The sequence below is a fragment of the Nuphar pumila genome, chromosome 3, assembly GCF_984573655.1.
Source record: "Nuphar pumila chromosome 3, dmNupPumi1.hap1.1, whole genome shotgun sequence".
NCBI lineage: Eukaryota > Viridiplantae > Streptophyta > Magnoliopsida > Nymphaeales > Nymphaeaceae > Nuphar > Nuphar pumila.
This window is the reverse complement of record NC_143251.1, coordinates 110909117-110981205: the sequence shown is the minus strand read 5'-3', so window position 1 is coordinate 110981205 and position 72089 is coordinate 110909117. Positions and strand designations below refer to the sequence as shown.

At 36.1% G+C, this 72089-nt stretch overlaps 2 protein-coding genes across 3 annotated transcripts; one reads left to right on the top strand and one right to left on the bottom strand.

Moving 5' to 3' along the window:
* The first annotated feature begins 24168 nt into the window (after nt 1-24168).
* Nucleotides 24169-29354, top strand: LOC149843292 (myb family transcription factor PHL6-like). 2 transcript variants are annotated; one of them, XM_089999703.1, is made up of 8 exons: nt 24169-24285; nt 25083-26259; nt 26489-26702; nt 26795-26871; nt 26967-27006; nt 28100-28172; nt 28606-28675; nt 28840-29354. In XM_089999703.1, the coding sequence occupies exons 2-8, from the start codon at nt 25612-25614 to the stop codon at nt 29221-29223; spliced, it is 1506 nt and encodes a 501-aa protein (XP_089855829.1). In that variant the 5' UTR covers nt 24169-24285; nt 25083-25611; the 3' UTR covers nt 29224-29354. The 2 variants fall into 2 exon arrangements, with proteins under 2 accessions (XP_089855829.1, XP_089855828.1); XM_089999702.1 differs by having other exon boundaries at nt 24240-24341.
* Nucleotides 29355-32080: 2726 nt separating this feature from the next.
* Nucleotides 32081-53322, bottom strand: LOC149843291 (vacuolar cation/proton exchanger 2-like). Its single transcript, XM_090000873.1, has 12 exons — nt 53269-53322; nt 52732-52980; nt 51901-51968; nt 51744-51772; nt 40853-41049; nt 40539-40751; nt 39701-39835; nt 37134-37250; nt 37011-37064; nt 33215-33331; nt 32357-32481; nt 32081-32174 (listed from the first exon to the last, which is right to left on the bottom strand). Exons 1-12 carry the CDS (start codon nt 53320-53322, stop codon nt 32081-32083), a joined length of 1452 nt encoding a protein of 483 aa, XP_089856999.1.
* Nucleotides 53323-72089: the final 18767 nt, after the last annotated feature.

The window sequence follows — 72089 nt, the reverse complement described above, 5'->3', positions numbered from 1 at the left end:
ATTTTATCCCAATAAGGCTTAAATTCGCAGTTGTGAAGGGTAAAAGGGTCCTATCAATGTCAGCTATTTGCAATTTTGGACATATGAAAAATAGCAAAAATTATAGGGTATTTTAGAAAACATGTCATATTTATCGTACAATACTGTCATTTTTCAATAAAAATAAGGTTTCCCCCACCTTCTCAAAAGTGGTTATTACTATTTTTATTGTTGTTGCTGTTTTGATGATGAGGAACTCCTGCCGAGAACCGGGTCAGGTTATGAGCCCACCCCTCGGCGAAGTAAACCCCGGGTGAAGTCACCAACACCCATGCCCTTACGGAGCTCACTAGTTAGAGTCACTTGTACACTTGGTACGAATCAAACCTTAGACAAAGGCCTCAGCACCTTCTCTCCAGGCTTTCTACCACTCGGCGGGTGTAAAAGTGGTTGTTATTTTTAGCACCCATATTTAGAAAACACTAAATAAATAATGATTTTCAAAGTCCTTACCAAAATCAGATGACGAAAGGGTTAGGTGACATTCCAATTTGGATTCATGTCTAACTTAATTTCAAAATAATGTGCCTAAATTAGGATCAACATCCCAACCACAATGAAAGACAATTGGATCTAGATCTGTTTTCTGTTTGGTAGTCCAAATCGAGAAAAAAATGCTCAAACAAAAACAAGGTATTTGTATGTGGAAAAGGAGAATAGGTCAGACATGATCTAAAATAAAAAAATAAATACAATACAAAAACCAATCTAAATATGGGTCCAGACCTGATAGAGTCAGGCTAGTGAAGTTTCAAATTGATTTGTTCTAAATTGTCCATGTTTTGAATTTTAATAAAAAAAAGAAATTTTTTAGGAAGAAAAAAAACTCTTTTTTTATTAAGATTCAAAACAAAGTGAAATAAAAACCTACAAAATAGGCAGAGTGCTAAATGAAGCATGCTATTGGATTTTAGTGCTTTTTTGAAATTTGGATAGTACAGATATGATCTATATGCTTGTTTTTATAGGAACCCCTTCTTGGAGCATTCGATTAGGATGCATGGATAGGTTTTAATAAGGTTTCAAAAATCAATGGCCTACAATTTTCATAAATTTTTTAGTCTCCAAATACCATTTTTTTTATCCAAAATGCATTATCCAAGTGTTGATTTCAGTAAATGAATCATGCTGAACACATCTATGGAGTCAGGATTTCAAAAAAAATATCAAAAATCCATTAGCATGGGTCATTTAGCACCGTGCCCATTTTGTAGGTTTTCATTTCCCTCAAAACAGTATTCATGTCTAGCTAAGCGGTTAGTGTGTCGGTTGCTCAAGCGGGAGGTTCCTTATTCAAAAAAGAGTTGCAACTGAATAAGATGTTCGACCATATTTGATCCATTTACATCCCTAGATGGGTCTGGATAAAACCTCATCCCTAGATGGGTCTGGATATTACGAAAATAAGAATATATCATGATTTTAACACAATGTTTTCAATGGTCATCATTTTGCAGCTAAAAAGAAACACTTAAAAAGTAACTACTCTCAAAACACTACAAGAAATCTGTGAATTAGCGACGACCCTACTCCGTCGCTAATCTGGCGCTAATCCGTCGCTAAAGTGTTTAGCGACGGATTAGCGTCAGAGTAACGACGTATAGCTTTCATCACAAAATTATAGTCGCTAAGTAGCGATAGAAACTATCTGTCGCCCGTTCTGTCGCTAATTTGTGACGACTTAGCAAACAACAAGTTCCATCGCAAAGTTGTCGTTACCATACGAAGTTTTTTGTTTTGCAACGGATTAATATCCGTCGCTAATATAGCGACAAACTCAGCGACAAACTAAGATCTGTCATAAAAACATTGACCAGCTAGTAAATAGCGACGAATTAAATCTGTCCCTAATTCATCACTAAATTGCATGGCGGTAGCAAATAGCGACGGATATTTTCGTAGCTAATCCATCGCAAAAAAGGAAAAAAAATAAAAAAATTGTTTAAAACATAAATATCAAGAAAAAATTTCTCGTAATACAATTTATATTTCCTGTGAATAAAATACAAAGTACACATCAAAACACATATAAAAGGAAACTAAAACAATTAATCGATCCACTATAAAATTCGCAAGTTCTAATTATTTACAATTGAACATTAAAATTTTTTAAACAAAAAGAAGGTACAACAAATGCAACACATGAATCTAATCATCGCCAAGATTCTGTGCGTCATCTTCTTCATTGTCTTGATCTGCGCCTTCAGCTCCACTACGCTGATTAGCGCCAGCAACCTATAAGAGAAAAGAAAGGTTAGTATTGATAAACAAAATATACTAAAATAAATTATATGCAATGCACCTAAGTTAAGGCAATCAAAGTAACATGAAATCTAACGACATACAATACATAACATGAAACTTTCATACTTGAGATTCACCTGCAGACAAAGTTCCCTTGTTCTGAAAAAAATTGCTCAACTCATTACAGACAACGTCGAAAATTGCTTCATGTAAGTAGTCACGCATTGTGTCCTTAACGAGCTGGCGTACACCATCCCAATAATTAGGCGGGTCAGTCAAATGCTTGGAGCTGATGCTGACGGGGGAACTCTGTGAGCCGTGACTGGATGAAGCAACGACTAGTGAGGTATTCATATTACTCCAAAACCCGAACACACGACCCCTTTTGGGTTCACCTGTTGCAGTCACTCATGCTGCAGGATCAAAAGGTGGATGCTGAGTGGAGTCATCGCCATATCGCTCTACCATCTGTTGCTCATATGACTCCTACAAAGTAATGATTACAGTATGAATTAATAATTAAGAATTACAATATTTATGATAACTTGTATATTACAATGATTATTAATACAATAAATACATACTGTTGTCGTTCTTGCCTTCTCTGATACGAACTCTCCCGTGGTCTTACGTTTATGTGTTTCAACAAACACATCCTTGTATGACACAATACCTCCTTTTTCTGCTTCTTGTGAAGTTAAATGATAAAAGAATTATTTAACAGGTTTGCAACAATACTTATAAAGTTGACAATGTATATATATATATATATATATATATATATATATATATATATATATATATTGATGAGTTATCATTTTCTTCAGGTGACTCTCAAAAGTCCTAGATCCACCTGTGTGTAGATGGGCATTAGACATTTTTGCTCGGTTTCGAAATTCATGCCCCACCCACTTGTCGCACATTGCATCCCAAACATCTGACCTGATAGTAGGAGGTTCATGGCCTTTCCATTGCAGTGGATCATTTATCCCGTCAGATGTTTTTCTTGCTGCAACCTTCATATTGTGCAACATGTCTGCAAATCGATTGGCAGCCATCTTCTGCTACACCTTTCTTGCATCTTGTTCCTCCATCGTAGTCGCGAAGAGATTCGAAGCCTACAAATATTTTCAGAAAGTTAGTAGACATGACTATAAGAAAAAATTAAATATGAAACACATTAACTATAAGAAGCAATTGTATATCGTGAATGAGGACCACAATCTGTCCAACACCTCCTTCGGGTACTCTTTCCATTGAGCGACTGGTCTTGGTAGATGTTGAAGTAGTGAATTTCTAATATCTCGTATTACTTCTTGTGGCTCGAACCTCGCATTGCACATGAATTGGTACACATTAACTATCAATATACAATATTTATAAGATAAGTAATAAGTGAAAATAAAATACTTACAGTCGATTATCGATATACACTATTTGAATGAGTCTTCTTGTGTCAGACTGAGAAGACCCTGCATCCTGCATTGGCTCGTGACTTGTATGAACAACTGGTGTAGGTGGGTCATGTATAAGCGAAACATCATATGTAGAAAAATGCATTAGAAATTCTCAGAATATGCATTTGAACTAATCAAGTATACAATTAGTTAAATGATAAACCTATCAAAGCAGCCCGTGAAGATGAAGGCTGAGACTGGCTAACACTGGATGAACGACCACTGTAACCTCCATGAACTATATTCTAACAAATAAAAAATGTCATGCAATACATTCAAATAATTTGAAATCATTCACATCAAGTATTGCAATACATTAAAATCATTCAAACACGTTATAATACATTCAAATCATAACTCGATACGTATCAAAGATACATAATCAAAGAATAAAAAATGATTTTGTAAAACATTCAAATATTGTAATACCTTCAAATCATTCACATCATTGCAATACATTTCAATACATTCAAATAATTCAAATCATTTACATCAAGTATTGCAATACATTCAAATCATTCAAACACGTTACAATACATTCAATAGAGGTTTGTATTACAAGATTTTGCTCACTAGCTCGAGAATTCTTCCTCATCACTTGTTTGACTTTCATATTCTTCTTCCTCCTCTTCTTCATCTTCTTCTTCATTGTTTGTCCATCCACTTGATATATCATTTGGATCACATTCTTCCATGAATGGAGTATCGATCAATGGAGATATGACATGCATATCATGCGCGACATCGTGACCATAAGAGAAATCATAGATATCATCTGATTGATAGTAATCACTCTCTTCAGTTAACTTGTCTTCTTGTAACTGATCATACTCAGGGTATAGTTTGGACTTCACCTTGCAAACTGCCCACCATTCATTTCTATCTGATTTCTGTACTCGAATATGAAGTATAGTAAACTTGTTGAGCTTGCAAGGCAAATATGAATGGTTCATATGTTCCAAACCTTGATTTATGATTCACCTCCACAATGCCTGAGTCTTTGTCAACTCTTGTTGCAGTTGAATCAAACCAATGATACTTGAATAAAATTACCCTATTATTTATGCCTAAGTAAGTCAACTCCATTATTTTCTCTATAACATCGTAGTAATCATGTTCATTTTCACCGTAACTGCTACCCTTGACACACATGCCACTATTCATCATTGATTTTTTTATACCGTAGTCTTTTGTATGGAATCGATAACCATTTATGATGTACCCGTTGTAACATTGCACAACTTTGGTCGGACCATTTTGCAAAACACATATTATTTGATCTTTGACATCACTACGGCAAACCTACAAACATAAACAATGAAGAAGACAATTTATGATCACAACCAATTAAGTAACTTAGTGTTGTTTACATGTAGACAATTTATGTCATCGTCCTTTCCAACTCTTTCAACCACTCCATAAACTTAGTTTCACGTTCTTTTTTTACTTCTGCATCAGTGAGATATGAAACTTCTCTTCGCAACTCCAGATCAAATCGTCTACACTTAACAAATACTTATATTACCGAACCATGTATGCACATATAGAACATAAAAGGATTTAGATTTGTGTTGCATCTACATGTACTTACTCGATGTATGGGTCGATCGCTGAGCAATTAAAAAGAATATAGATTTGTGTTGTGTCTTACTCTCGATCAACAACTACCAAATGCATGCCCAAGTGGTTGAAATATCGACAGTTTGTCAGCTACAGTAAATTGTTCTCCATCATTGTTATGAGGTGGGCATGTGTAACGTGTTGGAATATAAGGTTCAAAGTACATAGATGAGTTGAAATCTCTTCTAAAGTATACGCCTCACAAATAGAACCTTTTACTCTTGCTTTATTCTGAACTTTTTTTTTTAGGTCAAAAATGCATCTGTCAAAAATATACATCTCAAATTTGAAATATCTGTCATTGAAGAGAAAAATATAAGAAAAAAATATACCTTTCAAATGGGTACATCCATCGATATTGCACATGACCACCAACCCTTAGTTTATATGGCAAATGTATGATCAAATGTTCCATAACATCAAAAAATGCTGGCGAAAATATCTTCTTTAGCTAATAAATAGTAGTGACGATAGAATCCTTGAGATTATTTACCTCAAATACTACAACTTCCGATGCGCACAATATTCTAAAAAATCTACTTAACTCAGATAATACCCCCCATATAGGTTTGTCTAACATATCATGAAATGCTAGGGGTATCAATCGTTGCATAAAGATATGACAATCATGGCTCTTCAACCCATATAATTGTCCATCGTCGATCTTCACAGCTCGAGCAATGGTAGAGACGTATCCATCTGGAAATCTTAATTGTCTCAACCATTGACATATCTGCTTTATTTGATCAGGTTGAAGCATGTATCTTGCCTTTGGTTTCAGTACTTTGTCATTATACTCTATGAGTTCCAATTATGGTCTTTTATATATTATTTTTAAATCCATATGGGCCTTCGGATTATCCTTCATTTTCCCTTTAACATTCATTATTGTATTGAACACATTATTAAACACATTTTTCTCCACATACATCACATACACATTATGTCATATCAATAAGGTCGGCCAATATGGTAGTTCCCAAAATATAGATTTCTTTGTCCAATTGTGATCCCTCCCAAATCCAAGGAAAGGCGTTGGACTATGGACATCTGTTAATACATCTAGAAAGTATTGCAATCTTCTTAAAACCTCTATGCCAGACAATCTTGTTGGTGGACCTTCCATTTCAGTTGTGCCTGCTCAAAACACATTCTTTTGTCTTCGGAATGGATGGTCGCTGGATAGAAATCAACGATGACGCTCAAACCAGCACGACTTCCTTCCATGCATCAATCTAAATGATTTTGTGTCATTCATGCAGTACGGACATGCCAACCTCTCATGTGTGCTCCAACCAGATAGCATACCATATGCAGGGAAGTCACTGATTGTCTATAGAACAATGGACTTCATATTGAAATTTTATTTTTTGTGGGCATCGTACGTGATAACACTGTCATCCTACAGTACTTTTAGTTCATCAATCATTGGCCTTAAATATACATCAAGATTTTGGCCAGGTGAGGTCAGACCAGGGATCAATAGAAACAAGAAAAGATTCTGACGCTTCATACACAAGCTTGGTGGAAGGTTGTATGGAGTTACAAATACTAACCAACATGAGTATGGAGTTGATCTACCCCCAAATGGATTAAATCCATTTGTACATAGACCGAGTTTAACATTTCTCACTTCCATTGCGAAGTTCTAATGAGTACGATCAAAGTGCTTCCAAGCTTTCCCGTCAACAGGATGCGTGATCTTGTCTTCATCATATCAAACTTTATTTGCATATCATATCATGTGTTTAGCTGTCCTTGAAGACATATACAATCATTGCAATCTAGGGGTAATAGGAAAGTAGCAGAGCGACTTGTATGAAACTTCTTTTGATCTCGTGCTACCATTGTCTCTTGTCTTTGGCTTGAACCGAGGATGCTCACATGACGGGCATGATATGCTGTTTTTCAGATCCTTGAAATACAACATGTAGTGATTTGGACAAGCATCTATCTTTTGATACTTCATACCTAGAGCGTTAACCATAACCTTCGCACGATAGAAATTTTATGACAATTTCTTATCTTTGGGCAACATACTCTTCACTATCATACACAAATGGTCAAAACATGATTGACTTAAATTATACTCAAATTTCAAATTCAGTAGTTGAAGATCTGCAGACAAGATAGTGTGACTCTCGCAACCATTCCAAAGTGGCTCATCAACATCTCTAAATAAATCATAAAATCTACTAGCTACATCGTTTGATGCTTCTTTCTCTAACCCAATTGTTACATCACTAGGACCCATAGCAGAACCTAGTTCTATTCCTGCAACATCAAATATCAAATCCATATATGGATTATCGTGCACCACATCTACTCATGCGTCAAAATTGTTCCTAAATTCTTCACCATGAAAGGTCCAATTCTGATAATCACTCACAAAACCCTTTTTGTATAGGTGATGTCTAAGACCATGAGGTTCTACAAATCGATTGTTCTTACAAATCTTGCAAGGACACCTAATCCGACCTGTGGGATCTAATGTACTGACACTTGCCATTGCAAATTCAATAAAACTTTTAACACAATCCATATATTCATGCGATATCTCATTGTCAACTATTCTACGGTATATTCATTCACGGTTTGCAGTCATTTTATCGTATGATGTTACGAATAGTATCTTAACCAATTAAAAGAGAATCATCAGACTGTTATGATGAAGAAAATATCAAATTTATCATGCAATATATGATGCATGTTATATATTTGATATATATCACACTCACACACACACACACACACATATATATATATATATATAATATAAATATATATAATGTCATACAATCACAAGAACTATGATGCATGCATTGATAACTTAATATTTTCATGTACAAACTATTCATAACACGATACATTCATTTGAAACATGCTTTTATTATACAATTTTACATGGAAGTCATAATCAAATTAAAAGTAACTACATGCAAGCATGAATACAATCACATCAAACATTGCAATACATCCAAATCATTCATATAAAAAAAAGTCAAACATGTACTTGCAACAAACACACTCCAATATCCTACTAACTACTACCATTCATAGCATGGAATCCGTACTCCAAAAATAAGAACACTTCTATTCACATATATTAAAATCATGCTCAACACGATCTCCAAACTCCATCAAAATAGTCTTAGATATCAACAACTAAGTGAGTGTGTGAACAGAAAAGTGTTGCATCCAAAAAATTAAATAACATGTGATGCGCTTGCATCACTTACTCACCACGGGTATTTACCCGATTTGAATTGTTTTTGCCTTTCAATTTTTTTCTTATTTCTTTTTGCATTGCATTTTTTATAGTATGCGATGCTTAGCAATAAGCATCGCGCAATTTGCTCAGCAATGTAGCTGCAAATAACATATATACAAAACAATACAAGGAGGAGGTTCACCCCCTCCCTGGCAAAAAATTTAATAGGGATGGGGCTCGGCCCCTCCTTTGCAAAAAAAAGAAGAAAAGAGGGGGTCGAGCGGCCTCCTGTCGGCCTCCCAGAACCCGAAAGAGAGAGAGGGGGGCGAGAGATGCGGCAGGGGGCCACCGACCTCCTGTCGACTTCCCGACAACGAAACAGAGAGAGGGGAGGGCACAACAGGGGTTGCGAGCCCTCTGACAACCCAAAACAAAGAGAGGGGAGGGCACCGCAGGGGTTGCCGGCACTTCGGCAACCCGAAACAGAGAGAGGGAAGAACACGACATGGGTTATCGGTCCTCTGGGAACCCGAGAGAGAGAGAGGGGGGTGAGAGACGCGGCAGGGGGCCACCGATCTCCTGTCGATCTCCCGACAACGAAACAAAGAGAGGGGAGGGCACAACAAAGGTTGCCGAAGGGCCGACAACCCGAAACAAAGAGAGAGGAGGGCACGACAGGGGTTGTCGGCCCTCCGACAACCCAAAACAGAGAGATGGGAGGGCACGACAGGGGTTGTCGGCCCTTCGACAACCCAAAACAGAGAGAGGGGAGGGCACGACAGGGGTTGTCGGCCTTCCAGAAACCCGAAAGAGAAAGAGGGGGGTGAGAGACGCGTCAGGAGGCCACCGACCTTCTGCCGGCCTCCCGACAACGAAACAGAGAGAGGGGAGGGCACAACAGGGGTTACCGGCCCTTCGGCAACCCGAAAGAGAGTGAGGGGGCAGGACCAAGAAGAAGGTGAAGAAGAGGGGTGTGGGGTCACCTCCGGTTGTCGGACGAGAGGACGACGGTCGACGGGTGGGCGATGGGAGGACGCGGGGTGGCGGGCGGCCGACGGGAGGTCATGGGGCGGCAGGCGGCCGACGGGAGGTCGTGGGGCGGCGGGCAGCCAATGGTAGGTCGACGGGTGGGCGGGCGACGGGAGCTCTATGGCCTTCAGTAGAGAAAAGAAAGGGAAAAGTGACTCGAATTAGGGATTTACGGAAAATTTAGCGACAGATTAGCGACGGCCAAATGTCGTCACCTATTCCGTCGCAACTGTGCGATGGAATAGCGACATAATTTGTATGTCGCTAATCCGTCGTTGGGTAGCGACGGATGAGTGTCAGACTAATTTCCGTGGTTAATTCCACAAATAATTCAAATGGTAGCGACAGATATTTTGCTCTCGCTAAGCCGTCGCTAATGGGCGACGAAAAAAATCTGTCGCCAATATCCGTCGCTATTTGGAGTTTTTCTTGTAGTGAAATCATGTTTCATTAATGCATTAAAAATATTTTTTTGCAAATTTTTGCACTAATAGGTTTACTATAGCTTGCTATATATTGTATATTATTATTTTTTCTCGAGAAAATCCAGATTTTTGAAAATATCTTGTGATTTTCCGGAGGATATGCAAATTGTTGACCATGACTCAAGTCAGCACTTAATTTGTCTGTTAATGATGCCCGCACCGTATATATGCCTACCCTGGTTCAGATGTGGGAACAATTATTCTCATAGTTACCATGGTTTGGTGGACAGGAATATAAGGAAGAAGAATAAAATATTTTTCATATTTGTCATGCATTAAAAACTGTTAAGTGTCATTCAATAAGCACTGAAAAATGAATAAGCACCAAATACTGCAAATAGGAAAAAGATTAGGCAAAATAAAAAAATTTGCAATTTAGTAATCTTGAACAGGTTCTAAACATGCTTTAATCCAACAGTAGAAAAAAGAAAACTTATTTAATGTGTTCATGCATGAGAGCTCGAGCTGTTGCTCCTTGATCTGCCTATGCATAAATCTTTTAAGTTTTTCAATTAGATAAGTATGAGTGAAAGATAGATAAAATAATGGAGCATGAAAATTATGCTGTTGAGGGAGTTAATCTAAAAAAACGTTCCAGTTTTTTAAATGATGGGGATGAATCGCTTGACAGTTAAACCACTATCATATTGGCGTCCAAAATTGTGAAGTACACATTGTTACTTTTTTTTTTTAAAGGAGCATGCATGACTTTTTATTTTCCTCCAAATTAAAATACTCGGTTTGCTTAAAAAAGTGATTATTGCTTAAAAACGTCCCCAATGGAAGTTTTATTGGATTTTTTATATTTTATTCAAAATTCTAACCATAAAGATGTGATCTATATGCTTGTTTTTATAGGAATCAGTTCTTGGAGTATTTGACTATGATGTATACATGGATAGGTTTTTATAAGTTTCAAAATCAAGGACGTACAATTTTTATAAATTTTTGAGACTCCAAATACCATTTTTTCTATCCAAAATTCATGATCCAAGTGTCAATTTATAGTAAATTAATCAAACACATTTGTACGGTCAGAACTTTAAAAAAATACCATTTTTTTTATTAGGGAGGGTTTCCATTGGGAAGGTTTTCATTCCCCTATATATATAATATGTTAATGGTAATGATAAAAGTAAACCTCATATTGTGGCAAAAGCGTGCATGTTTGGTTGGAGCTCTTAGTGCACACCCCGTGTTGGGTTGTTGAAGTTCAAAACTCAATGGTACCTTGTATAATTGGTCGGGGTTTGCCGAATCCCAGCTTACATGCACAGATTCTCTCACTGTCCCCGTGGTAATTCCGATTTCACTGGCGCTATTTTTTTAGCGCCAGTGAAAAAGTGTTATTTCTTGTAGCGACCGTGGAAAATGACACTTTCAAATACATTATCTGTAGTGTCTACCGATGCATGGCCTTCGGGGTACGTTGGAGCTGTTTCTTTGTGGACCACCTCATCGCTTCTTTGTGTATGTGAGGTGAGCATCTCAGTTTAACAGCAAATATGGAATCCAAGTTTTTGGATCAAATGCATGAATGGGACCCCAATTTTTTAGCTCATTTGGCAAATGGGGGTTCCATTCTTTGCCAAAGAGAACCTTACGCACTTTTGTATGAAAAGGAGTGAAGCTGACCTGCCTTTTGGGCATACCTCTCTGCTGCTAAGCAAATGCCAATCTTTGTTGTTGCAAAAACTAAGGGTTCAGATCAGATCTCAAATCCATGTATTGAATTTGGTATCAGGCTAATGCCAAGATGAGGGTATACTAAAATTGAGTCTTATTTCTCCTAAGAAACTCGGATCTACAATTCGTAGTGCAGTTGGAAATTAGTTGGCTGTTCCTCCTCTTAGTCTAAAATGTTCAGTAGAGAATTTGACCCATTGTCTAGATTATGGAAGATGATGGGATTCGGGTTGGATACTGGTCCATCATCCAAGGAGAGTAATGGGTATGCTTTCAGACTGGATATGGCCCATTGAGCATTACCTAGATACATTTAGCACGACCAAGGTGCCATCTGATTATGCCTGTCATAATCTCCTTTTTTTGGGATGATATTTACATATCAAATGGGTCGGATCCAGAGCCGGGTCAGATACTCTAAGAGGCTAGCTTTATATCCTCTTTGACCTGAATAATGGTCTTATTAGCAAACCATGACTGTCCCATGAGCCAGGATTAGGGGTGTCAATGGGTCGGTTTTACCCGGACCAAACCCTATAGGGTCTGGGTATGGTGACAAATAAGAAAACCAGATTAAGACCTGGGTCTGGACCTGAAGGTCCGATTAATACATGGACCTGGGTATAGTTTGTGAAATTTTATACCAGAATCGGGCCCGACCCGAGTTCTGATTAAGACCCACAAAATTTCAATGTAAAAATGATAAAAAAATATTATTTTACTGGTTATGGTCCGGGTCTGGTTCATGTAGTTCTTATCGGGTCTGTGTATGGTTTCTCTTATAGTATACCCGATACCATACCCGAAAATCTGGTCCAAGTCGGGTTTTACCTGGGTCTGAACCAAACCCGACCTGTTGACACCCCTAGACAGCAAGAGCCCTAGAGTTCTAAGCTGCATGGACAACCTGATCGACAAGACATTTTGTAATAGTTAGCTAAACTCCGTTTGATAATGACAAAAATACTCACACATCTCATGTTCATAGATCCACACCCACCTTTCTACAATTAGATACAAAATTGTAGAAAATGAAATTAAGAACCCATCATTGCGAATCTCCATCGTGGGGGTGTATATCTATTTGGTGGAGTAGAATAAGGCACTTGTAAAGGAAATGATCTTTACATGAAAATGAAAGAACCCAAAGAATATCTTGTAGAATCTAAAGCAGCTCTAGTACATGGTCAGTTGTGGGTAGACTCACTCTGCATTGGCTACACTCGCTATAAGCTCGATAGGCTCGTGTAAATATATAAGGGATGAAGTCTATGCTCGAAGAAATAAGAAAAGTACTCCAAAAGCTCCTACCTTAATATGCTCGTTGACATACAAGTAGGGGTGGCAAAATCTGACACGACCCGCCAACCCGCTTCTTAGCCGGGTTCCGGTTTGGCTTAAACGGGTTTGTGTCGTAAATGGGTCGACCCACCTAACCCGTTTATTAAACGGGTCGGGTTCATGTTAGGGGTATGCCAACCCGCCAACTCGGCTGACTCGTTTAATAAATGGGTTAGGCAGGCGGGTCAACCCGTTTACTCAAACCCGACCCGCCAAGCCGTTTACCCGACCCGACTCGTTTATTAAACGGGTTAACGGTGTCGTGTCGGGTTACCCGTTTAATAAATGGGTCAGGTTCGTGTTTGCCACAGCCGACCCGTTTAATAAACGGGTCAAGTTCGTGTTGAGGTATGCTGACCCACCAACCCGCTGATCCGACCCACCACGACCCGATTGCCACCCCTACGTACAAGTAGGGTTAAATTCAATTTCAGATTGGCTGGTTTTGATGGGAAAAAATACAAAATGGGAATAGATTTCTACTCATAAGGTAGTCAGGTTATAGATAAATCATCTTTTTCTTTTTTATTGAGACTTCAGGCAGCCCTACTACTAAAGGTAAAATGCCATAATGAAATACCATAAAAAAGCAAACATAGTGACCATTAATCCCGGAGATTGCACTTCAATAGAAGATCTTATCATAAGAAAGAAAAAGAGTTCTTCCACTCGTTCCATCTTTCCTTTCGAGATGTGGGCTCTCCCCTTTCTGACCGGACTGACTTCAGGGAAGGATTTGACCTCCTCATTAGCATGCTTGACAACCATTCATTCCCCTTGACCAAACAAAACAATAAAATCTCTCTCAATGATTCCTAATCACCCCTTCTCAACCTACCCACCTGATCAATCTTGTAAGATAGCCGAATTCATCAGGGGGAATCTGGTCCAAAGTTGTGGAAAAGTAGCTTTATCAAAAAAAAAAACACCACATTAATTATTTCTTTTTTAGAGGGTCTTGGTTGGCCCACTATTTTCCACCACTGTGAAAGCAGCAGGCATCGACTGGCTTTGAGATACAAACGAACACTAATAACTCTGGCAATATACATGCATAAGAGCAAAGATTCCCGACCCACAGCATGTTATTGACTCAACAACAGATCTGTTGAACGAAGATATATATATATATATATATATATATATATATATATATATATATATATATATATATAACCTGTTTATGCTGTTTGTAACTTGCTCGTTTAAGCCTTTTTTATATGCCTTTTTGAATGAAAAAAAAAAACTTTTTAAACATGTATTCATTATTTGACAACTTTATTGCTAACTATCTGGTTGGCCCGCAAAGACTTCGAACATCTTGTAGGGCCGAGGTGTGAATGTCAGCAAACTGAAGAGGCATCATGAGTTCAAAATTCAGAGTTTATTCATTATCACGAGACCAAAGTTGCGTATACTCTTTATTGGTAAGAGGGACTTAGGGCTTTTACACCAATGAGCTTACTAATAAGTGAGCTGATATATATATATATATATATATATATATATATATATATATATATATATATATATATATATATATATATATTTTGATACCTTTGAAGGCATTAAATTATATGAAACTATTTTTTATATTGATTATATGGAAATATTGAGCTAAAAATCATAGGTCCAATCTTTATCAACTCAATCTAATCATATAGTTCAAGATAGGATTGCAAATGGATTGGATCTTGGATCTCAAAATACATTGAGAAGTCGGATTGGTTACGAGGCAGCCAAACTTTATAAATTTGGATTCTTGAATTCGACCTGTTTGCAACCCTAGTTCAGGAAGGTTTGTTTGATAAGGATCAAGCCTTGGACTATGCTATTTCTATCCAAGAATACGACTCTTTGAGCTATGAAATTTTAGTGCATTGTAGACCGTTTATTTTTTAACCCCTTAAAAAAACTGCTTATGTGTCACAATCATAAGACTCAAAACTCATTTCCCACTAAGCAAACATTGTATCTCACATCTAAATTTAATTTATCAAAAAAAAAACTTAAGCGTATGATTTTCAGCTCAATAGTTTCACATAATTTAGTGCCTTCAAAGGTACCATATATATATATATATATATATATATATATATATATATATATATATATATATATATATATATATATATATATAATATAACCAGGTTTTTGAACTGTTTTTTCTGTGCTTTACTTAAATCTGACCATACATATGTGTTTGACTTGATCAATTTACTAGGGAACAACGCTTGGATCATGTATTTGGATTAAAAATAAATTTTTAATCATTTAATATTTGACAAAAATCTTAAACCATTGATTTTTAAACTTTATAAAAACCTACCTGCGCATTGGAATAGTATGATTCAATAGTCGATTCATATAAAATCAAGCATGCAGAACACATGGCCAGATTTAAGGAAGACATGGAAAAAACCCTTTAAAAGCCCAATTAGGTGGCAATTAGCTAGAAAAGTGGTTAGCAGCTATCACCTTCTCTCCCTCTATTTCTATTTGAGAGAGAGAGAGAGAGAGATTAACTCCGCCTGTGTATAACTGTTTAGTTATACACTGCCGGTCCCAAGCCCGGATAAAGGAGGAGGGTTGCGGTAGGCCTGTGACAGCCAGCATAAAAACTTTGTCATATCCTATGAAAATGAACCAATATGAGAATTTCGTTGGGGCGTTCCCTACTGAGCGACGCGCTGTACTCTCTAGGCCCGGAGGCAGTGATAAATGGGCAAGGGTTGCTAGGTCGTCGCCCAGAAGCGACGCGTCACACCGGCGCCCGGGTGTGGTGTCAAATAGGCAAGGGTTCCCTCACTTTGTTGGACGGGTGGGGGTAAAGAAGTTAGTCCAAGACCATAAAATTAGGTTAGCCACTTGGAACATAGGGTCTTTAACTGGTAAGTTGGTAGAGTTAGTAGATGTTATGTGTAGGAGAAAGATTAATATTTTATGTCTTCAAGAGACCAAATGGGTAGGTGAGAAAGCTAAAGTGATAGAACCTTGGGGATATAAGATTTGGTATACAGGAATAAATAGGAATAGGAATGGAGTAGGGATTGTTATGAGTCGTCAGTTTATAGATAATGTAGTTGAGGTTCGTAGGAAGGGTGATAGAATTTTACTTATTAAATTAGTATTAGGTACGGATATTATTAATATTATTAGTGTTTATGCACCTCAAGTAGGTTTAGATGATTCTATTAAGCATCAATTTTGGGAAGATTTAGATGGAGTAGTACAAGGGATATCTTATGGAGAAAAGCTTTTCATCGGCGGTGACCTTAATGGACATGTAGGCATTAGTAGGGATGGATTTGAGAGTATACATGGAGGCTATGGTATAGGAGAAAGAAATGAAAGTGGAGAAAGGATTTTAGATTTTTGTTTGTCCTATGATATGATCTTAGCAAACACTTGGTTTAGGAAGAGGGAGTCTCACCTAGTAACATTTAAAAGTGGGGTTAATACGAGTCAGATAGATTTTTTCCTACTTAGAAAGAGAGATAGGGGTTGTTGCATCGATTGTAAGGTTATACCGGGAGAAAGTGTAGCTACACAACATAGAGTCTTAATTTTAGATCTTAGAATTAGACAATGCCTCAAAAGGGATAGACATAAGATAGATCCTAGAATTAAGTGGTGGGCACTGAAAGGAGCTAAACAAGGAATGTTTGTAGAACAGGTAGTTAAGGAAGTTGATTGGTGTCTCGAGGAGGATTCAGAATCAATGTGGAATAAGATAGCGGGTGGCATGAGAAAAGTGGCTAAGGAGGTATTGGGTGAGTCTAAAGGCGGTGCACCACTAGGTAAGGATACATCATGGTGGAACGAGGATGTCAAAGTAGCTATTAAGGTTAAAAGAGAGTGTTATAGAAATCTAAGTAAGAGTCGTGATAATGAGAATTTGGAGAAGTATATGATAGCAAAGAAGGAAGCTAAAAAAGTTGTTCGAAACGCGAGGGCTAAGGTATATAAGGAGGTTTATGACAAGTTGGATACCAAAGAAGGCGAGAAGGATATTTATAGGCTTGCAAAGATGAGAGATAGGAAATCGAAGGATTTGGGTATGGTTAGATGTATCAAAGATGAAACGCAAAGGGTTTTAGTCAAAGATGAGGAGATTAAGGAGAGATAGAAAGATTATTTTGATAAGCTATTTAATGATAGTCATGCTCAAGATCTTGGAGACATCTCCATTCCTTTTCATGAGATAAATTGTGACTTCATGCGCAAGATTCAAAAGAAAGAAATTGCAGAGGCTTTGAAGAAAATGAAATCAAGAAGGGCAGTTGGCCCAGATGGTATACCTATCGAGGCTTGGAAATGCTTGGGAGAGAAAGGTTTAGAATGGTTGACAAATCTTTTTAACTTGATTTGGCGAACAAATAAGATGCCTAATGAGTGGAGGAAGAGTACTTTGGTGCCTTTATATAAGAATAAGGGTGATATACAAGATTGCACAAACTATCGTGGTATAAAACTCATGAGTCATACTATGAAACTTTGGGAGAGGGTGATTGAGTCTAGGTTGAGGAAGGTTGTCATGATATCGGAGAATCAGTTTGGTTTTATGCCTGGAAGATCAACTATGGAAGCTATACATCTTCTTAGACAACTTATTGAAAGATATAGAGAGAGGAACAAAGATTTGCATATGGTTTTTATTGATTTAGAAAAGGCATACGATAGAGTACCTAGGGACGTTCTTTGGTGGACAATGATGAAGAAAGGTGTTTCTCTCAAGTATATTAGTATAATTAAAGATATGTATGAAGGAGTAGTAACCAATGTCCGCACTTGTGGAGGGGTGACAACCAATTTTCCGATAACGGTTGGGTTACATCAAGGATCTGCTTTAAGCCCTTTCCTATTTGCGATAGTGATGGATGAGCTTACGAGATCAATTCAAGAAAATGTACTGTGGTGTATGTTGTTTGCTGATGATATTATTTTGATTGATGAGTCTAGAGCTGGGGTTAATGCTAAGTTAGAATTATGGAGACAGACATTGGAAGCTAGAGGTTTTAAGTTGAGTAAGAGTAAGACGGAATATATGGAATGTCGGTTTAGTAAGCAACGAAGTAGTGATGGGAGTGTAGTGAAGCTCGGTGAGCAAGAAATACCGGTGAATGATTATTTCAAATATTTGGGATCCATCATTCAAAAGTATGGAGAAATTGATGGGGATGTAAATCATAGGATAAAGGTTGGGTGGATGAAATGGAAAAGTGCAACTAGAGTGCTGTGCGATCGTAGAATGCCATTGCGGTTGAAGGGAAAGTTTTATAGGACGACTATTAGACCTGCTTTACTATATGGTTCGGAATGTTGGGCTACCAAGAGACATCATATTCAAAAAATGAGTGTAGCTGAGATGCGGATGCTTAGATGGATGTGTGGAAATACAATAAAAGATAAGATTCGGAACGAGGAGATACGTAAGAAGGTAGGTGTTGCACCCATTGAAAATAAGATGCGAGAGAATCGTTTACGGTGGTTTGGACATATTCGGCGAAGGCCTAATGATGCTCCAGTTAGAAGGTTGGAGAAATGGGAAAATATAGTAGTTAAAAGAGGTCGGGGTAGGCCTAGGAAGACTTGGATGGAGATGATAGGAAAAGATATGAATGCTTTGAACCTCACCGAGGACATGGCATTGGATAGAAATGATTGGAGGAAAAGGATTCATGTGGAAGACCCCAAATGAATTTCTTTTTTGGTTCATATCGCTGACCCCAATGGTTTTGGGATGAAGGCGTAGTTGTTGTTGTTGTTGTAGAGAGAGAGAGAGATTGGTCCCTGCCAACGATAGGAGGGTGTGGACAGTTTTAATTTTTTAATTTTGATAATTTTTTGAAATCTAACCTTACAAATGTGATCTACATAGTTTGTTTAGCAGGAATTTGCTTTTAAATGTGAACATGTTTTTATAAGGATTTAAAAATCAATGGCTGGGATTTTTATTACTTTTAAAGCTCATAAATTCATACTTTTTTTAAATAAAAAACATGATCTAATAATCGATTCATATATAGCATATGAATTATGGTGAACACATCTATAGGGTCTGATTTATCAAACATGGCATGAAAAATTGAAAATCAGTGTTGTCATACCTTATGGATGGTTAGGAGAAAACAATCTGTCTCTCTCTCTTTATATATATATATATATATGAGAACTGAATATATTAGGGCCCCATTTCTCATTCTGCCCCATAGGTTTTAAGTACTTTTATAGATCTGAAGATGTGTTTAGCATGGTCAATTTACTCAGAATTGACTCTTGGATCATGTTTTTCGACAATAAAACATATTTTTTTGAGCTGGGAAAAACTGGTACCTTCATAACCATTGATTTTGGATCACCGGAAAAACCCGTATACAGATCCAAAAGCCGGTTCTCACTAAACAAAACCTATAGATCACATCTAGGATGTTAGACTTGAGAAAAAATACTTAACACTAAGATTTTTGAAAGTGCCTACCGAGACCTAATGAAAAAGGGGGCCTAATGAACACATTACTCTCTCTCTCTCTCTCTCTCTCTCTCTCTCTCTCTCTCTCTCTCTCTCTATATATATATATATATATATATATATATATATATATATATATATATATATATATATATATATGTGTGTGTGTGTGTGTGTGTGTGTGTGTGTGTGTGTGTGTGTGAATTGAACATGTTAGGCCCTCTTTTCTCGTTCTGCCCTGTTAGGCCCCATAGTTTGAAGTGTTTTATTATAGATATGAACCGTTAGATGTGTTTAGCATGCCCGATTTAGTTGGAATGGACTCTTGGTTCATGTTTTTGATGAAAATTTGTATTTTTATGAGCTTGGAAAAATTGATGTCTTCATAGCCATTGATTTTAAATCACCGAAAAAACCTATATACATGTCAAATTCAGTGATCCAAATGATGGTTCCTACTAAACAAAACCTGTAGATCACATCTATGGTGTTAGATATAAAATAAAATACCAAAAACTATGGTTTTTGAAGGGGCCTAACAGGGCAAAACGGGGCAAAACAAGCATATTACTCTATATATAAACCAACCTTATTTTTATGAATTATGAGCCATTGATTTTTCACCATCTTAAAAATGAATTTTAAGGTGTATTGGACATGATAAAACAAAACCTAAAGATCACATCTAGGATGTTAGACTTGAGAAAAAATACTTAACACTAAGATTTTTGAAAGGGCTTACGGAGACCTAACGAAAAAGGGGGCCTAATGAACACATTACTCTCTCTCTCTCTCTCTCTCTCTCTCTCTCTCTCTCTCTCTCTATATATATATATATATATATATATATATATATATATATATATATATATATATGTGTGTGTGTGTGTGTGTGTGTGTGTGTGTGAGAGAGAGAGAGAGAGAGAATTGAACATGTTAGGCCCTCTTTTCTCGTTTTGCCCTGTTAGGCCCCATAGTTTGAAGTGTTTTATTATAGATATGAACCGATTAGATGTGTTTAGCATGCTCGATTTAGTTGGAATGGACTCTTTGTTCATGTTTTTTGATGAAAATTTGTATTTTTATGAGCTTGGAAAAATTGATGTCTTCATAGCCATTGATTTTAAATCACCGAAAAAACCTATATACATGTCAGATTCAGTGATCCAAATGATGGTTCCTACTAAACAAAACCTGTAGATCACATCTATGGTGTTAGATATGAAATAAAATACCAAAAACTATGGTTTTTGAAGGGGCCTAACAGGGCAAAACGGGGCAAAACAAGCACATTACTCTATATATAAACCAACCTTATTTTTATGAATTATGAGCCATTGATTTTTCAGCATCTTAAAAATGAATTTTAAGGTGTATTGGACATGATAAAACAAAACCTATAGATCACATCTAGGATGTTAGACTTCAGAAAAAATACTTAACACTAAGATTTTTGAAAGGGCTTACGGAGACCTAACGAAAAAGGGGGCCTAATGAACACATTACTCTCTCTCTCTCTCTCTCTCTCTCTCTCTCTCTCTCTCTCTCTATATATATATATATATATATATATATATATATATATATATATATATATATATATATATATATATGTGTGTGTGTGTGTGTGTGTGTGAGAGAGAGAGAGAGAGAGAATTGAACATGTTAGGCCCTCTTTTCTCGTTCCGCCCTGTTAGGCCCCATAGTTTGAAGTGTTTTATTATAGATATGAACCGATTAGATGTGTTTAGCATGCTCGATTTAGTTGGAATGGACTCTTGGTTCATGTTTTTTGATGAAAATTTGTATTTTTATGAGCTTGGAAAAATTGATGTCTTCATAGCCATTGATTTTAAATCACCGAAAAAACCTATATACATGTCAGATTCAGTGATCCAAATGATGGTTCCTACTAAATAAAACCTGTAGATCACATCTATGGTGTTAGATATGAAATAAAATACCAAAAACTATGGTTTTTGAAGGGGCCTAACAGGGCAAAACAAGCACATTACTCTATATATAAACCAACCTTATTTTTATGAATTATGAGCCATTGATTTTTCACCATCTTAAAAATGAATTTTAAGGTGTATTGGACATGATAAAACAAAACCTATAGATCACATCTAGGATGTTAGACTTGAGAAAAAATACTTAACACTAAGATTTTTGAAAGGGCTTACCGAGACCTAACGAAAAAGGGGGCCTAATGAACACATTACTCTCTCTCTCTCTCTCTCTCTCTCTCTCTCTCTATATATATATATATATATATATATATATATATATATATATATATATATATATATATATATATATATATATATATGTGTGTGTGTGTGTGAGATAGAGAGAGAGAGAGAGAGAATTGAACATGTTAGGCCCTCTTTTCTCGTTCTGCCCTGTTAAGCCCCATAGTTTGAAGTGTTTTATTATAGATATGAACCGTTAGATGTGTTTAGCATGCTCGATTTAGTTGGAATGGACTCTTGGTTCATGTTTTTTGATGAAAATTTGTATTTTTATGAGCTTGGAAAAATTGATGTCTTCGTAGCCATTGATTTTAAATCACCGAAAAAACCTATATACATGTCAGATTCAGTGATCCAAATGATGGTTCCTACTAAACAAAACCTGTAGATCACATCTATGGTGTTAGATATGAAATAAAATACCAAAAACTATGGTTTTTGAAGGAGCCTAACAGGGCAAAACAAGCACATTACTCTATATATAAACCAACCTTATTTTTATGAATTATGAGCCATTGATTTTTCACCATCTTAAAAATGAATTTTAAGGTGTATTGGACATGATAAAACCTTATAACATATTAAATACGCCATAGTAAACACAATGTATGGTTAGATTATCATTTGGTAGCTAGATCCATTCAAACAAGAGTATGTGGTACCGAACCCAGTTGAGAGTTTAGGGATGGCACAGTTTGGCCTAAAATGGCCCCGCAGGCTGATTGGCCCGGGCTAATAATGAGCTGAGTCCTGAATTATGGTCCCCTTTGTCAAATAGGATGATCAGCGTATAACACTTTTACATGAGGGTGCTTTGGAAGTTTTTACATTGCAAGGGCCAAGCGGTCTACAAAGCAGGAAAAATAAAGTGAACAAAGAGTAGGACAAACATATCGCTGTGCCACCTTTTTGCATGATTATGACAAGCCTGGAAAGGTAGACACGCTGCCTGCGGGACGCCTGCTGCGTGGGGCCATGCAAACACGGGACACGCATCCTGCAGACACCATTTTACTGTCCCGTGCTGTTCCGTCTTTCCTCATGAAACAGTGGAGGACAAAACAGTGCAGACACCTTTGAAAAAAATTTATCCAGGGCTGTTAGCAGACAGGACAGGACACTATGTCCTTGTCCTCCTCTGTCTGTGAATCAAACACCCAATTTACTCTGTTATTCTTTTTGGACAGAGAAAGCCTGGGTTAGTCCGACCCTACCAGTTATACAACCATACCATTTGGGGATCGAACTTGCAAAGTCCCATCATAAGGTGACGTGCACTAACTGCTATTGCCAGACAAGCCGAGCCCACGTTGGTAATTTACTCTGGTGTTATTGCCTATTATGTAGTATTAAGGGAATGTTGTACAAAAATAGTGTGTCCTGTGTCCTTTTAGTCGTGTCTATATCACACAGCTGTTTAAATGAACGCTTTAACATAAACTATATTGTTTTAAAGAGCCATTGCTAGTAAGCCATGATGGGTAAATGCTGAAAGTTTCTCAAGTAAAAAAAAAAAAACTGGAGCCACCATAAAAAAAAACTATACATGTGTCGTATAAGGATCCAAACCTGGTTTATACCCGGTAAAACAATATTTACTTTCGACATTGAAATTTAGCAGACCTTAACTGGAACTTGGATCATACATGGTTTTGGCATGAAATTTCACATAACCATACCTAGCTCCATATACTAATCAAACCCTCTCAATATAAGCTGGATTCTAATAGAACCTCCTCTTTATCACCCAACCCAACTTTATTTGGTCCAGTATGAGCCAGGTCCGGGTCAAACCTAACCCATTGACACCCCTAATCACCTTCTTTTCACAACATGACGTTGTATTAGTCTAGAATGTACACTTAACACCTGGTCAATGGTTAAGATCAATGTTATCAGTATCGGTGTGTATTGAATCCACTACATCCACACGCACAAGAAAACCATGTGATCCTACATTTTGGTGGCAAACCAAACGAGCCAAATAGCCAATTTGCATCACTATTTCAAGTCAAAACCCCACTTTTATTACCACTAAACCAGACGAACCCTAGGCGGTGATTGGATTAAAGAAAAAATTTCCCCGTTGTGAAAAATGTACAGAGGATTAGTGGAGAAGATGGATACTAATTGCATTGAATTCCATGGAAAATTGGAAACCAAACAAGGGACTAAGGAACTTGACAAGAAGCATAGAGGGTATTTTAGTAAATTTTCATCATATGCTTTGGCCACACTGTACCATTGAATCTAGGTAGTGAATGAGGATGACATGTAAGATAAGAATATAATATAATTTTGCATTATTTAGTTAATCCATGAGCAGCCAATTACAGATTCACTCATTGTGTTGTTTTTGGTATGAGGATGCGTGCGTCTCCGACTCTTCCTTTCACCAAGCAATCATAGAGAGAAAGAGAGAGAGAGGTCATATTCTTCCTTCCGGGTAAGGAAAGTAGTCTGGATATTCAAGAGAAATTTCCATTTGCTTATCTTATTCCAGTAAGTTTTTGGTTCTAGATTTCTCTCTTTTCACATAATCTGCTTTTCTGTTTCACGGGCTTCTTGAAAAATTGGGATTTTTCTTCCACACCATGAAGTTTTTCTTTGTATTGGGATTTTATGTTGGGTTTTGATAACAGTTCATCTATTTTTTCAGTGGTAAGTTGTTTTGTTGTTGTAGTGTTTATGATGCGTAGTCTATGGATAATTGGCTGTTGACTTGATGGGGGTTTTTTCTTTCTTCCTACTGATACAGAACTTTGGTTTTTGGTATCCTTGGTTGATAGTTTTAGGCATTCTTTACATGAACTAAGATTGCTTGATGGAGCAGAATTCTTTGATGCTAGTTTTTGTTTTTAGGTTGTGAAATGGATTTTAGTTGGCATATGTTTTTGCTCCTCTCTCTCTCTCTCAGAAAGGTTTCTGGTCTTTCTTTTATCTTCTTTTTGTAAACTAAATCACGTTATCCTTTAAATGGATTTTAGTTGGCATATGTTTTTGCTCCTCTCTCTCTCTCAGAAAGGTTTCTAGTCTTTCTTTTATCTTCTTTTTGTAAACTAAATCACGTTATCCTTTAAATGTTTGTGTTTTCCTTAGTGGTGAAGTACCACTCTGACCCTAGTCTAGATGAGATGATGGTTAATACTGTGGTTGTTGGTGTTGCTTTTGCAGTGATTTACAACCATTGCCTGTTTGCTGATGGGTTGATTGACTAATCCATTCTATTACTTGAATTGGCAGGTCAGTTTCCTCTCCACCATCCATATAAGTGGAGGCCCCCATACTGTGGATTGCATTTAGGCACCAATAACTAGTGTTCAGTTCAAGGCTCTACTGCTACACATGTAGGAGCCTATGTGTGGGTGTGGGGATAGGCCTACATTCTCAAAGTTCTTAACATAAGGAGACCTAAAATTATCACACCACCATATCTCCTGGACAGGTTCTCCCTCAGCTGGAAAAGAAAGCAGAAAAGTTCTTATTTCCTCCTCTTTGGTAGATTTAGTATGCACATAAACATTATGACCTAAACTGTAGGCAATCGGCAGATCCATCTCAGAAAATGGTAAAGAATTAATTTTTTTTAAAGAGGTAAAGAATTAATTTTCAGAATAGTGTGCAGTACCCTACATTATCTCAAAATTAGATTTCGTTTTCCTTTATTAAATTGGTAGCATATATTTAACAGTAATCTTTTGGTGGACATAGAATTGGAACCAAGATCACTTGGATAACAGTCAGTACAGTTAAGAGATCAGTCCTAAATTTTATGCATGTAGAGACCATGGAGAGTCACAGTGTTGAAGCTGTAAAAAGAAGTGATTCACCTATAGGAGCTACACAACCATTTTATGCTAGTCCTACAGCTTTTCATGATCTAGCTGACACTGGGTCAGATGGTGAGAATGTTTTAGTGGACAGCTTTACATCATCTTTGCCACCAGATATACAACCAGTCTGCCCATCTCCAGCCAGAACCCACCAGAAACTTTTAATTCGCCGCAAGAATATGAACATACACCATGGCCCAGCTAGTCCTGCTTCGGATTCTTACTCGAAGAGTCTCAACACATATTCTCCATCTTCCACCTTCTGTACCAGTTTATACTTGTCAACTTCGTCGTACTCTGAGAACTATCGGCAGCTTGGAAACCTGCCTTTCCTTCCCAAACCTACATCCCCTTCACCAGCTTCTGGGCTCCATTCTTCAAACCCTTTGGTGGCCGAGGTGAAAGTAGGAGATGATTGCATCGAGACTGATTGCTTCAAGGACACGAACAATTACCTTAATTTGAATGGGGATGACCCGGAAAATTTTGTGAACAATGTCTCATATGCAGAGCAGCTGGAATGGGATTTTCTCTCAGATCAGCTTGACTTAGCAATCACTGACAATGGGAAAAATCCTGGCTTGGATGTAAGTGTATTTCAACATTCACTTTTTTACTTGATATTGTGAACCAAATCTTGTAGACATTCTTTTCTAGAAAAAAATTTCTGTATTTTCTTATTTAACTGTATTGATATCTTTTCAATAACATGAATTATTTGACAAGTAAAATTTTTCCTGGTGTTATGATGTTCATGCAGCTCTTTTAAGCATTACATAAATTTTCCATGACGAGCAGAATTTTGTATATGTTCAGGAAATATACAAAGAGCCTCAAGCATTATCCATCAAAACAGTTGGGTCTGAATGCAACGAGATACATCAGCAGCCTGCCTCTACAGTAAGTAGCCAAATTCAATCTAGCCCCCCCAGTTCTGGAACTGGGGCTATGAATAAGCCAAGATTGAGATGGACACCAGAGCTCCATGAGCGTTTCATGGAAGCTATCAACAAGCTTGAGGGGGCTGACAGTAAGGCTTTATTTAAACAAAATTGGCCATTGGATTTTTTCCTTTTTGCAATAAAAATTTTCATATTTTAAGTGGCTGGTTGTAATATGCAGAGGCTACTCCAAAGGGTATATTGAAACTCATGAATGTTGAGGGTCTGACAATCTATCACGTGAAAAGCCACCTGCAGGTGCCTACTGGGTGCTTCCTTTGTTAGCTCTTATAGTTTTATCATTTTAAATAGACCTAAAGTTCTTACATTTACAAATGATCTTAAATCTGCAGAAATACCGTTTGGCAAAATACCTCCCACAAATAACCGAAGGTAAGATTATAGGTGCAGAATGACATATATTACAATGGAAGTTGCTTATGATCTACAGTTATATTTGGCAGTATGTGATTCTGTTTGAGTTAGCAAAAATAAAACTTTTGTTGCTTAGTGTTTAGAATTTTATATACATACCATTTGTTTCTAACCTTCCCCCGCCCCCTCGGAATTACTGGAGGGGGTTCTTGTCTACTTCTTTCCTTCCTTACTCACTTCACTCGCCCTAACAGGCTTGAGGGACATGGTAAGGAATGAATGAGTGACTGACCAAAGGGAAAGAGCGAATGAGTGACTGACCACAGGGAAGGAACGAGGGAATGACTTACTGCCTGCCTGCACTCACCTTACCGGGCTCGGTGTCATCGCTCGGCTCGGGTCACCCTCGACCACTGCCGTCCCATTCTTGAGTGAGCTGAAGCGCGGCACATTTTAAGGGTTCCTTAGTCAGAGTTCTGAATCTTCTTTTCCTTCTTGGTTCCATTTTCGATACATCACCAAATATTGTCAAATTTCTACTCATTACCTCAACTGTGTCTACAAGTAAAGAGAAAGACATTCTTTTTGTTGGCCATTGCTACATTAGTTTTTATCCTTGCTTTCCAATGTTTCCTAATATTTTCTATCCATTACCTCAACTGTGTTTATAAGTTAAGAGAAAGACACTCTTTGTTGGTTGTCACTGCTTACATTAATTATCATCCTTGCTTTCCGATATATCCTAATGTGCATGTCTAAGTTTTCAGGCTCCAATCATGCTCCTAAAACAACACAATTATACCTTCTGCATGCTTTTTTGTTTTCAGTAGAAAATTAAAGTTATTTCACATATGAACTGAGAGGGGGAACAAAGAGATGTTCCATTTAGTAATATGTTTCTACCACACAATGGGCATGCACTAAAAGTAATCAGCCAGAGAACTAATGAGTAGATTAATTTTTGAAAAAGGACTACTCTGAAGTACGTGCTCTATAAACTATATTTGGAGGTTGAGAAGATCTTGTGTAGTTTATTTATGAATGTTTCCCCCCTTTGATCAATTGCTCAGTAAAGTGAGAAAACAACTAATCACTTTATTTTCTTGTTAAGACAAAAAGTCAACAAGCTCAGAAGACAAGCAGAAGGCTTCAACTAGCTCCAAGGGAGAACTGGCCATCAAAAGGTATATTTCAAAATCCTTCCATTTTTCTGTTCTTAAGTCACTTAAATAAACAGCTAAATTCCAAGTTTGAGAAATAAATTCATATGAAAATCCTATTCTTTGTTGAAGTGCTGTTTGTTTGCATTCGCCTACTGTATTGTCACCTTATGAGCTCGTAGCTATTGTTTCTTCTTATTCTCTGAAGTTTGAAGAAGGCACTTGGCTGTCAAATTGTAACCCTAAAAAATGGGTTCCAGTTTTAAAAGAGGAAAGTTCATACCTCGCTCTGATTCTTCTTTCAACAAGAGGTATATTCATTAAGTTTGTCACATGATCCCGATCTACTGCTATTCCAATATGCAAACCACTTTTGGTTTTCTAAAATAAGTTACTCTGTCTTCGTTATTCCCATTTTAAGCACTCTCTTCCTTTGGTTTCTAAACTTTTGGTACAGGGGCATGCAAGTCACAGAGGCCCTACGGATGCAAATGGAGGTTCAGAAGCAGCTTCATGAACAGCTTGAGGTGCATCTCTTTTATATTCATCATCATTTCATTTTATTTTTTGTTCACGACTTTTTGTTTTATGGTTTCAAATTTGTGATTTTATCTCCTGAAATTCAGTGTCACTTCACTCTTGTTCAGTTGTATTGTTAAGCTTTTCTTTTGTTATTCTATATTTTTATTAGGTTCAAAGGGCTCTTCAGTTGAGGATAGAAGAACATGCACGGTACTTGCAGAAGATATTGGAACAACAAAAAGCAGGCAACACATTTCTCTCTGCTTGCAACTTGCTACAACTCTCTGGCTCAACTGGTGAGCACCTAACAAATTCAACCCTGCAAGCTGGTCATGAAGCTGACTCCAACTTGTCTCCATCGGCTGTTAGTGCTCAGCCTGATATTTCTACATCACCCTGGGGGGGAAAGGAAAAGTGTTTGGATGCAAATGAGCCAGAATCAAGGATCCAACATGAATCAGCAGTTTGTGCTAAACGGATCCGACTGGAGACCAAGTCTGAAGATGGTTTTGATGATCCAATTGTTGAAGATTCAGATCCATTCTGCACATGAACTGTCTAAATTTTGTCTCCCTTCAGCAATTTAAGTAGTCTGATTTGTAGCAAATCTTGTATATCCCTGAAATTTGCTGCCATTGATTGTCCGTGTAAATGCTGGGTTTCCAAATAAATTGCTTTATCAAATGGGCATGGAGAATTTTTTTTGCACATACAGATTCAAAGAAAAGGTTAAGTATGGAAGGTAGCAGATATGAAGACGACAATTCATAAATATTTACTAATACATGTTTTTTGAAAAAAGAAAAAAGCAGCTCCAGCTTGTATGCTGGAAGCCCATGTCAGTCACGGGCATCATAAACCAGCTGTATTGTTAGAAGATTCCCTCTACAATTTCTATTCTGTTAAAACTTGGTATTACTTCCCGATGCTCTCAAGGAAAAATAATGGCTTCTGCATACTTTTGCAGAAACATTTTTCCCCGGAAATTACATTGAAGTGAAATAATGGCTTCTGCATAATTTTGCAGAAATATTTTGCCAAAAAATTACATTGAAATGAATAAGAAATATGTACAATACACTGCATCTGAGCCTTCATTGCATAAGAAAGAACTGTGTTCTAGCTTGCGTTTTTTCCTGTAGCAAGACATCTTGATAATCAGATAACCATGTTACTAGATAATGATAACTGCATCTGAGCCTTCATTGCATAAGAAAGAACTGTGTTCTAGCTTGCATTTTTTCCTGTAGCAAGACATCTTGATAATCAGATAACCATGTTACTAGATATAATAACAAGATAAAACAAAAACAGTATAAGAGATTCATGTTCTCTTTTGCAGCATGCATGGGCACCTAGCATCACAGTATGCAAATTCACATCCTTCTTTTCCAATGCAAATGTTAACATAAACAATTTTGCTTAAAAAACATAAAAAAGAATACTAGATAATGATTATCAACAAAGTATTTGCAATTTTGTTCTTCACGGTGTTTTAAAAAGCAGATGAGACTGGTTGGTGAATCAATCCAATTGCGAAACATAATATATATATCATAGTCACCTGTATCGTTAAAGGTAATTTCTCTGCGAGTGTATTTCTTGGAGAGATTTTTAAAAGTTGTTAAATCTCGAGAATATTTTGGGAGTTTAATAAATTGAAAAAAATATAAATAACAACAAAAAAGCTAAGAAAATAATAAGTTTTGCATTATTTTTCTTTCAAAAATATAAAGCGATACAGGTGACTACGATATATATATCATAGTCACATTTACCATTAAAAGTAATTTCTTGTCAAGGGTATTTCTCGGAGAGATTTTCAAAAGTTGATAAATCTCAGGAGTTTAAAAAATTGAAAAAATATAAATAACAAAAAAGCTAAGAAAATAATAAGTTTTGCATTGTTTTTCTTCAAAAACTATAAAGAAACATCTTTTAAAGGTTTTAAAATATAAAAAAACAAAAAAATAGGAAATGCAAACTTAAAAAAGAGTTTTTCCCAAAAATATTGCGATATTATCGTGATATTTTGTCTTCTGGCGATATTATCTTTATATTTACTACCTTAAAATATCGCTGATATCGGTGACAGTGATTTTATATATAATATATATATATATATATATATATATATATATATATATATATATATATATATATATATATATATATATATATAAAACTGAACCAAATGGTTGAACCTTTTTTTATGCTAGGGATTGCACCTCGGTTTGTGTCATTTCAATGTAAAAACATGTTTTCTTGAGTCAAAATTCTAGTGCATTGTGAGCTGTTTTTTTTCAAGCCTTTTAAAATCTACTTATATAGAATAATTGCATCATCCAAAACATGTTTTTCACTAAGCAAAATAGCAAACCACGCAGATCACATCTATAGAATTAAAAAAAAGTGAAACCAAGCATTTTCTACTAGACTCTCTCTCTCTCTCAATACAGCTGGTTTATGAATTGTAATTGTATGCCCGTAACAAAACATGTCGATGTGACACAGGCAATCGTATAATCCCTTAGATAACATCTTGTAAATCATAAACTGGATATGTACTAAATTTGAATGGCGTACACGAAATCATTTACAAAGTTGTCCAAAAACAATGGCATGGAGTGAAGATCGCCTATTGATTAATAGTGAAAATGATTGGGTGGATAAAGGACATAAATTGTCACCGTTCCTTGTTAAAAGTGTTTTTAGCTTAAAAATCAGACAAACTTTTACAAATACAGTAAACCTTGAAACCATACAATGCCTTTCATTGTTTTCATCAGTCACAGATATCAGTGATATTTTCAAAATATCACAGTATTATCGCTATAAAATAAAAAAAGCTTTTTAAACACAAAATCTCACAACATTTTGAAAATATCAGATATTTAAATTATCACAATAATATTAGGATAATATCGGGCATTTATATTCATGTTTTATTGTTTCATTGCTTAAAAATACTTTTTCTTGTTTATATTTATATTCATGTTTTATTGTTTCTTTCTTTAACATATATATTTTCTTGTTTTTTCCTTTTTTCCAAATTTTTATTTTCCGAGATTTCCCGAGTTTTTTCCTGATATTTATCGAAAAACTGTAATATCCTGAGATTTTTCCTCACCAAGATATAGCCAACACCAAATTTGTGATTATTGTTTTAAGGTGCTTAAATCTTTAGTCACACTATCTTAACCAAGGTGTCAGTTTTGAATCCCATCAGGGACTATTCCTAGATTGAATATAAAAAAAAGGGTGTGCTCTTAGATCTTTTATTTATTTCTAACCAGAGCAAGAAATCACGAGCATTAGCATCAGAAACATATTAAATGATAAACAAGAGGCTCACAGTACAAAATGCAGAAACTTACATATAGGAAATAGTGTAAATGCAAATAAATAGCTTATGGTTTCCAAATTTTCATAGAATACTTGCCGCGATGCTCCAGGGGTTCCACAAGCTTAACCAGCTCAATCAACTTCCATGAGACCTCGGACCTAAAAGTATTTCCCAAGACACGAGAACAGATGTTAAAAAGAAACATTATAAAAGGATACTGCAGACACATAGTAAAGAGTAGACCTTCAAACATCTGTATCACTGGAAGCATGAAAAAGTATTCCCAACATTTCAAGGATGATCTTTGTAAATTCTATATTGAGAGCATCATATTTATAACGGATGACTTAGCTTCTCCCAAAAGAACTCACCGGGAGTAGGATCAACATGAAAAAAGAAGCTTGCAGACACTATAAAATAGCTTAGGAGAAGCATCAATCCCTTGAAATAGTTAGATGTGCCCTCCTACAATAAAACAATGATAAATAAAAACCAACATAGCAAATAAATCATAGAGTAACTCAATATCAGGACCTAGAAATCATTTTATTTGTTGAAAGATTTAGAAACTATCAGTACACTGATTTAGTATACTGTGCATAGTCACGGAAGGTAAGAAATTGATTTTGATAGTTATCAAGAGCAAAAACGTAGAAACAGGTTGAGGATTGTGAACGCATGGTTGTCATATGTATGTGCATACACAAGAACCCGAACACACATGCACACACGCATACACAGTAAAATACTGCATATTTTTTCATGACCATTTCAATCAACAAAATTGTATGGGAGAACTGAAAACCAAGAGAATATAAATTCATCATTTATGAACATTGAATTCTTAGAAAAGCAGAAAGGATTATTCATGTATAGGGCTGCACTTGAGCCGAAATTGGGCTGGCTCAGCTCGACTCGTTAGGGAAAATATGTAAGATTTATACATATATGGAAACTGTATCTATATATAACTCTATCATCCAAGCTTAATTTGCTTCGAGCTTGTCCGAGCTTCCACTACTTGTTCAAGCTTGGCTCATTTATGTATCCGAGCCTAAACCCATGCTCAAGCTCGGCTCATTCACTTTCTTGAACCAGTTCGAGCCGAGCTTAAACGGGTTGAGCCTGAGCCAAGCTCGAGCTAGCTCGACTCGTTGTGCAGCCCTATTCATGTATACATTTGTGCAAAGTTCCAAACCTGAAGCATGAATGCGACCACTAAAACAGTCATAAAAAGTGTAGCAGTCTCAAACAGTTGGAAATTTAAGTCCATTGGCTGTCCCATGCACCACCCGATAACTACACAGAAAGGAATCTGCAAGAAAACTAACCATTTTAATAATGAAAACATATATCGATACACATAACAAATAAATCAAATAGGAATACCACAATTCTAGCTGGTCTACGTCCTTGACTAAAGTCAACTGCAAAAGAAACTTGAGAAATATCTTAAAGATCATGATGATTGGAAATGCACACTACAAATATGTTCAGGAGTTCCCAACATAAGTTCATAGAAGGAATTGCCTCTTGTAGGATCCGTTATATGGATGAAAACAATTATAGGTTGATTCAAAATTGATATCTAATGGACACCAATTATTTGCAACCATGTTCAATAGCTATAAAGTGGTGCTTGTTAGAGCACTGACATCAGGAAACATCCGGTACAAAGATATGTGCCTGCCTGATACTTAACATTTGCTTACATTTTTAAAACAATTAATTTGAATATGCATTTCTTTTATAACCGGGAAAATCACCTCACTCATTGGCAAGCTTATTGGTGTAAAAACCCCAGGTCCCCCTTCCCGCCAAGGAGTACACCCAACTTCAGCCTCGTAGCAAGGGCTTCTACTCATCTGGTAGGGATGACTGATGAAATTCACCAATGTGAAGGGATGTCACAAGTTCAAAACCCATGGGTGTGCATCCCTTGCTGTGAGGCAGAAGCTGGGTGTACTCCCTGGTGGGCAATGGGACTTGTAGTTTTTACACCAGCTTGTGAGTGAGTGAGGTGGTTTCCCCTGTTATCCAGAGAAAAGATTAAACACTTTTCCAAAAGGTCATATTGTAATGAGATATGCGAAAATACAAAAAACACAAGGCTTCTAAGGGCTTACAAGATCACAAACACAAAGTACACATGCACAAGTCTACTATGGGACTATGATACAGTGACACGACAGTTTGGCAACCGTACCTATGTCAACATGCATCAACACGGGTACCGAGCGTAGTGCGGGTATGCCACACTGTGCCAGGTCGGGTCTAATGCAGATCCAAACCTCAGGAAAAAAAGCAAAATTGTCCCCCTCCCAAAACCCTCCTCTCTCTCTCTACGACTTCAAGGTCACTTGAGAGAGAGAGAAAGAGGTAAACTAGAGGGATTGGGGGAGGGGGAAACGAGAGAGAGGGGTAAAACCAGAGAGGTTGGGGAAGGGGAAAACCAGAGGGGGGGGGCTGTTGTAAACCAGAAGGGTTTAGGGAGGGGGAAATGAGAGAGAGAGAGAGTCGGTGCCCTTCACACCCCCTTTTCCTCCTTAATGAAATTAAAATTTTCATTGAGACCCCTACCAATCTTCATATTCTTAAAAAAAAAATCTTTTTACTCCTTTTTGTATTCATAATATCATCTTCTTCCTCTTTTATTTAAAAATAACCAAAAAACTTTTATTTTAAAAAAAAAATCATTTTACCCCTTCTTCCTTTTCATTTTACCCCTACTTCCTCTTTTACATTTAAATTATTATTTTTTATTTTACTTAAAAATTATTGTTGGGAATGTGAAGAATGGTGCTCAAAATTTCTTTGTTGCCGAGTTTAGATACCGCCAACACTTCATCTCCTTCTTTAATTATACCAAGACGAGTTTCTTCTTGGCATACTTCGGCAACCACATCTTATAAAGAAAGAGGTTTAAATCTATGGAGAAGAGAAGATCTAACTTGTTCAAACTTGGTGCGAAGCCCATATAAGAATTGAAAAGCACTAAAAATCTTGGACACTCAAGTCTCCTTGCTAGGTCGTCCTAATTTCTTCTTGTAAGTAGTATTGTCTTGCAAGATCTTTTTTGAAGAGGGGGGGCAACACCTATTTATACACATACAAGAGAGAGAGAGAGACCACATGGAAGCTCCCAATATTGTCGTTGAGAGCTCCCAACAATCATATTTATGACCGTTGGGGAGCCCCCAATGACTCTATTGTCCATAGTTGGCAAACCCGGCGAGTCGACTCGAGAATCGCCCGAGTCTACCCAGATCGGATCCCAACCGGGTCATGATTCAGGATTGTCGATCTAACCCATTAAATACAAATTTTTATCATATATTTTATTATTTTAATGCATAATTCTTATATAAAGCCACTTGTTATGAAGAATCTAATATTGATAAATGAAAAAAGTTAATAATCAATGTATAATTATATGTTTTTGCAACTTATCTATTGACATATTAGCTTGAAGTGTAGTTATTTTCATGTCTTATTCATGTGCTTACACTATAAAATATAGAGTCCTGACTCATCCAAGTCACTGAGTCAACCCGCTGACTCAGTGACCCAGTAGGGGTCCGATTCGAGTCTGGGTCACGAGTTTGCCAACTATGCTATGGTCAAAAGACCATAGAGCCCATGCTCAAAAATAAAAATAAAAAGAAATAATAAAAATAAATAAAAAGGAAAAAGTGTTCCAAAAATGCCCCTATAGGACATTACCTATTACAAAATTGCATATGACAATATATATATATAAGTATATATACCCATATATACATTTTAACACATATATTCTGAAGTTTTCCACAAATATACTACCATCTATGTCTAAGCATTCCAGGAAAATGGGATGTTTGTTTGCCTAATGCAAGAAACATGTCAAGCACAGGCATTTGCTTTCATGTCTATGCAACAGCAACAAATAAATTCGTAATGCAAACAAATATTTTTGATGAGCGTATAAGTTGATAAAGCCACATAGATGGAAAATGAAAGTACAAATTGGTTCCAAATGTATAAAAATGAGATAATCCAAACTTAGCAAACAAGAAGTTTGAAATCCATGTGCAAGGCTTCTTTCCAAGAACATAACTTATGCTTTTGGTTCACTTGACATGATTAGCAAACAAGAAGTTTGAAATCCACGTGTAAGGCTTCTTTCCAAGAACATAGCTTATGGTTTTGGTTCACTTGACATGATTAGCAAACAAGAAGTTTGAAATCCATGTGCAAGGCTTCTTTCCAAGAACATAACTTATGCTTTTGGTTCACTTGACATGAATGTCAAGACTGCTCAAAATTCATTAATCTTGACATGGTTCCTTTTTATGGAAAGCTACATTAGATATTCACATATAATTGCCAGAATTTCTTTACTCCTGATAAGATAAATATGAAACAGATCACACCATGCAGTATCATTAGGCATTCAAAAATTCGGAGGATGATCCTATTACATCTTTTGTTATTTCCATCCAAGGCTCAATGAAAAAATACTCACTTTCTTGGTCGTAGATCAACTAGATGATAGGCTGAAACTTTCATGTCAATGGGAACATATTTGGTGCAAGCTTGTAAAATACTAAAGGCATTTAGCAGAGTTGGTTAATACACTGTAATCAGAAGCCTCAACCCAAGGTAAAAAAGAATGAAAGACAAAAAGAACAAAAGCAGAAAAACAAAACTGACATTGTGATTGGTTGATTAGGGTTATTCTAATCTAAACTCTAAATTGGTGATGCTATGTGCAATTTGACACCATTAGCTGAACCAAGGAAAGGAGGTTTAGCTATTTAACTACCATAGTTAGAAAATACTATTAGGTATGCAGGTCTAGCATGGAGTACCAAAATAAACAAATTTTAATTAACAGATCAGTTTATGATTTAATGACTCCATTAACAACAAAGAGAACCACTGGCATGAAAATATTGAATCACAGGAAAAAATGACTACTAGAAAGAAGGATGAGCCAAATATTGGATACTTACCACAAACATTGATATCTGTGTAGAAGATCCAATTGCAACTCCCAAAGAAATATCCTACATTTAAAAAAAGAATTTGCATAAGCCATACACCTCAAAAAAATTGGTAGAACCACATAAACTTACAAGTTTGTCTTTTATGGCAAACATAATGGCGCTTGTATGCTCTGCAGCATTCCCTACAATAGGCAGCAGGATAACACTAATAAAAGAGACTGGCATTTTCAATGTCTCAGAAGCTCCCTGATAAGTAATAAAAACATCAGTCTTAACATTTAGCTTTTCATATATCATGTGTCAAAAGATTCACTATAAAAGATCAGGATAAACTTTGTTGCCAAATGAAAATAAATAAAGCTTGTCCACTAGTGAGGAACACACGCCATTACAGTTACTGTTGATAGGAAGAAGCATAATCTGACTCTCTGTTACGTGGACGCTGATAATGGGTATGCATTGCCAAACATGGGTATGAAGTGTTGGACATGCTGAGACTTAAGATTAATAGTAACATGGACACAGACAAACACTGATCCACACGAAAAAAGCATCTTTAAATTGACTATAGATGACAGTAAATCACCAAGATGCTTGTAATTCAATACAAAAAGCAACCAACAATAACCCAAGAAAAGTATCAAGCCAAAGGAGAAAACGAAAAGGAAGTCTCAATCTTAAGATTAGAATCAAATAAGCACTATTATAGCATCCTTCTTAAAAAGGAGGCAAGCCTGATAATGTCAATATGTATATAGAAAGAGAAGGCATAAATAGAGGACTATAAAGGGACAACATGGCTGGGTAAAGCACCACTACAGTGACAGAAATGGAGAAGGGAGGGAGAGGCAGGAACGGAATTGTGACTTATAAAACTCCATGTCCAAAACATTCTCATGACATAGGGAAGGTTCAATGACACAAAGTATTGGACACAATCACACATGCCAAAATGTCCACAGTTGGACAAGAGTTAAAGTGTTCTTGTTTTGGACATTGTGTGGAACTTCTATTTTTTGCAGAACAAGCATGCTGAAGTATTGTCTAGCCATGCCACTCTCGATACTTGTCCAGCCAAGTCCAACACAGACACTTGAAGGCTTTGGAAGTGTCTGCAATGTAGCAACTTCCATTCTGCTTAAGAGGTTTCTGCTCCAAGAACCACAGAAAAGCTGACTGGCTCTTTGTCAATCTTTAACTCAAACTATTTATTGAAATTTTCTTTCATGAAATAACCTTTTTTGCTTTGACTAATGGGAGAATGTAGCGATATTTTAGTAAATAAACCTAACTTTTAGGCATGATCCAAAAATATGCCCAATGTTTTGCTTGATTCAGAAGGAATTGTGACCGTTGGCAGCTCCCAACGACTCCATGGGAGCCCCCTTTGTGGCTCTCCTTTTGAGGCCATGTGACCTCCCCCTTCTCTCATTTTATTTGTATAAATAGGGGTGAACCCCTTTGTATATTTTCATTCTTGAGTGCTCCCTCTCTTTCAATAAAGAGACATTTATATTTTGTGTTGTGTTGTCCCTTTGTGGACTTGGCTATTATCTCTTTTGTTTGTCCATTGGTGGACATTGTACGTGCTTATAGCACTCTTTGTATTTCTGCATATCTCCTTACAAGTGGCTGGTATGGTGTGAGAATCAGGCAGGAACCCTTCGATTTTCCATTTTTCCAACCATGGGATGCCAGGAAATGGAGAGGATGCAGTCCAACAAGGAAAACACCCTCCCAACTATTTCCTATCCACCCTATGAATGTGATGTTACTTGAAATAGGGTTCATTAGATTTCTAGTGATGGTGATGGTGATGATAATGATTGGGAATAATCAGTTAATAGCATAATTTTTTTGTTTTATGATGGAAGAATCATGCTTTCTAAAAAGTTAGATGTGTAAGTGACACTTCTGGAAAACTTAAGCTCGTTTTCAGCAAAAGCCCAACCTGGGTGCACTTTTCAGAAAAGTGTATGTGAAGTCCAAACATCTCAGCTCAACCGTGTGTTTATGGTCGGAGCAGGCAAGGGATCAATAACAAAAGGTTGAGGTGATTTCTGTGAAAGATAGCACATACACCTTAAAGGTGGCAAATCAAAATTGAACAAAATTGCATTATTTTTTATACCTGACTTTGTAGTCAGGCAATCTTTTTTACTTTTGAAATCTTAGGTCTTTAAAATCTAAATCCAGCTGAAATATCTACAAATATGTCATGTGTACTCAGCCAAAATAGATGTGCCTGAGCTCTTAAGAAATACAGATGAGCCACCTAAGCTTCTTGGACAAAACAAATTTAAGATTTCTTTAACCCAATTGCCTAGATAAGGTTTGAATCCCATACTAGGGGCAGACCCCCAACTTGGATTCAAAAGAAAAAATTTAGACAAGACAATAATTAGCTTTGATAACATAAGATAATTAATTTAAAGTATCTAGAGGATGCAATATACTTCGAAACTGATGAAATACTCATAAGAAATTCATGGGATATGTTCTTTAATTTCACAATAGAAGCAAAAATGAATTTGATTAACATGAAAAGGTGCCCATAATGCCATATGTGAAAATAGCTGGCTCTTAAATCTGGCCTATTCCAAGTTTCACAATTCACTGAAGAGTACCAATAGCACAATTGTGAAAAAATGCATCAGTGCCACCAAGAAAAGGAAACTTGTAGCAAGATGGATTACCTCTATGGCGTCAACAAGGTATCCTGAGAGGAAAGAAACCCAAACAGTCAAAATTCCGAGCCAAATGAGAGCTTCAGTTCGTGATATCTCTGGAACTTCTTCCTCATCCGATCCTCCTTCACTTTGACTTCCACCCTAAGATTTGCATAGTCACAAAAAACTTTTAAATCATAACAAACAAATCTAATATAAAAAAAACTTACATTTTTAAATGTTAATCATATAAATATAACAAACAGTGCAAGTGTCTTTTTCCACAAAGCTTGAGTGTGATAAGGCACTTGTATTCTATTTCTTTGAAAAAGGAGTAAGATTGAAATTTCTTCATATTATTGGTATGGTGAAAATGACTTCTAAAAGGGGTCTCTCTTCATAAACAGTAGCACATGGCTCTTGGTCCATTTATGGAAGAAGGTTTTAAAAGAGATTTCAAGCATCCACACCAGTTTTTAACTTTATCGAAGCAGATTTAGTTACAACTTTATGATCCATAAAAACAAGAATAACAGAATAACCACTAAAGCTTATTGTATACTGGATAGACAAATAACGTTCTAACAGTCCTTATGTGTTTCTAGATCTTTCACATAAAAAACATGTTTAACACTAAAAAGGGATAAGTTGCATAAATATAAATAATTTGGGCTTGACTCGTTATAGGATAACCTGGCCAACCACAAGGAGAATGCTTACATGGAGACGGGGAAATGTAATAAGCATGTAATTCAGTTTCAACATGAACCTGCTTGAATGGGTTCTATCAATAATGGAAAAGAAAGTTCAGAAAACCAAAGTTCTGCAGAAATGTGGAAGACAGATAAAAATGAATGATATTTACCTCATCGACAGGAACATAAAGATTCTTATGACTCTTGAGCTGAAAAACGAGATTGCAAGCATATGCCAAAAGCATAATGCAGCTACTAAACCTTGAAAGAGCCATCTCTGACTTCCCGAACTGCAACTCAGTGTGAGTAGAATGAAGAACTGCTGGGAAAAGTAGACCCATTACAGCCATCAGCAGCAATGCTGAGTTCACTAAAGCAGCTGCCTGATAGACAAGGAACATACACAAAATCATGGTAAAAATGTATGTGATAAAGGAAACCACATCAAAATTCAGGAGAAGATTCCAAAGGCTATATGATCCACCTTGTTAAAAACCTGATCCTTCTTAAAGTGAAATATCCCACCACAGAAGAAAGCACAGCCAAGCACCAGCAACATATTTGATAAGATAGATCCAAGTAGTGACTGTTGAACAACACGTACCATTCCATGTTCCAATGCATATATTGATATTATCATCTCTGTTGCATTGCCAAATGTGGCATTTAAAAGGCCACCAACTGACAATGTAGGTCCACAACCCAAAAGAGAGTACATGTTAAAATCATCAATTTATAAGCACAAATTAATTGATAAATAATTAGCTACAGGTAACTATGAAATTGTTTCCTTGTAAAACAGAATACAGTTCTTGTTTGCAGAAATAACTCTACATATTGGGACAAACAAGCCAATGTAGCAGTTGCTTTTCTATTTAAAAAGTAAAAGTTGCAAACCATATAGGTCTTATAGGAAAAAAGACATGGAAATAGGAAGCGACCTCTTAAAAGGAGCATCAAAAGGCAAAAACGGCAGTTATGAAACTGCAGTGATCAAATGACAACACAAATTGAATCCACATACATAGATCAAACCTATTACAAGTTGATCATGATGGTTTGCTAATTGAACAACATAAGATGATGTTTGGATAATTGGGGTTTGAATTTTTTATGATTAGTTGTGGTATTTTGGCAGCTCCCCTGTCAGATCTGGATCCTCTAGATAGGCAAGATGGAGGGAATCCCTCCCTTCTAGACCCACCCACTGTTAAATATTGAGATGTACCTATATATATATGGGTGTATGTGTATTATATATATATGTGTGTGTGTGTGTGTGTTATTTATAATGTAAAATACATTTTATTGTATTTATTTTCTTATTACTTTTGGGAACTAGTTGTTGAGCTAGCCGTTATGCTAGTTGTTTTCTATTTGTTCTCCCTTCTTTGTGTGTGTGTGTATATGGGTATCTTGCCCATTGTGATGTATGCTTGCTAAGAACATTATATTAATAAAAATAATAGTTTTTATGTGCTCTCCTATGGTACCCGAACACTCCATTTTACCCTATGTACCCGTGTCGACACATACACTCAGACATGCCATTTTACCCTCCGTACATACAAGTTTGTCTTCAATTTATAATTTATAATTATATTTTTAGTTTATAACTTCATATTTTCAGTATGTAATATATATTTTAGATATAGCATATATATTTATTTTATATTTAGTTTATTTTGTATTTATGTGATATTTAATATATATATTGTCGTGCCCCCGTACCCACACCAGCACCCTACATGAATTATTGATAAAAAAGGCATGGTGCATCAAAGATCTTGTCCTTGTACCCCAGAACAAAATGGAGTGTTAGAAAGGAAAAATAGACATATCCTGGAGACTACTAGAAATTTGTCATTTAACAGTAGAATGCCCAAGGAGTTCTGGGCAAAAGCTATGGGAGCTGCAGTCTATTTGACAAATCAGATGTTATTGAAGGTTATTGAACAATTCACTATATAGGAAGTTGTTTGGTAAGGAACCTAATTATGATTTGTTAAAGGTGTTTGGTAGTACTTGTTTTGTATTTGTTCCTCCCCAACTGAGAGATAAGTTGTCTCCCAAGTCAGTCAAATGTTTTATTGGATATCTTGAAGGGCAAAAAGGCTACATATGTGATCCTGTGAGCAAGAAGATTTGGACTTCTAGACATGTAAAATTCATGGAACACCAGCCATAATACAAGATTACTTATTAAGTTCAAAGTTTTGAGTCTACTTTTTCCTTCTTTGTACTCTTCTCAGAAGATGCAAAGTAGAATAAGGATAAGGAATGAATTACCTATAGTAGCAAACCATTAGGTGTCCCTTCTCAGTCCATTAGGGGCAGATTTATTTTTTTTATTTTCTTCTTTTTTCTTGTGATGTATGTTGTTTGTTGATGATATCGTTTTGATTGATGAGTCTAGAGCTGGGGTTAATGCTAAGTTAGAATTATGGAGACAGACATTGGAAGCTAGAGGTTTTAAGTTGAGTAAGAGTAAGACTGAATATATGGAATGTCGGTTTAGTAAGCAACGAAGTAGTGATGGGAGTGTAGTGAAGCTTGGTGAGCAAGAAATACCGGTGAATGATTATTTCAAATATTTGGGATCCATCATTCATAAGTATGGAGAAATTGATGGAGATGTAAATCATAGGATAAAGGTTGGGTGGATGAAATGGAAAAGTGCAACTGGAGTGCTGTGCGATCGTAGAATGCCATTGCGGTTGAAGGGAAAGTTTTATAGGACGACTATTAGACCCGCTTTACTATATGGTACGGAATGTTGGGCTGCCAAGAGACATCATATTCAAAAAATGAGTGTAGCTGAGATGCGGATGCTTAGATGGATGTGTGGAAATACAATAAAAGATAAGATTCGGAACGAGGAGATACGTAAGAAGGTAGGTGTTGCACCCATTGAAAATAAGATGCGAGAGAATCGTTTACGGTGGTTTGGACATATTCGGCGAAGGCCTAATGATGCTCCATTTAGAAGGTTGGAGAAATGGGAAAATATATTAGTTAAAAGAGGTCGGGGTAGGCCTAGGAAGACTTGGATGGAGATGATAGGAAAGGATATGAATGCTTTGAACCTCACCGAGGACATGGCATTGGATAGAAATGATTGGAGGAAAAGGATTCATGTGGAAGACCCAAAATGAATTTCTTTTTTGGTTCATATCGCTGACCCCAATTGTTTTGGGATGAAGGCGTAGTTGTTGTTGTTGTCTTCTTTTTTCTTGTACTCTTTTAATTTTTTTCCATGGGCCTTTTGGTCATTTGACCCCTATAGCTGTTGGGAGCTCCCCAACAACTATATTTCTAGTCATTGGGAGCTCCCAACAGCTAGAAGGGGCTCTCTTGGCCCTTGTATATCCCTTATAAAAAGGGACCACTTGTCCCTCTTGTTAATGTTTTTTGCTTAAGCATTTAATATAAAATATTTTTTATATTTGTGCCTTCTTGCTCTCTTGCTCTTTGTGAGTGAATTGTGTTAGTCTTTGTGGCTTATTGTATTTAGCCCATTAAAGGCTTTTTAAGTTTGTGCACTCTTTATAGCCCTTTAGTGGCATTGTATTTGTGCACATTTGGTTTCATTACCTAGTATCAGAGCCCCTTGGTGTTCTCACCCTTGAGCCTTATTGATCGTGCTTTTCAAAGTGTTCGAAGTTCTTGTGGAGGTCGTATTGGTGGAGATTGATCATTCTTTCTCATTTCTTCTTCTCCTTCCATTTTCTTTGTCATAGCCGAGAAAGATGCAAAGATTGATTTTAGGCACCATGAAAAATCATCTCAAAGGTAAAAAAAACTTTGGGCTTATGTGGGTGGCACCGTACCCGAGCCTCAACTAAAACTTACGAGGGAGATCAAGAAAAGGCTCTTAATGAAGAAGAAAAAGAACAAGCTATTCAAGAATACCAATCAAAGGTAGAAGATTGAGAAAGTGAGCATGCCAAAATATTAGCATGGTTCATAAGCAATGTTGAGCTCAAAATTTGTACCAACCTTGCAAAATTTAGAAAAGCCATTGAGGCTTGGATTTTCATAAAGAGTATGTACACCCAAAAGAGATCTTGCTAGGCAATACTTTTTGCAAAAAAAAGTGAGATTTACCAAACAAGGGGATATGAATGTGCGTGATTATTTTAGCACACTATTTCCCTTATGGGATGAACTTGCTCTCCTTGAGTCACAATGGAAACGAGAGGCTATTGAATTAAGACAATGCCAAATAGAGAAGGAACATTTCTTTTAATTCCTTCATGGTCTTCGCCCAGAATTTAAGCAAGTTCAAGCATTTCTACTTCATAGTATATCCCCACCTCCTCTAAATGAAGTTCTTGCCGAACTATGTCAAGAAGAGACTCATTTGTTCATGACCAAGGAAGTTGATGAAGTTCATACCGTTTCAAGATCGGAAAATAACTTGAAGACATATAAATATCAAACCCGATTGTCCCAAGCTTAAAAGAAAGGTGGCTTCCATTGGAGAAAAGTCATCCAAAGCAAATGAAGAGTCAAAGAGAGATGGAGACATTAAAGAATCTATTGCTCAATTAACAGAAACTCTCCAACAATTCATGAAGAACAACTCCTCTAACCCATCAACTTTCGGTACAACGGTCTCATCACCTACTGGAATGTCCTCTTGGATCCTTGACTCGGGTGCTTCGTTCCACATGACTCTAAATGCCTTCCTTCTACCAAAACAAAGCACCAACTCTTTTAAATCTTTTGTTTTTATCGTCGATGGTACATCCTTAGATGTCAAAGGCATAGGAAACTTAAATAAAGTCTTGAGCAAATCAAAAGAATTTAATGCTCCCAAATGTTTTTGGGCCGAAGCCACACTTACCGCTATATATCTTATTAATAGAATGCCTTCTTCTCTCAAAAATATTTCTCCTTTTGAAAAATTGTTTAAAATATCTCCAGATTTCAAAAGATTAAGAGTTTTCGGTTGCAAATGTTTTGTTCTTTTCTAAAGAAATGATAAACCAAGGTTATTTCAAAATGTTATTTGTGTCGCTTTCCCGAAACCCATTTCGAAAGCGCAAAAGCACGGGAAAGAGCACCTTTAAAATGTTTAAGGGAATAGTGAATCCCTAAATTGGGAATCGTGTTTTCTGGTATTTTTTGGCTTGGACATTTTTACCCTTTATTAACTATTTTTACCAAAAAAGTAAAAGAAATCAAGTTTTTTTAAAAAGGTAAAATTGTCATTTTCAAAAATTTATGAAAAAATCCCCAAATTGAGTAGGGTTTTCTTTCATTCATAAATCATCTCTCTCTCTCTCTCTCTGGCCACCTCCACCGATGTTCGACGAGCTCCACCGACCTCTGGCGATGGGTGTCCTCAAGTATGCCTTCTCTCTCGCTCTAACCCTCTCCATCTCTCGCTCTCTCTCACTTTGACTCTGTCTCCCTCTTTCTTGCTCTCTCTCTCTCTCTCTCTCTCTCTCTCTCTCTCTCTCTCTCTCTCTCTCTCTCTCTCTCTCTCTTTGACTCTCACTCCCTCTCTCTTTGTCTCTCTTATTTTGTAATAGTGATTTTTTTAGGGATAGTCATGGTGATAATTTACATGTAGTGTCCGCTTCTCTTCTCAATGTTTCTTGAACCCTAGAATGTGTGGAGCATTGCCATGTGACTGCTTGTAGAATCTATAAGGCCAAATTGTTGTATTCTCATGCATGCAAAGTTTGAAGACTCTGAACACAATCAGTCTGCTTCAGATATAAAGGCTAGTATCTATATTATTTCCCAAGTTGTTGATGAATGCTTTGTTTTATGATCTGTCTTTTCCTAATTCATCTTTCATATATCCTTGAAATGAATCATTTGAAAGGCAGAACAACAATAGGAAGCTACCTTATCAGAAAGGGAGACTAAAAAATTGCAAAATCAAGGAATTAGGTGCATTCATGGAATTGAAAAAGAAATTTTGATCATTATCATAGAATTTTGGTTATTATTATTTTTATTAATGTAAGTGCGGAAACAAAATAAAAAACGAGCAGGAGTTGGGCATCTTTGATAGCATTTTCAATATGTTGGAGATACGTGTATTGTTTCTTAAATACTTGCAACAGGATGCATCTGTTAAATGGTTGCACTTGCATATATGATTCAGTTTTGACATTAATAGATTAGCTTTAATGTTATCTACTCATGTTTTATTTTGTCAATGATAACATAAATCCTATATTTTGGTAAATTAGGAAAAATATAATTGCATCTTTGCTTTCCTTTCAATTTCTATTTGCTTCTCACTCTAATCCAAGTCACTTCCCTCTTTGTTTCCCCTTCGAATCCTGGTTCGATTCCAAGGTCGCTTCTGATTCACTTCCGAGATAATTCTCGGTTCGCTTCTAAGTCATTTTGCGCTTCCCACTTACTAAAATTTTAGAAGTGCCTTGCTTTCTGCTTCTGCTTCCTGAATCGCTTCCCACTCTCGCTTTCTTGCTGACAACTCTGTGATAAATTATCACCAAAATCTCTTTAATATGCTTTTATAGGGCATGATGAAAATAAAAAAGGATATAGATGTTATGATTTTAAAAATAAACTATATATTTCAAGAAATGTGACTTTCTTAAATATCAGAATGGATTTGAACAAAGTGAACCTGAGGAAGTGGATTACTCTTTTATTTTTTATTTATTGCCTAGAAATAATACTGAAGTTTCAATTAATTATAATAATATTGAATGTGATAATGAGATGATTTCTCTTGATATTGATAGGGATAACTTTCTTTATGAAAACTCCAATGGGGTTTGTGTGTATACCCAGCGTGGAGGGGAATGACATCAAAGTGTTTTTAAAAATTATTCACAAGATCTACCATTAGAAGAACATCTAGTAGAATCATTAACTAGAAAAACTCAAAGGATTTCTAGGCCTTCTCAAAAGTTTGTGTCCTACGAATCATTTTCCCCAAGATATAGGGCTTGCTTGATAATAATACATGCTTATCATGAACCTTCCAATTTTCATGAAGCTAAACATTTGCATTGGATAGATGCCATGAAATTAGAATTAGAGGATCTTCACAAAGCCAACACATGGGATGTTGTAAGTTTACCCTTAGGAAAAAACCTATTGATTGTAGATGGGTTTTTAAAGTCAAAACCAAAAGTGATGGCTCATTAGAAAGATATAAAGCTAAATTAGTTGCTAAGGAGTATTCGCAAGAGTATGATATTAACTATGAAGAAACTTTTGTCCTTGTTGTTAGGATGACTAGTGTTAAGACATTAATTTCCTTAGCATCCATCAAACAGTGGCCTATTTATCAGTTAAGATGTCAAAAATACATTTCTAAATGGTGATTTTTGTGAAGAAGTTTACATGGATCCTCCACCGAGGTTTAACATTGAAAAGGAAAAAGTTCTTAAACTTAAAAAGGCTTTGTATGGTCTTAAATAAGCTCCAAAGGCTTAGTGTGACCGATTTAGTAGAATTGTTATTGATAGTGGCTTTATTTCTTGTTATACTGACACAACTCTCTTTATTAAAAATGCAGGAAACAGTATAATTATTTTGCTATTATATGTTGATGATATGATTATCACTGGAAGTGATAAAAAAGGCATTGAAACAATTAAAAATATTTTTAAAAGAAATTTTGATATGTCTGACCTTGGTTTTCTAAGGTATTTTCTAGGTATTGAAGTTGTATATTCCCCTAGAGGGCATGTGCTCTTCCAGATGAAGTTTGCATCATATATAATTGTTAAATCTGGTCTAACTGATAAAAAGAAAGTGGATACTTCAGAAGTGATCAACGCAAAGATGAGGGTCAATGATGGAACCCCGTTAGAAGATCATACTCTTTATCATCAGTTGATTGTGTGCTTAGGTATTTATCTATCACCAGACCAAATACATCATATGTGATTCACAGTGAAAGTCAATTTCAGCACGCACCTACTACTATTCACATGGCAGCAGTCATGCGTAATGCTAGATATCTGGACACAATGACAAAAGGGTTTTTTTATCTTCTTTGTCTCCTAGTTTAATTGTTTATACTGACTTTGATTGGGGTAAAATCCAAATGATTGTATTTCTACTATAGGATATTGTGTTTTTCTTAGTGATTCGTTGATATCATGGACATGTAAGAAACAATAAAAGGTGTCATTGTCTTCCATTTAAGTTGAATTTAGGGTGATGACTGAAATTGTTTAGTTAAGAAGTCTACTCAACGATATGGGTGTTATCATCTCCACTCCTTCGAATATGTGTTATGATAACAAGAGTGTAATATATATTGCTAGCAACTGCATCTTTCATGTACAGACAAAGCATATCGAGATGGATTGTCATTATGTTCACGACAAATTTCTAAAGGGCACTATTGAACTTCTTTATGTTATGTTGGAGTATGAACTTGTGGATTTCTTCACCAAAGCATTGTTGTCTCTTCATTTCTCCTTCCTTCTAGGCAAACTTTTGATGATTTCACAGTCACTTTGAGGAGGGGTGTTAATATATATATATATATATATATATATATATATATATATATATATATATACACACACACTATGTTTTTATGCATTATAATAGGTAATGCCCTCTAGGGGCATTTTGATCATTTTATAATAGATTATGTCCATTAGGGACATATTTATCTTTTTTTCTATATTTTCTTTTTATTTTTTGCCATGGGTCTTTTGGTCATTTGACCCCTATAGCCATTGGGAGCTCCAAACAACTAGACAAGGCTCTCTTGGCCCTTGTATCTCTCCTATAAAAAGGGACCTCTTGTCCCTCTCTTGTTAATGTTTTTTGCTTAAACATTTCATATAAAATATTTTTTATATTTGTGCTTTCTTGCTCTTTGTGAGTGAATTGTGTTAGCCTTTGTGGCTTATTGTATTTATCCCATTAGAGGCTTTTTATCTATGTCACATGGGTGTGGGTGCGGGTGCGACACGGGTGCGGCGCAATTTCAAAATTTTTGGACACGGGGATATATATATATATATATATATATATATATATATATATATATATATAATTCTAGTAAACAATTAAAATTAAGGTAAACACATCTATGGGCCATGGTTAAAGGAAAAAAACTTTAAACTATGACCTTGTGAAATGGTCCATAATCTATATTGGTCCAATTTTTGAAATGACCCCTTTACTATAGCATTCACATCTGTTCAGTTTTGACATTCAATTATTCAAATGTTTAAACTTTATACGTTAAGTCTGTGCAATGCAGTCTGTGACTGTGCAGACTGTGCACAGTCACAGACTGTGTGCAGTGACTGTGCAGTTGCATGACTGTGCAACTGCATTGCACAGTCTGGTTATATATTAAAAGAAAAGATATATAAAAATTGATTTTTTTTGTTTTTTGTCTTAAAAATGGATATTTTTGGACTCGGTCAAAGTTGACCGAGACCAAAATGTGGACGGACTCGGCCTCAACTCGTTGACCGAGTCTGACTCGGCGTTGACCGAGTCCGGGCCGAGTCCGTGTCCGCACCCGTGTCGGGGCGTGTCGACTCGGGTGCGGCACCTCCCTAGCCGAGTCCGTGTGACATAGCTTTTTATGTTTGTGCACTCTTTGTAGCCCTTTAGTGGCATTGTATTTGTGCACATTTGGTTTCATTACAATTGGCTAGCACCTTTTGTGTGATGGCTACTCTATAAATATGGGATCTCTCCCATATTGTGACTATGATTTTCTTAAGAATTGTTAGTAATAAAATTATTATTTTATTGCGTTCTCTTGTGCTTGCCCATTAGTGGCTATTGTGAGTGGGTTTTGAACTTCTGTACTTGCTCTCTAGTGGTTTGTGTATTGTCCCTTCATGGACTAGTGCTTGTGCATACTCTTTTGCTTCTTGATTGCCCTTAGTAGCTTTATCTTTGTACTCTTCCTTGTTTTATTACATTATGGACCACCCATTACCAAAAGCAGTACAAAATTAAGAGGAAACAAGGGGGATGGAATAATAGTGTGGTTCTATTTTAACAATATCTTATCTTTTGTTGTACAACATTATTCATGATAATTTTAATTATTCACAGGTAGCTCTAATCAAGTCCACTCATTGCAATTAGCACAACCTTTATCAATGAACAATCACCACATGTAGCATTGAATATTGTATTCTTAATTCTCTGTGGTATAATTAAGATCTATATGTAGCCATCATAAAGACAAAAGATGAAGCATATGAGTTAGAGTGAGGTGTGTGACTAGTTCTCAAAATATATTTAAAGCTTTTATGTTCTTTGGACTTAGTGAGGCTTGAAATTCATCTCTCAATGTGTAAAAGTATTTATTGCATGGTTGGCATTCTCAGGACTCAGTCTTCAGTCTTGCTTGTCTCGGTGACTCGGGCGAATCAACTTGATGCCTCATACGAGTCAAGATTTTTTATTTAATTTATTAAAAATAACTAATAAATATATATTTCATACATATAAAAAGCTTTTTCAAATTTTATATTCACTTTTATATATATATATATAAGCACATCTAAACTTCAAACTTTTAGTTTTAAAGTATCTCTTTAATAGAAAAAAAAAGGAAATGAAAAAGCAACTTGAATTTAAATAGGTCAATAAAGACAGAATGCCTAATTGGATGTAATGGTCTTAATAGATGGGGTGTGTAAAATTATTAAAAAAAAGACTTTCTAATTGAACTTAATAAAAAAGTAAAACTACTTAAAATATCGTGAAATGCATGCAATAAAAAAGGTAAAGTCATTAAAGAAGCCATGCTCTATTGGGTGTGAGCACCGGTGCCTAAATTTCTTAAAAGGAATGGATTGATTAAACTTAATTAAGAAAGTAACTCTTCCTAAAAAGATGAAAACTGCATGCAATGAAAAAAGAAAGTCATTAAAAGTGAGTGTTTAATTGGGTGTAAGGGACGGTGCCTAATTAAACTTCTTAAATGCGTTTAATTAGCCGATTTTAAAAAAAGTAAATGAGACTTGGCTGAGTCCCAACAAAACCCAGCTGACTCGTCCAATTCTCTGCTGACTCAACCGAGTCAAAGCATTGTCTCAGCCAAGTGTAACCCAAAATGAGTTTTACTGAATTTTTGACTTGGTTAAAGGGCGATACGAGACAACTAGGCCAGGTCACGAGTTGACTCGCCGAGTTTGCCAACCATGATTTATTGTCTCCATCTGCCCATTCTCTGGGTTGAATAAGATATCTGAACTTGTTAGAATTGCAATATTTTAACCATGGGATCTCGCCTTCAAATCCCATCCGGAGCTTTCCCGCAGATTGACTATCAACAAAGAAAGTGTCCATTATCCTAAAAATGTTGAAAATAAAACCCAGATCTTAAAAAAAATATCAAATTATCCAACATTGATATATCAAATAAGATGTACCTGTGGGTCCAGTGAAGAATGCAAGTTGCCTGCATTAAAGAATCATTCTTACAAATTAGACAGCATAATTGTTTGATAAGAAACCAGTCTGAATAAGTTCAATGAAATTATTTATGCAATTGCAAAGGAAATTCCATAAGCACTTAAAACTTCTTACTCTGTAGCATAACCCAAACGCTCAGCCAAAGGAATTATACCTAACAAACTAAAAAAGAAGACCCATCCCTGTAGCATCAGAATGCTTACTTTAGTCAGTTGCATGAGAAAGAGATGCTTAGGAAGAATTAGAAAAAAAGAATAAATAAATAGATATCAAGGATTCATAAAGAAATAAAAGGATCCCACATAATAGATAAAAAGCTGAAAAAGATACCCAAGACCAAGCAAGGATTTGATTCTGTCCAAGGTTTTGTTTAAAAAAAAAGATTCCCCTTAACCAATCATACTGAAATTTGGATTTGTTCTACCATAAAAAGCAAGTATTACTCAAAGTTCAAGAATTAGGAAACATAATAACATAAACAACAATAACAATGATGATGATCATGACTAGGGGTGGCAAAACCTGACACGACCCGCCAACCCGCCTCTTAGGCGGGTTCGGGTAGGGCAAAAACGAACCTGTTTAATAAATGGGTCGACCCGCCTAACCCGCTTATTAAACGGGTCGGGTTCGTGTTAGGAGTATGCCAACCCGGCTGACCCGTTTAATAAACGGGTTAGGCGGGCGGGTCAACCCGCCAACCCGACCCGCTAACCTGCCAACCCGTTTACCCGACCCAACTAGTTTATTAAGTGGGTTGGCAGGTCGTGTCGGGTTACCCGTTTAATAAACAGGTCGGGTTCGTGTTTGCCACAGCCGACCCGTTTAATAAACGGGTCGGGTTCGGGTTGAGGTATGCTGACCCGCCAACCCGACCCGATTGCCACCCCTAATCATGACAATGATGCCAACAATAAGAACAGTAATAGAAAGAAATCGACCTACATTGTGTTCGGTTAAGTCATGGACCAAGACCGCAATTGGGCCAAAAAGCAAGAGTATGTTGAGTTTTGACTGAAATATCACAATACGTATGCTATTGAATAGTCCATTGCTCGTTTGCCCGTGTGTGGCACTTGAAAATGATCCACTATGACCTGTATCTAAATCATGTGTCTTTCTAGAAACTGCTGCAGGGCTAACAAGGCTCTCATCTTCAAACTCAAGGTCTGATCTGTCATCTAATGGACCCATCTACATCATCAAAAAGTATGATAAACCATCAACAAATATCAGCTTTAAAAAAACAACGATAACAAGTAATAATAATCACAATAGTAATAAAATTCAACTCAAATATTCATGTGCTAAAGTGCAACTGTGGACAGTGCTATGGCTCAAAATCTCACCTCAAGGATGATATATTCTAGGGTTGCATTGTAATGATGACACAGAAGAATTTGCTACATTACTTCTTAGGACAAGTTGCTTATCATGTTTTAATTCAAAAGAGAGAAAAAAAGATCTCACAGAGTAACTCACTTCTATATGAGGAAGACCTACAACCATTTGGGGCTTGTCATTAAGCTGGGCCATCTGCTCTGCCAGAATTGTAAGCAACCCATTCCAAGCAGTGCAACCTCATTGCAACTGTGCATTAATTTTCCCAAATCAGGACAAACAAAGATACAAAATAACAAAATTTGTTGTTTGATGAAGCAAATGAAATTGGCGTCATTTAATAAATACTACAAACTTTCCCCAGCACAAAAACACCTGAAAAACATATGAACTGTAAACATTGACGTTGTTACACTCATACGCATGAAAAACAGTCATTTTAAGCCAAATGAACTTCCAATCAGCATGTCCTTTCAATTTCTCCCTGTTGCGCACAATGAAAACACCATTTTCATAAACAAATCTTTTTGTTTTGAGTTTTCAAAAATCCAATGATGAAGACGGTTTTTTTTTCATAAGAAGATCCACGTATTTCAACCATTCGACGTAGAAGTCATGAAAAGAAACCCTTTTGCTATGGCCACAATAAACAATCACAAAGGAAGCATAAAGCAGCCACCCACTGCGCTCAGCATTATAATAGAAAAAAAAAGATGGACAGAAAAATAAATAGAAGCAAAAAGGAAATCGTTAAAGCAATAGCTCATTTTCGTCTCAATAATATACTCTGTTTAATGATATTAGCGATGACGATAAGAATTTCAAGTTAATCCTACTCACGAACAACAACGAAAATATAAAATTCAAACCGAAACATGACACTGGACGAAATTACAAACCATCGAGTTCTAAGTTTCCAATGAAATTGCCCTATGGTTTGTAATTTTTTGTCTCAAGACAATTTCACCAGGAAAAAAAAGGATATTGAGAATGCAGAAAGCCGCATAAATAAAGCAAGGCCAGTGCCATTAAAATTCGATAAAATCCTGAAAAAATCATGTATTGTGAAAATTCATGTCCAACCGACCACAAAAACTCCATGATTTACATAAAAATCACGAAAAAAACCTAAATCAGATAAATTTCGACGAAAACAATTCTGAAAACCCACGAAAACCAATAGAAAGTCGGGTCAATTTCGAAAAAAAATCATCAGAAAAAAAAACAAAATTATGAGAATGCATAAAGTTGCATTAATAAATCAAGACAAGTGCCCTTAGAATTCGATAAAAAAATCATACATCATGAAAAATCTAATCCAACAGACCACAAAACTCCCTAAATTAAAACAAAAAAAAGAAACTAAACAAGATCAATGTAGACAAAATCAACTCTGAAAACCCATGAACCAAGAGAAAACAGCGCACGCAACGGATTTCCGATTTCTTACCGAGTAACCACGCAAAGGACCCATCCTCCGACCCACGGATGGCATTATCTCTGAGTCGGAAGTCGCGATGACGGATCAGCGAGACCGAATCGCTTCGATTTGCTCGCAAATGGAAACCGTAGAAGGAACGAGAGAGAGAGAGAGAGAGAGATTTGGAGGATTTTGCTTCTCGGACAAGAATGAAGAGAAATTTCCCGGAATTTTAGGGTTTCTCGTGAGGAAGATTAAATTGCTCTGATTTTGTAAGGGAAATAAGTTAGTGGAGCAACGGTTTCCTCTCTGTCGGTCGCGGATGGCAAAACCCTTCCCGAAATTCATGGGTGGTTTTCAAATTCCCGCCAAACCCTTCCTGTTTTTTTCTGTCTTAATTGAAATACACGCCAGAGTTTTCACATTTTGCAAATGACCCACAGGTTTTTGCTACACCTTTTTCGAATTTATAACCTGAAGAAACCGCCGCCAGGACGAAGATCTATTCACGCTGCCTCAGCCTGCATACCTACGGCCGGCAATGTAAAGCTAGGACCCCTGCCCCAGGGCCTATCTTATGCGTTAGCTTGCCCAGAGAGGTGACGCCCATTAGAATCGAATCTTGACTGCCCGTCTAGCAGCCAAGGTCCCACCTAGGGGTGGCAATCAGGTCGGGTTGGCGGGTCAACATAGCTCAACCCGAACCTGACCCATTTATTAAACGGGTAACCCAACACGACCCGCCAACCCGTTTAATAAACGGGTTGGGTCGGGTAAACCGGTTGGTGGGTTGGCGGGTTAGCGGGTGGGTTGGCGGGTTGGTGGGCGGGTTGACCCGCCCCCCTAACCCGTTTATTAAACGGGTCAGCCGAGTTGGCAGGTTGGCATACCCCTAACACGAACCCGACCCGTTTAATAAACGGGTTAGTTTAAGCCCAACTTGAACCCGCCTAAGAGGCGGGTTGGCGGGTCGGGTCAGGTTTTGCCACCCCTAGTCCCACCTCGCTATGCCAAACCCCAATATGGCAACTTCTTAGTTTTGATGGGATATAGAGCATTAGTGCTGGAATTATCGCACCCAAAAAATAAGATTTTTGCCACAGCTTTTAATTTCAAGTTTTTTGTCACGTTGAGGCAAGGACACAAATTTTTTTTAATGAAAAAACATGTTTTTTTAAGTTGAAAAAGGTGCATGCTTCTCGCAATTCAAAAGTTTTGACTCGAACCAAGGGCGTAGCTAGGGGGGCAGGACTGGGCTGTAGCCCAGTCCTGCCTCCCGAAACAGTTAATTTTTTTTGTTTTTTTTTTTAAAGCCCAGTCCAGTCCTAGCCCAGCCCTGACTGCAGCAAATAGTTTGATTTGTCCATATGAAATATATTTTTATTAATAATTATAGCCATTTTTATTTTATCTCAAAAAAAAAATTCGGGGGCCCCCGACTATCGCACAAATAATTTTTTTTTCCTACACCCCTGTTTGCCCCCCCCCCCCTCACATGAATCCTAGCTACGCCCCTGGCTCGAACTAAAAAAATGATTTAGATCATATATAGTTAACAGGAAACGAAAGGGATACAAAAAGCGATGCATTAAGCTAAAGCAAGAAAGTACGTGCTAAAAAATAATATGAAGCGAGAAGTGAGATACGATTGTAAAGCGATTATGAAAGTGCATGGAAAGTAGCATGAAGCCCAAGATAAAGCAAATAAGAAATAATGTGAACACATAAAACGATATAAAACCAACATGAAAGCTTATTATAAAAAATATATAACTTTCTAATATAAAAAAAAAAGTAAGTGAGGGGAAAGTGTTAAAAGTAATAAGAAGTAAGAGGGGAAATGTTAAGAAAGTCGACGACAATCAACTTAATAAAAGAAAAGAAGCGGGCTTCCCATTAAAGGCAATCGAGTTTTTCATATTTCAGATGTAGGTTTCTCAAAGCTTCATCTCCTTTCGAGGAAGAGTTTTCTACTTTCGAATTGAGTTTTTTTAGGAAACAAGCTTCTGCATGTAGCAAGAAGTTTTCGGTAACTATAATGTAGATCACATCCATAAGAACAGTTTCACAAAAAATATAAAAAAATAAAGTTTGCTAAATCAATTGTGCATATATATAGTGATTGGTTCCTCCTAATGAAAGGAAGGTGTGGATTGTCTTATTTTTTAACTTTTTAGTTCTTCTAATAGAATCTAACTATATAGCTATATGATCTTTTTAGTAGATCGATTTTGGCATTTGGATCATCTGATCATGATATATCAGCAGTTTTTTATAAAGCTTTAAAAATTAACAATTTAGAATTTTCATAAATGTAAAAACTCATAAAACCATACTATTTAATTGAACAAACATGATAAAACAATTGATTCCTAACATGTTGAGCACATCTATGTGGCCAAATTTATCAAACATAGCTTGAAACATAAAAAATCAATGTTATTCACACTATTTACGATGAGAAGAATGGGAGAGGGTTGGGAGCATAGTTGCACAAGTATCCATTGCATCGAGAACTTGATCCTAAGTAGGGCAAATACTGCTTGCCTCCGAAAATACCTAGTTCAAGCTCAATTGCCTTACACACTAAGTAAAGCATATTTTTCAATAATTTTTAAGCGATAGTTCTGCATATGGCAATTGTGAATGTTGAAAACTAGGAGCTGCCCAAGTTGTTCTTGTTCGATGGCATCAATTTCAAAAAGTAGCAACACAAGATATTCATCTTCTTCACAATTATAAATGTGGTGTACGTGAGCCTCATAGAGGAATATTCAGAATAACGGGAGGACGAGACCATTGTGAAAAAACAAAAGACAGACAAAGTAAAAGCAACATAGTTTTGTACGTCGCGGACATATATTGAATGCTCTCTCATACACCCTATTCGACCTCTACTCGGAAGTCAATATGACAAAGAAGTTGTGACAAACCCTTGAAAGCAAGTATAAAACAAAAGATGCAGAAAATCATAAGTTTTTGGTTAATAAATATATGGATTTCAAATTCTTTGATGATAAGTCACTGTTGCCTGAAGTCTATGAGATGCATATCTTAACTAATAAGATTATGTTTGAGGGTATGGATATTGATGAATCATTTCAAGTGGTTGCAATCATTAGTAGATTGCCTAGAAATGAGTTAAACCATAAGAATGAAGAGTTTACCTTAGAATATCTTCTTCAATATCTTAGAATCGAGGAGGAGCTCAAGCTCGAGATAAAAAAGATGAAGTAAAAGAAGTTTGTACTAAGGTAAAGATGGTTGAATGCAAACCAAGGTTCAAACTCGGACTGAGAAACAATAATAAAAAATTCAAGAACATTGCTAAGAAAAAAGATTTTGTTTTCTGTTATACTTGTGGTAAACTGAGTTACTATGTGAGAGAATGTCGACACAAGAAGAAATTTCAAGGCAATAAAGTTAGTAAACCAGGTGATTATAGTTAGTAAGATCTTCATAATTAATCCAGATAAAGGGTGGTACGTGGATTTGGGATCAATGATTCATTCATGCAATGAAAGAAGTATGTTTAAAACGTACAAAACTGTAAGGAAAGACTATAAGTATGACACCCCAAAAATTGAGCCATTTTTTTTTTTAATGGCTCGAAACAACAGAGAACAATACATATCATACTCAGTCATGACATACTTCGATTTCAGCCACTTTAACGTGTCTACGCATAGCACTAATCACAAAAATAAGGGATCAAGTACCTACCTTGTTCCCTTAATCTGACAAGCACAATCCCTATACGTTGTCCCACGAACCTTCCGAGCTTCCAAGTCATGTTCGAAGTTGCAGCCCCCTTGTTGATAGTCATCCTCCTCCTTGAGGATGCCCAAAACAGCAAAACCAAGTACACAAAAATTAGAAAAAGCACAATATGAAAAGGGAAGAAAAAAATCGAAGAGAATGAGGGATAGACCTATCCTATGTCCTTCCTTGCTTCTATGTTGTACATTCTTTCAATCTACAATAATGGAGGCTCCCCTGAGCTACAACACTACAAGGAGGAGAAGGACGTCATGGTAGGTGGTGGTGCACCACTGGCTGTGCCAAAAAAAGGAGGGTGGAGGAGGTCAGACGGTGGAGGAAGAAGAGGAAGGAAGGGGATGGTTGGTTGCACTAGGGCGGATTGTGAGAGGGGGAGCATAGGGTCTTTAAATTGAGGGTGGATCCGGGTCTAACCAGGATCCAAATGGATCTTTCCCCAATGGGTCAACTAACCTCCTAGTTGAGCTAACTGGGTCCAACCTAGTTAGACTAACTAGAGATGGACTAGACCTCATCATGGATTAAACCACCTGGTTAAGCCTAGCTGACCCTAGCATGGTTAGCTCTGCTGGGGTTGGCTAGACTGGACGGCAGCCCATGTATTAAAGGACTGTTTTGCCCTTGCATGCCAAAAAGATACCAAATGGGTCCTCTGGACCTATTTTTATGTTTCCTCATGTCTCAAAATAACATCACATGCCATTGAGTAAACAAAAAATGGCCAAAAATGGACTTCTCACAGTTGTCAACTTAGGGTCGAACGATTATGACCCTCGTGACCAAAATACTCTCGAAACACTTCTGAAATACCTATAATGCTCCTATAACTTGTCGAGTTCACTCCAGACTCATTTTAATTCTGTTTTCGAAGAAATAAAGATCGTTCTTCTCTAAAAAACATAAGAATGCAACCACATACATGAAAGTCATGAAAAATGCATCAAATTTTTCATTATCTAGATATTACAAAACAGGAAAAAATATCAAATTTAAGAATAAGATATATATGAGAGATAAACACGAAGTTAAGGTTTATGAAAAAGACAATGTGGAGCTTCACTTCACCTCTGAAAAATGCTTAACCCTACAAAATATGTATCACATACCTACCGTAAAAAAAATCTCATATTTGCCTATCTACTTACAACTTGTAGTTTTAAAGTTATAATAAAATTTGACATTACTATACTGTCGAAGAACCACAAGTTTGTAGGCAAAGGCTACTCCACCAATGGGTTATCTAGGCTTAATTTATTCAATAAAGTTGATTATGCTTCTGTTTATATGCTTGACTCGTATGATTTATGACATGCTAGATTAAGATATGTTAATTATTAGTTTTTTAAAAGCATGGGTAACTTAGGACTTATTCTTAAATGCAAAGTTGAGCATGTTAAAAAATGTGATGATTGTATTTAAGAAAAGTTTACAAAAAAATATTTTCTAAGTGTTAAAAAAAAATCAAAATTACTTGATTTAATGCACAATGATGTATGTGATTTGAAAACTACTCTAACTCGTGGGGGTAACAATTATTATATAAGTTTTATTGATGATTTATCAAAATTTGTTTATATCTATCTCATGAAAATAAAAGATGAATCATTTAAAAAATTTAAGATTTTCACAACAGAGGTTAAAAATTTTCATAATTACAAAATAAAGTTTTTTGGATTTGATAGAAGTGTTGAATATGTTTCAAATGAGTTTATTGAATTTTGTGAAATTCATAGAATACATAGACAAAATATTTGTCCATATACTCCTCGACATAATGGTGTAACTGAACGTAAGAATATGACTCTAATGATATGGTTAATTCAATGTTTATAAGTTCTGTATAGATTATAATCTATAGAATGATGCATTGTTTAGTTCATGTCATATCTTAAATAGAGTTTCATATTCTAAGTCTAACACTACACCTTATAAACTTTGGAAAGGTAGAAAACCAAATTTAAATTATTTAAAAGTTTAAAGTTGTATTACTTATATACAACTTACTGAATCAAAATTAACCAAACTTTGTCCAAAAACTCGAACATATATTTTCATTGGATATTTACCTTTTGGATCTAGAGCAATTGCTTGTGGATTCGAAAAGTAAACTGTGATAACCCATTCTACTATGGAAGTAGAGTTGATAGCGCTAGCATCAACTAGTATGAAAGTTGAATGGTTAAAGAATGTCTTAAAAGAGACACTATTAAGAGATAAGATTGTACCCTCGATAGCTATATATTGCGATAATCAAGTAGTTATATATAAAATGCAAAGTAATATTATGGTAAAAAATCTAGACATATTAATCTAAAGCACAATTATGTGAGTAATTTACTTAGGCAAAGAGTAATCTCAATTGCATATGTGAAATCTTGTCAAAACTTAGCAGATCCATTGACAAAGGGACTCTCTTGAGAAATTATTTTTAAAATATCAAGGAGAATAAGGTTAAAGTCTGTAAAAGAAATCACCATTGATGAAAACTCAACCACATGATAAGGGTCAAACTATATCTAGTGGTTCAATAGGAAGAACAAGTCTCTGAGTGATTGGATTGAACACTTAATATTTTTTTTTATTTCTGATGTCAAGTGTTTGAAACCTAATTACGGTGGTTGAGTTCAAATTGAACTCTTAATAAAATCCATAGGTCTTATGGTTGGGGTATCTAAAACAGGTTTACACCATTGATGGACTTACCTATGTGAGTGTGAAGGTGGGGGTCACATTCTATGGGACTTGACTTTGTCTCTAGAACACTTATGAAACTAGGATATAACACATGACTCTTAAGGCGCGACTTCAATATATTAGTAGACACACTATGACCATATAAAGTAAAAGTGTGTGTTACGGGACATGAAAAGTCAATTAAGATTCTCAATTCAAGGCTAACACTATTAAGGTCCAAGACTAAGTAACATTAATATAGAGGTTCAAACAAAAAAATGCTCATTTATTTATGCACTGAATCTTTGCGAACAACATCTTGACTCATTTTCTATAGTTTTGATCTACGTAGAGAAATGTTAGGGTTTTAGCTCAAAATACCTAAGTGTCTAACTATATTTCCTACATTTTTCCAAGTTTATGAGTTTTTTGTCTTTCCTATAAGTTTAGTATCATATTAAAGGTTGCATGATCTTCTCTTGTCCTTATATTGAGGGGTGTTGCCTTAGAGAGCAAGGCCCTCAAGGGCATTAGATCTTGGGTTATGCATATTTTTATTCTTGGATCTTGGACCTTATATATTGAACATTGATTCTTGACCTTTGACCTTAGACTTTGGATTTGGATTTGAATTTTGGACCTTAGACTTTGGTCTTTGAGCTCGAGTTTCGATTTTGTCTTTGACCTATCTTTTTAGTATTTGGGACAAATTTAATTCCCAAGTCTAAAACCAACCTCTGACCAATTCATTAATGGACTTTGACCCAACCTTAAATTACCTTGGATCTTTTTGGACCTTCCCCAATGTCTTTGCATGGGCATTTATGGTCCAAACGGCCAACAAGCTTTCCAACCTTTTTGACTGTTGACCTTTAACCCGGTCTTAGTTGTTCCTGACCCTACCAAAGTCATTTTAGACTTTACCTGTGCCCTTTTGATAATTTTTTGATGCCCTGTTGGGCTAGCCATTTGAGCACTTATGATTGATCGTTTGGCTAGCTGTTTGGGCCTTTTAAAAGCCCTTTATAGGCCTTTATGGTGGTTGGAGAGGTTGAGGCCTATATAAACCCCAACTCTCTCTCAAACTCTCCTCTCTCTCTTTCACGAGTTCTCTCCTATCTCTCCCAATAGCTTGATTCTCTCTCTCTCTCTCTCTCTTGTGCTCTCTTTTGTTGTAGGATCTACATCCGATTGTAATTTAGATTCATACCTAAGATCCATATCGGCTTGTAGTCTGAATCCATACTCACTTGCATACAAGATCCATACTTATATCTGAACTCAGGATTCATACCCAATTTGAGCCTATGTCAAGCTCTAATCAACCTAACCTAGTTAAGAGGTTATTCAAGGTGGTTCATGTCGAGGTTCTCAGTCTCACCCAGTGCAGGGCATGTCCATTTTTCTTGAGTAAGTGAAAACTCGATTATATCCTGAGAACATAGTTGCACGAGTACCCATTGCATCGAGGACTTGATCCTAAGTGGGGTAACTATCGCCTGAAAGATAGCACGTACATGCGTACTTCCAAACGTACCTGGTTCAAGCTCAATTAGCCGACCCACTAAAAGTAAAGTATATTTTATAACAAAATTGACAACAAATGGGTTTGAACTAAGCTTAGGCATGTCTTGTCAATTAATGGGCAGAACAAGTTAATTGCTCACTCTTACCATTTATTTGAGGACAATCCCATGTGGGGACACCGTAGTCTTCCACATGAGTATTGTCATATGTTTGATATGCATCTTGAGAGCATTTGGTGCAAGATGTATTGCTTCCCACTTAGTTAAAACTAAGAGGACATATAAGGGGCGTGTTTGATGCATTCTTCTCATGCATCTGTGGGCCCCAACGTGCACCCATGCAAATGGGTGATGCACAAATGCCTGATTGGTGCGTCCCGCAGACGTGAAATACGCACCCTTCGTTGTTCGTGGGAGAAGAGGGGGACACGTTCGCCATTGTTCAGTGTTCCCCACGAAACACACAAAATGAAAATATTTTTTTATGGCTCATGGATAGGTCAAGACAACACATCCTATTATGATAGAATGTGATGTTTTATCCTTTGTTGTTTGTGATTCAAACATTTCTTACCTGTTTGACTGCAAGAAAGATATTGTCATACGTCCCCCAAAAGTATGAGATGCATGCACCCATTCAAATGCCAAACACGTGGGACAGTGGGACACAATGTCCCGCACATCCAGTGTAGGTGCTTAGGTGGTGTTTATCACTGTTCTGCCTCCCCTCATAGAACATGGGTGTCTGAATAGTAATGGACACCCCATAACAAGAAAAAAGGGGGGGGACCTTGATACCTCCTCTCCTCCGGTGAATGATGCTAAATCTTTTTTTTTTAATCTAATATGCTTTAGATTTTAGGAGTTTTGTATTTTAATCTTTATTTTTGCAATTTATTGAGAGAACGAGGCTAAAACTAATTTTTTTGACATGCTTTAGATTTTAGAGGTTTTGTATTTTCGAATATCCTTTAAAATTTTGAATTGTATGCTAAATAAAAATTTTTTAATGCTTAGAATATAATTTTTGATCAAAATACATAAATTTTAAAAATTTGTGCCCAAGTTGTCCATTGTGATGAATCAAACACAGAATACATTGGACAACAGTGTTCTAACATGTTCGATGCAAATGCTAGACAAAGACACCATGTAACTGCCATAGACAACAGGGCCAGAACAGAACTCGACAGAACATAGTGTCCTTGTTTAGCATTGTCCGCAAAACAAATACCACTTAAGCTTGTGCAGGCGGGGAAAACATAGCGTTGACTGCATTTGTCTCTCAGCTTGTGCAGGCGGGGAAAGTTCTGCCAGTCAAACACTGCACACCTGTATACACACATACATGCAGAGAGAGAGAGAGAGAGAGAGAGAGAGAGAGAGAGAGAGAGAGAGAGAGAGATTACCGCAAAAGGGAGTGGAGAAAGTAGGTACATGTTTGCAATGCTGTGTTGAGCCTCATAACAGATGTGTTTTTTTCTTTTACAAGCATTTTCCTAGAAAGCTCAAATTTTCTGCAGCACGCAAACACGTCCTCACACATTGTTCTAGATTTTATCAGTGCTTGCCATATGCTAGAGGTGACGATGGTAGTGGTAACGAAGTATTGTTTCGTGTAGCTGCTGTCATTTGTGCAATGGATCGTATGCGGGTCAGATCGTGGCTGATCCAAATATGATTCTCCGTCTCTAGTAAGTCTAGACACAAATGGATCTAACTGAGTATATTTAATTACCAATCACAAATTTTAAATGGTTAAGCCTACCGGAGTTTTACGCTGCCAAGACAGTGACCATAACTACGGCAGGCAATGTTAGCGTGGCTGGGTCTCTGTTCCTGGAGGCGGTTTCTCCGTGTAAATATAAAAAAAATATGGTTAGGCCTGTTTACTGGTCCGACCCGACCCAATTCGAGCCTGTATAGAATTCAGAAGGACCTGGGTTCAGTAATAATGAAATAGGTCCTGTTAAATATTCGGATAGACTCACAAGGTCCAAGTAGTATATGGATCCAGGTATGATTTATAAACTTTCATACCATGCAATTGATGTCTGCATTTTTTTCAATATAAAATTATGCAAAAAAATAAATTGGTTGGTGTCTGGTTTTTATTGTCCATATCTAAACCTGAGCATGGTTGTGCATATGCTTAGGTCTGGTTGGACACGAACTCAGGCCCCGTACCAGCAGTCTATAGTCAGATCTGGCCATCTGGGTCTGGCGCATGTCAGACCCGTTGAAAGCCTTATCATGGTAGCATCTAATCTGAACCAGCACTCTATAGTTAGGCCTAGGTCTGGTGCAGGTCAGACCCATTGACAGCCCCACGTGGTAGTAGGGGTGTCAACGGGTCGGGTTTACCTGGACCTGACCCAGACCAAACCCTATAGGGTCCGGGTATGGTGACAAATAAGAAGTCTCGATTAAGACCTGGGTCCGGACCCAATGGTTCGATTAATACATGGACCCGGGTATAGTTTGTGATATTTTATACCAGACCCAGGTCCGAACCGAGTTCTGATTAAGACCCGCAAATTTTCAATGTAAAAATGATAAAAAATATTATTTTATCGGGTATGATCCGGGTCTGGTTCATGTAGTTCTTATCGGGTCCAGGTACGGTTTCTCTTATAGTAGACTTGATTAGACCTGGGTCCGGACTCAATACCATACCCAAAAATCTGATCCAAGTATGGTTTCACCTGGGTCCGAACCAAACCTGACCGGTTGACACCCTACGTGGTATCATCTAATCAGGTAATCAGGTAAAAACTGTGTAGAACAGTCTTGTTTTGACACTGTTGCCGAACCACAGAGGTGTCCTAGACACACCGAGTTTTGGTTCCAAGTGTTTTGTCTTTTTTTATTTTTTATTTTTTTGAATGTTATTTATTTTTGTCCCAAGTGTTTCTGACACCAATGCTCCAAGGGATGGCGTGAAACACAATGGGACACCTAAAATGTGTCTCGTTGAACATGTTCTGTCCACTGTATAGCAGCAACCTGCGAATGCTGCTGTCCTCACAATCAAACACTCAAGTTTCTCTTAGAGAACGAAATGGGCCTCAGATCTGTTGTTTCATCTGTATCTACTTTGATTTTGCCTTAAATGTCATCGATGGTGAAAAGGTTTCTTGAACGTGATCATTTGCCTCTCTGCCTTTGTCATTCATGTTTGCTTGTTTGTCTTACTTGATCCTGATCCTAAATGTTGCAACCAACTCGTTACATGGGTATATATAAAGGCTTAAGATCTCTCATTCCTTCTTAGGTTGGTTAACCATTTTAATTAGTTTTGTTGAAAAACATGGTAGGACAGAATCTAAAAGATAACCTATAAATTTTATAAAATCTAATTACTAAAAGAAAAATTATCAATCGAGTATGATATATCCACATATGATTGTAATTAAATATAAGAAACAAACACATTTTTTGTTTTATTTTTTATTTGAAATAATCATAGTAATGATATTAATTATACACTTTTATACATGATTCATATGACATGTCAATTTAAATATGCAAATGGAATTTTTATGACCAAATCAATATTTTAAATTAGTATATATGATCATAAATAATCAATTAAAATATGTAAGCTCATCTGAATGGATCAAATTTCAAATAATAGACATTTTCAATTAAATAAAAAATAAGATCAAACTTATTTAAATAAGCAACTAAATCTTCCAAAACAAAAACTATTCGATTGTCATGAAATTTAATAAATGATAGAGGAAGAATTAACTTTTGTCTTAAAAGGAAAAAATGTAACGAATTGAATAAACTTTTCAATGCATAAAAAATCACTGAATTCTTATATACAGTTGCAAAGTTATGTCTTTTGCAAGCTGACTATGTCAAGTGCTATTAAATTTTGGGTACGATCAAAGCATGAATTTAAATAAATAATGATATTAAAAATAAAAAAAACATACATTTCATTAGCCAAAACTCTTAAATTCATGTTGATTGAAAAAGAAAAAAAAAAGGCACAAGGCTAGATCAACTTACTTTAACTTAAACCACCATCAAAATAGAATCAGACTCAAGCTTTTGTGTCCACCCTAGGTTTAGAAGTACACCGAATGGGTAAGACCTTTGCCTCTTGACTATATAGCACAAGGCTACTCAGAAGAACTTCTCCATGCCTTCTCTTTAGGGTGAGACCATTTATTTATAGAGTATGAGAACTTCAGACTCGTATTAAGAAAATGAGTCGCAGTTGATGCCAACCTTAAACCACACTCTCTTAATTTACAAAGCCATTACTCTTTAGGTAATATTTATAATTAAAATAAGACTTTAAAAATTATAAAGATTTTAGAGATACCAAAATCAAATCTAACAAACATAATAATTATAAACATGTCCAAAAAACACGATTTACAAAAAACTTATTTGGCAAATCATGACTTTGACTTAATATATATTTACTGATATATTTTTTTGGAACCACATTGAAAGATGTACTAGAGATTTGACCTTAATATAGTGCGCTTACGCTAATTACCATTACGAGCATAAAAAAAGTTGTGCTCACCCAATACACATACATATGGTACCAATATAGAACATGCTGATTGTCTAAGACCAAAGTTCATGTAGTCAATCATATCTCAAAGGCTACTAACAAGTGTGGTTATTAACCATTGTCTCTCAATAGGGCTACCTTCCCCTACGCATATCAAATTGTTCACTGGCAAAGAGTCAATGTTAGGTCCACTGCAAGCATGTGTGCCGCATGCTCCATGATTTTTGTTGAGTCCTCAGGTGATTTTTTCACACTGGTAGCGTGAGTAGGTCTATCTCTTGAAGGCCTCATCTTCAAGAAACCTTACTACAGAAAAAAAAAGAAAGATAAACTACATCACCCCAACTCACTCAGGTTTATACCACTAACCTAATTTGTGAGATATCAAACACAATATATCCAATGTTCTGAGGGTGGGTTTTTTTTCGTGTTTAAATTGGCACAACTTATATAAGTTTCTAGATGAGCCCCTTTCTGCAACCAAAACTGGTAAAACCATGATACAATGTTTCATAAGTAATAGTTACGTACAATACCAGAACAATAGTTCATGAATATAATCACGACCATATTTGAATATCTATGGATTTCATCAAAACTTATGTAAAGCCATATAAAAATTTTAACATTTTGGCACTTGGTTGCTTTATGTTGGTTTAATTGGTGAAATATCATCAAAACGAGTTAGAAAAATACTTAAAATTGAAATAAATTTTTTTATTTTTTGACAGAAAAACTAGTGGATAAGATAACCCAGGGGATTGGAAACTCCTTGGTTATGGGGGTGCATAAAGTTGACCATCCATCTACCTAATTCGACTCTTTAACAAGGGAATAAGAGCTAAACAAATATGTACAAATAAATAAAATAGACCATTTTCTCCAGAAATAGCTGGTAAATACATAATTGCTCAATAAAATAAGATGTTTTAAAAAATAAAAATATCATTATATCTTCAAGATATTAAGATATTTTGAATGTTTTCAATGACTGATGAAGTATTCCTTTATTTCATGGTATAATAAAAAATATCCCAACATGATTGTCTGAGTGTTTCTTGGATGTATATCACGTGTTTGAGTCTTTCGGTGAGCATCTCGCTAATAAGTAATGGGGGAGAATACACTTAACTGAATGAGAGCCCTACCCCTAGGGCTATCAACAGGTTGGATTAGGGTTGACCTGGACCCACCCATATAACTGATAATTGCAGTTGAGTTTTGTTGGGTCACAAAAATAGAATCCCAAATATAGACCTGTATAATTTAAAAAAGTTATTTTTATTATATATATAATATTAGGTTGGATTCTTGGCAAAAAAACTAGGTAGGATCAGGTACCCTTCAAAAATCATGACCCAAACCTAGCATGCAAATTGCTCAGATCAAGTTTGGGTCAACCCAAATATTATTCAGGTTGGCAGCTTCCACGATCATACCTGAAAATTGAGGTTCGAGTCAGGTCAGGTACCCGATACAAACCAAACCATTGAGAGCCCTACCTACCACCAAGGTTTTTCACCTTGATGGGAACAACTTCTCTAGAGGGTGGTTGAGGACCCTCTAGGGATGTGTTTTTGCAAACCCCCCATGGTTGGGACACGATCCCATGTATATGGTTTTCCCATTATAAAAAAAGAAAAGGACAATTGATTTTGTCTATCTCCTTATAGGCCCATAACCTAAACTTTATTGGAAAAAGTTTCAAAATATAGTATATTTGTAAAGTTTTTTGTTGATTTATTGTTTTTCACCAAAAAGTGCTTTGAAAATGTTTAGTCACATATCTAAGAGGGATTTTGTTTTGTGTGCTTTAAATAGAGTGTTTGTTTTCTATTCTTTATTTTGGTAAACCTTGTGTGTTAGGGTGACTTTTAGAACAGACACGTTCATGCACACGCGCCCGTACATGTGTGCGCAAGGGCACTTGAGGAGCAATGCGGCATTTTGATGGCGTACTTTACACTTCGCACACTCGTAGCGGAACAAGGCGCATGTGAGGTGTTGAGGTTCGCTTTGACCAAGCCATCTTTTGACTTTTCATTTTTTGAATGGTTTGGTTGTTTGAAAGACTTAAAAAATGCATTTATAGAGTGTTTATGGGGCATTGCAACTATTGGACGATTTTGGAGGTCCTTGATCATTAGTCAAAGGTGGGTGACCGTTCAGGACCATTTTTGTCCAATTTTCAAGCTGTTGAATTTAGGGCCTTTAATTTCATTTATCACAAAAATGTCTTAGCTTTCTTAAAGTGTATAAATTTCTTCAATTTGCGTCTTTTGGATTATCAATTTTTTTTATTCTCAAGCTTTCTCTTTCTATTCTTTTGTTCTCAATTTGGCTTGCCAAGTTCAAGTGTAGGAGAAGTCACCTGATCTTACGAAGCAGTGACTCTTGAGGTTCAAGCTTAGTTGTATCCTGGAAACTCAATCGTGAATAAATCATTTTTGTATCTTCAGAATTTTTGAAGTGGGGCGATTGAAGTTCTAAAGATAGCAATCTTTAGAACGTGCCTCTAGGCTTGGGATCTCGATTTTCATAAATCCTGTTTTTGGTCACCACTTGTTCAAACAAACTTAGCATACTGGAATCAATAATAATGCAAAACTAAATTAAACACAACAATTGCAATAGTGGATCATAATTGGATTTAGGTCAAACTGGTCTGGTATAAAAGTTCATAAACCTAACCTAGGACCATACTGCTAGACCATGTGTGCATAGGCGAAAGTGGTAAAATGGAGATTGAATGGTGTGCGTTGTTACACTATAAATTGCCAAGGGCACTGGTTTTAAATCACAACATTTAGACCCTTGATTATTCTGTATTTTCTGATATTCTCAACTATATGAAAACTGGCCTCCAAGCCCATTTTTGTATTCATCAATGGGTGTTGGATTAGAGTGTTTCCAAAGGAGAAATGCCCCTTCAACTTCAAGGGTCACAACCCTTGGATTAATAGTTATCTCTTGAGAGACATATAACCATTGGAGGTGACCATTCCCAATGGTTACCTTATGGCCATATATCCCAACATCTCCTACTTGAACATAAGGGGCTATTTTGTACCACCAAGCTTACTCTCACTTTTTTGGTTTTTTATTGATACACTTATGTTACATGTATGTTAGTCACGCATTCTACAGATTTTTTCTTACATACTTCATAAAGCTTTTATTACTCTTATGCTAGTCATACATTAAGCAAATTTTTTATATGATTCTCGTAAGACTTTTATTCATAAATATTAAAGTTTTCTGTGACTCATATGCCTTTAGAGATCATTTGCTTTCAATCTTACTTAATCAACTTCTATATCATATGAAGGTAGTTAATCCACTGTTATCATTTTTTCTTTTCATAACATGCACAAAACAAATAGTTATCTAATTATGAGACATAACCCGCATGTCATAGAAGTATCTATGATATTAGTTGTTACATCATCAATATACGTCTTATGGACACGTGAAATTTTATATTCATGACAAACTTGTCAATATCTTGAGAATAACTATCTTTAAGATATATGAGTTTTCATGTTAACATGCATATTAATGATTAAAACTTATTCACATACATTAAAATTTTCATGACATCATGAGGTCTTTTGTTAACATATCATTATCATGATATAAGTCACGTCTATCTCACATATATATAAAACTTTTCAATAATCCTTTTATCAGATCCCTTAGTGCAAATAATGCATTTAACATATGGATCTTAATAGAGCAAACAAGCATATACTCTTATCAAGAGTACCACCATAGTAAAGTTTCATCATGCTCATTCATCACATAACAACAATATTGAATTATCTAATATAATGGATTCATCATAAAACTCATATATAAATTGGTTAACTTAAGTGTCTTGTAACTCTCACATGACCTTAAGACATCTTGTAATCTTGTATCAATATTGCACATAGTCTATACTAAGAGTGTAACATATCTTTACTTACATATAGCAATTATATGTATATTAGTAGAAAGCATTCATCACTAGAATGGATCTATGATAAATACGCATATCATTTTTCACTGGTAAATCAAACTCTCACTATCCATGTGCTTAAAATAAAACATAAAAAAAATCAACATTGTGTGCATTTTCAAACATACACTTTTATTTATCACATATTTACAAATAATATTTTAATTAGACCTATCACTTCCTGATCACTTTGGATCAATACATATCTAGATTCAAATCATCATGACTTGGACTATCCAATCCATTTTGCACACCATTAGCCTTATGATATTCATGCAACAAACAATTTAAGAAGCTTAATACATGATGATTGTTTATCATCATTTTCAAATAAATATTTACATGAAAAAGCAAAACAAAATTCTACTCACTTTTCACATGTATTGATATTTATCAATGCAATGCATAACATGTCAAATACATGTGTTATTTCTTATGACAACACAAGTCCTCTAATTAAAACCAATTCGATATGAATTAGATCCAAACCAAATGAGAGTTTCTTTTTTTATCTCATTACACTGATTGTGTCAAAGGCTATAAACTCATTTTTATGCCTATTGACATACAAAAAAAATCACATGAGCATTTAAAATATTAGTTTAGATCCATATATATAAGAGTAAATTTATTTGATTCAATTCATATCCAAATCAGACTTGAGATATTCTCATCAAGTCATATAAGATAGTCATCATGTTTATTTAAAAAATAATTATATATCATACAAAATTTGACTATCATCTAAATTCATATGATTATCATCTAAGGCAAATGGATATAATACTATATCCAAATATAGAACATATTCACTTGGTTATGCATTTGATAGCGGGTCATGTAGAATTTTGACTAGAGTACAAATGCATGTTATTAGTGTACCCATACCAATGGATTCATATGGGTCATAAAATTCACTTGAGATGTTTTCATCGAGTTAGAATTGAATCTCCATACAATGCTAAATAGCTCAAGCAAAGCCATGGTTATAGAGTATTTTACTATAGTTCAAATCCATTATAT

Excerpts from the sequence above, each read along its gene's own strand:
- LOC149843292 (XM_089999703.1), top strand. The coding sequence starts at position 25,612 with ATGCATGTAGAGACCATGGAGAGTCACAGTGTTGAAGCTGTAAAAAGA. Across the intron at positions 26,260-26,488 it reads GGAAAAATCCTGGCTTGGAT|GAAATATACAAAGAGCCTCA; the intron begins GTAAGTGTATTT and ends GTATATGTTCAG. Across the intron at positions 26,872-26,966 it reads ACGTGAAAAGCCACCTGCAG|AAATACCGTTTGGCAAAATA; the intron begins GTGCCTACTGGG and ends TTAAATCTGCAG.
- LOC149843291 (XM_090000873.1), bottom strand. The coding sequence starts at position 53,322 with ATGGCCCAGCTTAATGACAAGCCCCAAATGGTTGTAGGTCTTCCTCAT. Across the intron at positions 51,773-51,900 it reads CGTTTGGGTTATGCTACAGA|GCAACTTGCATTCTTCACTG; the intron begins GTAAGAAGTTTT and ends TCTTTAATGCAG. Across the intron at positions 33,332-37,010 it reads CACAGATATCAATGTTTGTG|ATTCCTTTCTGTGTAGTTAT; the intron begins GTAAGTATCCAA and ends GTTTTCTTGCAG.